The sequence below is a fragment of the Amborella trichopoda genome, chromosome 10, assembly GCF_054954075.1.
Source record: "Amborella trichopoda isolate Santa Cruz 75 chromosome 10, AtrichopodaSantaCruz75HAP2 v2.0, whole genome shotgun sequence".
Classification (NCBI taxonomy): Eukaryota; Viridiplantae; Streptophyta; class Magnoliopsida; order Amborellales; family Amborellaceae; genus Amborella; species Amborella trichopoda.
Window position 1 is genome coordinate 34,807,464 of NC_142345.1, and position 68,307 is coordinate 34,875,770.

Genomic DNA, 68,307 nt, shown 5'->3' on the forward strand with positions numbered 1-68,307 from the left:
TTTGCTTACCTTTAAATAAAAATTCAATAGTAATAAATTAAATGAAGAAATAATGTTATGGGGAAGGATAATATGGGTTTACATCAGTTCCATAAAAAAAATACGATTTTTAAAAGATCATTTGAAAAAAATATATTTCTAAACGAATTTAAAAAATCGTATTTTAAACGAGGACTTGCTAACTATGCACCAACCTAAGACCTGATTATTAGCAGGATTGTCATTGAACTTCTTGTAGCTCTAGTGGCTACATCTAATAAATGATCATGTTGAGGACAAGCTGCACCAGTCTTTTCAACAACCGATGACTCACTATAGCAATGAAATTCACAAGCATATGTTATACATTTACCTTAAGTTAAAAACTAATTATGGTTTACTTCATTGCCAATTGGTGCCATGGCACTATCATTCGTGATGCAAATATTTGACGAGGACATCTTATCATACACTTGCCTTTCATGGGTCAGAATTGGTTCAGTCATATGCGAGGAATGTTGTGATTTAATATCACTTATTGTGCGCGGAAGCTCTAAACTTGATGAGTTGATTTTGGTAAATAAAGTATGGGAAATAAAACATGAAATACACACCACAAGAACACAAAGATTTACGTGGTTCACTTAAGAGGGCTACATCCATAGGCATGGCAAACTGAAATCCACTATACCACTGAAATTTACATGAAATATTTTGCAACAAACCTCAACAAAAAGCCAAGTCGAGCAAACATTTTTAAACCATTATCCCTTCCTTCTCTTTATTTCTGGCAACCATTACCAACAATACTAGATAGATACGCGAGAGCAATGAGAAACTTACTTTCTCTCTAACTAAAAAACGAAACAATCCAAAATCTCTATGGGAATCGCTTCTCTATAAAAACCAAAGAAGCCTCTAAATCTTCGGGAGTCTAAAAGAGGTACCGTCACAATGTTTATGTCCAAATGAAACTTTATTCCCTCTAAGAGGATATTGCATCTTATGCATAGGAGGCTCTAGCTCACTCTCTCTCTAGATGAACCACCATTCCCATATGGTGACCCAACTAGGGCACACGAACTCTCTGTAATTTCATCCCATATAGATAAAATGGGAAATATTTCTATGATTCTCCTACAACATAGAAGTTTTATCCCCCCCTTACCATCCAGCCTTCCAATTTTGATCGAGAGAACCACTCACTGTTTGATCTTAGATCCGATGTCTCAAAATATTTTATTTTTAGTTTTTTTATACAAATTATATGAATATAAAATTTGGTTCGTGCCATCTTCTCATTGGGGCGAACCTATAAAAAATATTAAAAATATTTTTTTGATAAAATATAATGATCAAACTACCCCTTAAATTTTTTAGGGGTATTTTGGTCATTTTATTTTATTGAAACTTTTTTTTTATATATATTCTTCTAATGCGAGTTTAATAGATGAATGGACGTCCAAAATTTGGTGTCAAAAAAGTTTATAGAAAAAACATTAAAAATAAAAAACATTAGGAGTCCATATTACATAGAAAACTTCCTATAGATCTTACATATATCTCAAAACCAAGAGATATATCCAATAGTCATAATCTTTTTTGGATTTCTATTTCCTTTAGGAAACTCATCAATGTCAATCTCAATCCCACATAATATGAGAATATATCAATTCCCTATAATATGGATCAATCTCAATCAATCCCATAAAATATGAGATTTTCATATGTGGGTGATTTTGGATAGCACCAAATCCAACAATCTCTACCTTGACATCAATCACTTGGTCACCATGCCAACATCAATTCGATAGCTTAATAAATTATTGAACATTTGCCAAATAAAATTTTTTCATCATTCTTGCTGAAAAATAATGTTTCTTTCAAATTTCTCCACCTCGAACCTTGCATTTGAAACCTTTACTGTCTTACTGAACACCTCAAATCTTTATCTGATAACACTTGTTATGATCTGTTACTACTTGTGTGCGGAAGCTCTCAACCCGATGGGTTGATTTTTGGAACAATGTAGGCAAGGGAAGTCGGCAAAATGGATCCGTAACTTCGGAAAAAGGATTGGCTCTGAGGGTTGGGCCCGAGGGTCCCCGCCCCAAACCCGTCGGCTGTTGGCGGACTGCTCGAGCAGCAAGAGCGGGTCACCGCGTGCCGGCCGGGGGACAGACGGGGAACGACCCCCCTTGGCGCCGTCCCCGGGCGTCGAATAGCCGACTCAGAACTGGTACGGACAAGGGGAATCCGACTATTTAATTAAAACAAAGCATTGCGATGGTCCCTACGAATGTTGATGCAATGTGATTTTTGCCCAGTGCTGTGAATGTTAAAGTGAAGAAATTCATCCAAGCACGTGTAAACAACGGGAGTAACTATGACGCTCTTAAGGTAGTCAAATGCCTCGTCATTTAATTAATGACACGCATGAATGGATTAATGAGATTCCCACTGTCCCTGTCTACAAACTACAAGAACACAAAGATTTTCGTAGTTCACTCAAGATGGCTACATCCATGAGCATGGCAAACTGAAATCCACTATACCAATGAAAGTTACATAAAAGTTTTTGGAACAATCTCGACAAAACCCAAGTCGAGCAAACCATTTTAAACTACTCTCCCCTTCATTTTTTTACTTCTGGCAACCATTAGCAACAACACCAGATAGACTGAAGGGGAGAGTAGTTTAAAAGAGGAACCATCACAAGCTCAAACTCTCGACGATTGGGATGTTTGTTTGTTTCTTATAAATAAGCGATTCCCATAGAGATTTTAGGAATCTCAATCTTCGGGAGTCTAAATAGACTGGAAGGGATAATGTTTACAAGAAACAAACAAGCATCTCAATATTCGAGAGTCTAAAAGATGAACTATTACAATGTTTATGTCAAAATGAAGCTTTCTCTCTAAGAGGAAATTGCATCTTATGCGTAGGAGGCTCTAACTCCCTCTCTCTCCAGAGGAACCACCATTCCCATATGGTTACCCAAATAGGGCACACGAATTCTTTGTACTTTCATCCCATATATATAAGATTAATAGTCCATACTAAATAGGAAACTTCTTATAGATCTTACATATATCTCAAAACCAAGAGATATATCCAATAGTCATAATCCGTTTTAGATTTTTATTTCTTTTAGGAAACTTATCAATATCAATCTCAATCTCATATAATATGGGAATATCTCAATCCCAGATAATATGAATCAATATCAATTAATCCCACAAAATATGGGATTTCCATATGTGGGTGATTTTGGATAGCACCAAGTCCAACAAGGAATGCCTTATAGCTCAAGCCTCACGCCAATATGGCTTACATCTCATGGGTTCATGCATTACAGGCTGATAATCAATATTGTACATTTCAGAAGGTGATAGTCTCTCTAAGTTAAAGCATGTGTGAAACTATTAGAGCTTCTCAAATCATGGCCACAACTCAGGACTTTTGGAAGAAAGATGTGGTGGTATAATTGTCTAGTCATCTTTTTTTGGGGTAATTCAGTGGGGAAAAAGGGCCCCTTCCTGTTTTTTTCATATAGATTAGGGAGTTAGCTTTTTTGAAGATGTTAATGGGTAGTGTAGTAGGATTGAAAACTGTAATAAGGTAACTAGGTATGGGGGTGCTACCACTATGACCCAACTCTTTCCTAAATGTCTGATCATCTTAAGGATATGATATCACCAAAGCACCATGAATTCTTTTAGGTAAGGGCTGTTAAGCATGGTTAACAAGTATTGTTACTAATGAATGTGGAAATTGAGCATAAGCCTATCAACACAAGACACCCATCTCGCTTCTATCCCATAGTTATATAACTTGGAATCAACCAGACATGGGGATTGTATGCTTGCGCATCAAATTGAGAGTTCGCAGTGAACTCTCAACTCATCGAATTTGGGTCCCTTCCGAAATTTCCATAAATGTTTGAAAATGCTACTAAGAAATTTCTTTTCAAATTCCATAGCAATTGAAGCTGGTTTGAGGCGTGTACTTGAAGTTCGTCATGAGCTATAGCACCAATAGCTACCTAGCTGCTATTGGAACTCGTAAAAACTAAACTCAACATAATCTCATCATACAGAGTTGAATTTTTGAAGACTAATAGATGATGGGTTAAAGAATATAAAGGTCAAATCTCTTTCAAATTAGTGATCATTGTAGGGATCTCGAGAACCTCTTAGCTTGTGGAATCAGGAATCCCAAATAAAGGGATTCCACCTAAAATCATGTACTCAGTTGGCCAAATACAAAGTAGATGAATACAACTATATATCGAGTGCGAAAAATAAAGTAAGCATTACATTCTCATTAAAGAGAGTATCCTAACTTCTGATAGTCTTCTTTATAATAGGATCTCAAAATCCTATAACCTCTATCATCACCACCATACCCAAGAAAAACACATGTTCTTGACTAGGCATTTAGCTTGACTCTACTCTCACTGGGCACTTGAACATAAGCTTCACACCCAAATGTTCTCAAGTGTTCATATGACACACTTCTACCTTTCTATAGAATTTCTGGTATTTCTCCATTCAAGGGTGCATCAGGAGACTTATTGATCGAAAATACAAATGTACTAGTCCTAAATTGCTTACCAAGACCAGATTGTGATAACCTGCTTCTTACACTTTCAATGATGGTCTTATTCATCATCTCAATAACACTATTTTGTTATGGTGTCCAAGGAACAAACATTAATCTGTGAATGTCATTTTCTTTACAAAAAGTATCAAAATCATTCGAGCAATATTCACTATCATTATCAGTTTGTAAGCATTTTATAAATATCTCTGTTTCTTTTTCAACATCGGCTTTGAAAACCTTGAAAACTTCAAAAACTTAATCTACAGATACCAATAGATACAACTAACACTTTCTAGAATAAACATCTAAAAAAGTGATAAAATAAGAAGCACCACCAAGATATTTAATATTAACAGGGCCACAAAACATCATAATAAATAAATTTGAATGATTTACTTTTTTTATGAGATTTACTAACTCTACTTTGCTTACCAATGATACAATGAGCACAAAAATCAAGAAAGGTATGCATAGAAACTTGAATAAGATTTTGAGCTTGCAATACCTTCATACCATGCTCATTGAGATGACCCAAACGACTATGCGAAATTTGCATATCCTCGTTAGTAACTACGAACTTCTCTGTAGTATCATTTCTTTTAGCTGTGCCATGAATAGTGTAGACACTCTCATCTTTTTGTCCTTTCAACATTGTCATACAACCTCTTGAAATCTTCCATGACCCATTTTCAAAAGTCATTATGAAACTAGAGTCAACTAACTGCCCCGACTGAAATGAGATTTTTCTTCATCTCAAGAATGTGCCTCACATTTCTCAATATGTGCTTTTTTCCATCTGATTGCTTGATAGCAATATTTTCAATACCCAAGATTTTGCAAGAACGGTCATCACCAAGATAAACCAAGCCATCATCCACATTTGTGTAGGATGAAAAATATGACATTTCTGGGCAAACATGAAATGAAACACCAGAGTTTAAAACCCAAATATCTACAATAGACAATGTTGTGCATATAATAATAAAAGTGACCCCATCTTTACCATTTGAAACTGTATTTGCTTCGGTAAGGCTATCTTTCCATTGGCCTTTTGCTTATTCTTCAAAGTATAACAATCTTTTCCTGTGCGACCAGGTTTCTTGCTATGATAGAAAGTAACCTTCTTGCCCTGTGACTTGGACCTGACTCTACTATGAGATTTACCTCGATTAAATCCATAGAGTTGGTCTCTATATTGTGTTCTTCCTCTATCTTCTGCTGCTATTGTTTGATTTGATTCAACAAGCATTTGTGTGGATGTCTTTCTAGTATCTTCATTTAACAATGAAGCTACAACAACTTTTAAATTAAACTTGTTACACATTGGATTAATCATAGTCGTAATCAAGGTATCCCAACTAGTAGGCAAAAAACTCAACGAAAGCAAACATAAACTTCTTCATCCAAATTCCTTTCAAAGACCTCAATTGTGTAGAAATTGAATTCAATTCACTCACATGAGATCTAATTGTAGTACCTTCTTTCATTTCCAAAAGAAATAATTTTTTCATCGCATGCATTTTATTTTCTATAGAGAGTTGCTCTAAAGATTACCAAAGCTTTGCAGATGTTTTACATTGACAAACATCAAAGAAAATTAATAGTGAAATACATGGTCTAATAGTTGCCAAACATTTTCGATCAAGAACATCCAATTCCCAATTTTCCATTCCAATAGACATGATTTCCTTAACTCTAAGTGGTCGATCCAATTCATTTCCAACAACATAATCTTCTACAGTCATTTTCCATATTGACCAATTACATTGATTTAATTTTCAAATTCCATTGCGCTTTCCATTTTCAGGAAAAAAACAGCAAATAACCACAATAGCAAGAAACCCTTTCTTCACATACTCAATGAAGAACAACTACTAGTCTTTGATACTAGTTGTTGGGATCGATTATTGAAAAATCAGTAAGGGTTTACAACATTCACAGGTATTGTGCATTCATATCAATATAAATAAGCAATGAAAACTATACAATATCAAAGCAAGAACATATAATGAACTATCCAACAACATTCAATCCACAGAGAACAAAGATTTAAGGTGGTTCGATTGCAAATCGTGACCTACATCCATAGGAGAATGACGCGAGACTTTACTTACTGATTTGGAAAGAATACAAGGTGAAATCAAACTCAAAATATTGATTTCCAGCAGCAATTTCTCAATCTAAAAAATAGGTTATCTTTAACACTTTATCTCACTAAAATAGAGTACACAACAAACCCACAAAGGAGTTCAAGCCTTGTGCTCATTTTCTCTCTCTAAAACATGGCATATCAAGCTCTCAAGAGAAAACTCAATTGCGGCTCAATCTCTCTATCTTTTTCTCACTCTTTATCTATCTAAACAAAAGGGTTTTAATCCCTTTAAAAGAGTAAAGTTCATACAACATCACAACCATTGGATGAGATGTAATCTAATGACCCAAAATAAAAGATAGAAAAGTCAAATAAAACTCCCACATGTGTGATTTGTTTTTTATTATATTTGTCATTATTAAGAAAATACCTGAAACTTTCTGTTATTACACATATGTTTATTTTTTTAACTTCATAACATATTTTTAAAAAAGGTGAAACTGCCCATTTTCGATTTTTTAGAAAAACCGAAATTTTTTTAATTTTCAGTTTATATATATATATATAGAAAAGTCTTCCCAATGCCTATAGGAAAAAATGAACAGTGATTTCACCTACTCTCATCACCATCCAAAGTTCATCTCACGGTCACGATTGTACAGTAGAGTTTTATTTCTCATTTTTTTTACAAATCAGAATGACTTGCAATTTAGAGCGTATGTACATCTTAGTGAGACACACCCAATAAAAATATATAAAAATAATAATTCGCAAAAACATATTCACCAAAATACCCTAAAAATTTTCAGAGGTATTTTGATCAATGTTTTTCATGTAAAATATTTTTTTGATTTTTTTTTAGATTCAGATATTTTTGATGAACACACACTCCAAATTTCAGGTCAGTCTGATTTACAGAAAAAAAAATAAAAATAAAACACTACCAAACAATCGTGACCATGCGATGAACTTTGGATGGTGATGAAAGTAGGCTAAATCACTGTTCATATTCGCATATATATATATATATATATATATATATATATATATATATATATATATATATATATATATATATATATATATATATATATATATATATATATATATATATATACCTATAGGCGAAAATGAATAGTGATATCGTCTACCCCCATCATCGTCTAAAGTTCATCGCACGGTTACGATTGTCTAGTAGTGTTTCGTTTTTTCATTTTTTTCTATAAATCGGCATGACTTGACATTTGGAGTGCGTATTCATCAAAAATAAGGAAATCTTCAAAGAATATAAAAAAAATATTTTATATGAAAAATATTGACCAAAATACCTCTAAAACTTTTCGAGGGTATTTTGGTCAAATATGTTTTTGCGGATAATGTTTTTTATATTTTTATTAAATGCACCTCAGTAAGATGTACATACACTCCAAATTTCAGGTCATTTCGATTTGTTGAAAAAAAAATGAAAAATAAAACACTATCGGACAATTGTGACTGCACGATGAAATTTGGACGGTGATGAAAATAGGCGAAATCGCTATTCATTTTCTCCTATAGGCGTTCAGAAGACTTTTCTTTTATATATATATATATATATATATATATATATATATTAAAACTCTCTCTTTACCTTTTGCAAGCCATATTTCATAAACCTCAGCAAGCTTCGCATATAGACAAAACTCGCACATGAACAAGGATGGGTTGGAAAAGTTGAGCCATTTTAATGGTGAGAGTTAGGCTAAGCTGGTATGTCGCTCTTTCCAATTTTGTTCTTTTAATTTTTGGGAATAAAGCTACTCTTTCTCCTCCCTTCTAATTCACATTGAAAGATTGCGTTACTGGGCAATGTAATGGTAAAAACACCCTATGATGGCTGGTTTTATCCTCTATTGAGATCACTGTATGGAGTCTGGGCAATGTAATGGGTTTTGTCCTCTACTGAGATCAGTGTATGGAGTCTGGACCAATTTTTTCAGAAATGATAGCTTGTCTATTGTGATCACCCCAAGCTTTTTGAAAAATCGAACTTTTTTCAAAGCGCTTTTGTCGCTCAAAAAATAGATTGGGCTCAACGAGAAGAAAAAAAAAGAGGTAGAGGGTAAAGCATGGGGTGAGAAGTAGAGAGATTCAAAAATAAAAAAAAATATAAATTCGGTTTTCAAATTTGAAATTGAAAAATTTTGGTTTTTCAAAAACTAAAAATAGACAGTTTCATTTTTTTTTGTTTTTTTCTGTGTTATGAAGTTGAAAAAATGGACATTTGTGTAATAACAAAAACTTTTAGATATTTTTATAGTAACAAAAATTATAATGAATATTTATGTAATTTTTTCTAAATTTTATAATTAAAAATAAAAATATATTTTAAAGTTATTATAAACATTTTCAAGATTGAAAACATATTTTTCCACATGAAGGTGCGCTTGCTTTCATTGTTTAGAGCCTCGGCTCTATACAAACTTCGCCCAGATATATATACACAATACTCGCTTCTCTCGAAGCTCACTCATTAGGGTTTCTCGGTAAAACCCTCTCATCCTCGTAGCCTCTTGGCTAGTGTTCGAAAAATCGACTGATCTAACCGCTAACCGGTCGGTTAGATCAAACCCGGCCCTGGTTCTGGTTTTGGGCAATTTTGGTGAACAACTGGTATTTTAAACTTTAAATAGAATAGTGCTTCAAATTTATATTAGATATATTAGAATGATTTATTGGTTAGCATTGGCGATTACCAACTGGTATTTTAAACTTTAAATAGAATAGTACTTCAAATTTATATTAAATATATTAAAATGATTTATTGGTTAGCATTGGTGATTACGTTTTACAGGAATCTTATCTTTGATCAAATCCCATTGCTAGCTTGCCCACAGGTATCGAACTTGGAACCTCCTAAACTATATATTACTTAACACTATTTTAATATTCCTTACATTACTCACTTTTATATTTTTCCATCTTTTTCAGAAACTTTTAAAAGTACTTCTAGGCATAAATCGATTCGTTAAAATTCATTTTTTTTATTATTAATTTTTAACTTTATTTGAGTGTATTTTGTTTTAATCACATTCTTTATGTGCTTTTTATATTTTAGTATATAACTTAACATTATTTTAATATTCTTTACATTACTCACTTTTATATTTTTTCATCTTTTTTAGAAACTTTTAAAAGTACCCCCAGACATAAATCAATTCGTTAAAATCCATTTTTATTATTATTAATTTTCAACTTTATTTGACTGTATTTTCTTTTAATCACATTCTTTATGTACTTTTCATATTTTAATATTTTTTTAAAAAAATTTACCCGCTCACCGGAATCGAATTCATGTCTTGGTCCAAAATAATCACCTACCTACAGAAATAGAACTTGGAACCTCCAATGAGGAAGTCTTTTATTATTGACCCAACAACCAATACGCTTTAATTGATAAAAAAAAGGACCTACATTATATAACTTAATTTTTTTTTAAAACAAAATCGGTCAAGTTGATTTTTTAACGCTATTTAAATATTCTTTACATTACTCTCTTTTTATATTTTCCCATCTTTTTTTAAAACTTTTAAAAGTACCTATAGACACAAATCAATTTGTTAAAATCTATTTTTTTTTTTTATTAATTTTCAATGTTATTCGAGTGTATTTTGTTTTAATCATATTCTTTATATGCTTTTCGTATTTTAATATATTTTTTTTGTATCTTTTAATTTTTTTCAACATCTTTTTTATAGCTCCGAACTTGTCCGGTTAGAGTGTTTGAATCAACCGATTTACCAGTTAACCCAATTAAATCGCTTCCAAACCTATCTCCGATTAAGCGTTTCGGTTCGATTTTGCGAACACCGACTCTTGGCACGTCCAAGCGACCATGGCCTTGGCATCAAGAGTCCTTCTCTCTCATCCCATCCACCTCCACCCCATGAAAATTGTGTCCCCCATAACAACAGTGTGACGAAAAGTCGCCCAAATTTGCTGAGACCCCAAAAGAAGAGGAGGGATCCGCCTTTAAAGCACTCTGTTCAAGCTCCTCATGCGCACCCCAAAAGACCACTCTTGATTCACGGCTCTCTTTGCACACATGGTCGCATCTCTAAGTTTTTCCCTCAAATTTATATCGAATCTCAAGTTTTCCAGCAAAAGCCCCTCTGCCCCTCCTCCCTTTTTCTCTGTAGATCTGAACCCTCGCTCTCGCCCCTCCAATTCGACCGTCTCTCCATCCACAAGGGTGCAAAATTTGTGCTTCTGTCCCCTTTGTCAATCAGGCCCTCAATCTACACGATTTGCAAGTTCTGAGCATTGGGTAATTGGTTCTCTCTGAGATTTCTAGGGTTTCTTCGCTACTATTAATTGCGATAATTGGTTCTCTGTCAAATTGAGATTTGGTTTACGGGGCAGAGAAGTAATGGGTGATAAGCGTTTTCTGGTCTTTCAAATGAATCAATCAAACCACTGCCCTTGTAGAAGTCTCGTCTCAAGATTTGAACCCATGCTTGCCAAGAGAGACAATAGAGGTTTGGAAACTGGAGAGCTGAAGGGAATAAAGGATGCAATCTTAAAATCACATGCATCTCAAAAATCCATAGGAAAAAGGTTATTTTAATGTTGAAAAAATCTTTTAATTAATCATCTCATTGTATAATATGAAAGAAAAAAAAAATTGTCTCCACGAAACAATGCATCTTACAATACATTATCTAGACGGTCCATTTTTTAGATTTTCATATGTTTATAAATCTACTTGATTTTAACCCTTTTAGGAGTTTAACACTTTATAATTAGATATAAAAATAGATTTTGAGATAATCTTAAGACTGTTTGCCACTACACTTACATGTTATGATAAAATTTGGAGGTGCACTTTAATTGGATTGTTGAAGGTTGCAACCTTATAGAAACAAAGTCTTTTTGTGAATGAAAATACAATTAATTTGTAGAGAGAGAGATGACCTTTTTTGTTTTTTCTTCGCTTTATTCATATAGTATATGGCGGAGATCTCGGTTCCCCATGTTCGTTCTTTCTTCTTACAATTTGCTTCTAAATTTGTGTTTCTCTTTAAAAAATATAGCTTTATTTGTTAGTCGTTGGCTGCCAGTGAATTTTCAATTGCGTCAATAACTTTGTATCCATTTTGGAGAACCATCTCATAAAGTCACGAAAGGTGTAAGCAAAATAGGGAACTAAGCAAATTTCGTTCAACAATATCAACACAATTTAGGAATTTTAATCACTATGTACAATAGGATGATTTTGCAAAATCGGAAACTCATACTTATTTATCACAGTTTTGGACTCATATACATTAATAAATGAAGGGAAATTGAATAAAATACTCATGAGAGATGTATTATTGAGTATTTTACACTTTTTGGTACTATTCCAATTTATAATCATGTGCCTTTTTATGGGCATTTCGAAATGTTAAATAATTCATCTTACATGGGTATTTTGATGATTTTCCCATAAATGAATGAACAAGTAATAAAGGCTCAAATGTGTTGCTCCTCATGGCCTACACGTCAGGTGACGGACCACCCTATGATGCAAACTGCTGTTTTTCTTTTTAGATATTTTATTCTCTCCTGTATAATCTCAGTTCTACTGTTGTTGCACTTGCAGAGTGGTGGGTCCTGCAATCCCAATGTTGCATTTATTTCCAATTTTATCCACTTCATTCATCTCAACTACATTCATTTCCCCCTCAGTTTCTTCCATATTTTGAGAACATTTATCTCCAATTTGAGTCGGCAAGATCTTTTGCTTTTCATTGCCATCCTTGGCTCTACCCCAAAGCACAATGTAAAGCCCAGAAAATACCACAACCATGCCTACGACGCTGCAAAACCGAAACCCTTACTAGTTTAATAATCATGAACTCCGCAGAGATGGTGGATGTGCAGATGCAAGACTGTGCTTCTTGAGTCACACTAGTAAGAATTTTCTGTTGATCTTTCGGGAAGTAATGCTACTAACCAGGCGAGTGAGAAGTAAATGGTCACGGGGATGAAAGAACATGTACTGTACTTATTTTGATCTCTACCAAATACTTAGGAGTTCGAGTGATCCAGGAAAAGAACTTGAGGGAAGAACAAATTTCGTAATAACAATATACTCACCTTCCAATGTGAACATCCACGTGAAGAGCTATGGGTTCAAGAATAGCCACTAATACTGTGCTCGAAGGAGAGAATGCAGCCGTATAAAGAGGGCCTTTTTCTTTGAGGGACCAACTTTGTAAAAAGAATGATAAAGCTGAGCCAAAAACACCCTGCATTAGACCATGAACATTAACTTGTCAATACGTGCGGGTTAGTCCTAAGAGTGATGTAATAGTGAAGAACTTGGAAACAACCATGGTGGATTTGACTTGTTTATCTTTTCTCGAAATCTAAATTACGAAAGCATTTACAACAATAGGAATAATTATGTTTCTTTGAGGTTGAGTTAAGAGTTTAAGATGCTATATACGCTCTTTATGTGTTTGATTCGGTAATTGACAATTCTCATGTCAATTCCAACTAGTACTATTTAAGTTGCAATAGGGAAATCATGTACTGTGTTTGACTATAGATACATACACATTAGCGATGAACCACTTAAATCTTGGTGTTTCTCCATTTTATTTCGTTTTGTTCTATTTGCTTTATGTTGTTAGTGCTACTTGTAATTTCTCCTTTTCCCCATTATCATCATCCTCATCTACTAGGATATTTTGCAAAACATATATTGCCAATTCGAGTTAAGTGAAAAGTAGTTTTTGTGCATAAAATTATAAAAAAAATGAGGATAAAGTGAACGTTCTACATATTTAGAGATGTTATGCTGCTTGCATCTAGATGTGATAATAAATTCATTGAATCCGTTTCATGTAAGGATACAGGAAATCGACATGAGTTTGTTAAATAAGCTCATATGAAGTAATCTTACACTATAAGCATAAGTGAATAACTCGAAGTTCGAATTCGCTGTCCACGCAATGGACTTGTTGATGATAAGTGCCAGTATAGCAGACTGAAGGGCACCCATCCCTAACATCATCGCCGTGAGGGATGCTTGAGCCGGGTAATCCTTAAAAGCCCAAGACTGAATGTCACAAGGTAGAGCCAAGGTTATTAGAAGAAAAGCTTAAAACACGCATATATATATATATATATATATATATATATATATATATATATATATATATATATATATATATATATATATATATATATATATATATATATATATATATATATATATATATATTATAAATTTAATCATAGACACAAGAAGGAAATCAAAATTAAAAAATAAAAAAAATTGAAAAATATCCTTCATAAGGGGTCATAACCCCTTATATTCATTACTGGGGTCAAACATCCTATTTAGCATTAGAGGTTTTGTATTTTAATTTTTGTTTCACTGAAGGACTTCCTCAAAAATGTCCTCCCAAATACATAAATTGGCCCTACTCATGGAACCCTGAACAAGGGAATTTTAGAAATTTGACACGCCTAAGGGGTTCTACCCAAATGAGGAGAGTACCCCAAAAGTTTGGCGAGATCCCTAAAATGCCATTGCTTCTTCAGGGTTTCAAGTATGAATAAAGGCGATTTTGGCAATATTTGAAGATAACTTTTGCGGAGGTATCCCAGTAAAATAAAAATTTAAAAGTAATGCTCTCATATTAGTAGATTTCTTTTGAACCTCTTAGTGATTTTATAAAGGATTTCTACACCTTAAATGATATTTTCCCCAGAAAAACAAAAAGTTAATAACTATAAAGTTTGGATTACCTGATAAAGCAACCATGCACCATATGCAATGACAGCCACAATTATTAAAATTGGACCCAAGGTCCAATTGTCTTTTGGAGTATTGCCTGGAGTGGTATCCAAGAGACGGGAAAGAGGTGTGGGTTTCTTAAGAAAGTCAAGGAACCCCAGTGTAGGACCTTTAATCAATGTCATGATCGTGGCACCTCCAACAGAAGTTATGGTACCCACAATCTTTGCTTGTCCCCTCGCATTCCTTACATTCACTTTCTCCCTTCTAAAAAATGAATAGTTTGCAATGTTAGGTGAAATGATAACAAAAGTGCCGAGTTATTGGCATGTTGAAGGGAGAAAAACCAAAACATCAGTGACTAAATTATAGTGAGTGTCTCTACCTTAGGATAATGGCCAATACAAAAGTAATAGCCGGTAGGAGATTCAATATTGCGACTGCAAAAGTCGATGAAGTGTAAGAAACCCCATAAAAATATGATATTTGGAGAAGAGGAACCCTGCAATGGAAGTATAATGGTATATAAGTGCTCATGTTCATGACAAATGAATGCGAGGAACACAAATAGAGCTTTGCTGGTGCTCACGCCAGTAGTCCAATTACGAAGATGTGGGCCACTGTTTTCAGGCACAGGGGAGGTCTGGTCTTCCTACATAATTCCAAAGATAATATTGAGAGAGGAAGAGAACTGTGGAGTACGCTGAGATGACTCAAAGAATGGTGAGAAAACAAATGCAACTACTGAGTTCACAGAGAGTTTGAGAGGGAGAGAGAGAGAGTACCTTTCTAGGAAATAAGCAAAAGGTGCAATAGCGACGGTGGCGATTAACTGCCTATAGGTAACAAAGATTGTAGGGCTCATCCCTCGCCGAAATGCTACTTTGGTGAGGATAACCATCACAGCAAAACAGCTTTGAAATATGATCAGGGCAAGAGCTGGTCTACACTTCCTCATTTTCCTTTACTCCTAAAATTTCCAAGAAAGGGCAAATTAAACAAGAGTAGTTGGAAAAGGTGAAGAAGAAGAATTACAGAGAAATTTGTTATGAAGTGAAGCTCCCATGCTTCTTAATGTGCCTTGCAACCTCACTCACAGGCAATGACGTTTTCTCCTTGCTTAAGCACCCTCATGGGCGTTTCGGGGGAGGGGGACCACCTTACACATTGTCTCCTCCTCCTTTCTTCTTTCCTTCCTGTAGTTATTCACCTTTCTTTCTTTCTTTCTTTCTTTTTCTTTTTTTTTTCAGCCTGAGGCCTTAGTTCTTCCTCGGTAGGTGGGATTCAGGCTGCAAACAAAGATGTGCGCGATGGCCTCGATCCGCACACATGAAACTCACAAGCTCAACAATGGCTGGGCCCCGCGATGCCTCATTACACATGAATGGTAGTCTGGCCCCCAAAAAATAAATTTTTAGCCCGACCTGAGTCCGGTTCGCAATCTTGTCTACAAGGTTCGAAACAAAAAAATCTAGCCAGGCCAAACCCGGCCTTTTATTAATGCAGGAAAATATTATTTTAAAACTGTACGAAAAAATTTAGGTCTCGAAATTACACCGGGCTTACCAAAAGCCCGGCCATACCCTCAATCCCAAAAGCCTGCAGGCCAGGATCGCCAGTGAATACCCCTTAGCCCAACTCCATGAAGGCACACGACGCCAAGATGAGGCCTTACGGGCCCACAGCGCCCGTGCATCCAGTGAGGCACGATGTGGGGAAGCAACCAATAATGCCGAGATCCACTACGAATGCTCTCCAATGTAAATATCGCACGACCACTATGGACCATGGAGAATGAAAAACTATTGAATTGGGAAAAAACACTGAGGAAGCCACATTTATTCGACTGAAATGAGAGTAGAAAGCAAGGAACCTGATGTATGTATACCATGAACCCAAGCAAGCGGCCACCTTTTTTATTTTTTATTTTCTCTTTTGTTATAAAGTCATCCAAACAAAGAAAAAAATCCTAAAAAAGGAAAGTCAAATGAAAATGAGCACGTGTCAATAAAAAAAACCAGAAAAATCACCGGAAATTCACCCAAACTCCTAAGGTAAGGGTAAGTGCTCCATATTCCGACAAAGAAGCACACAATAGTGTGCATGGCATGTGGTACTCCACAAGGGAGCCCACCATCATTGCAATTTAGAGAGGCGATTAACCCAAAAGGCTATATAGAGAGGGGATTAATCCAAATTCCCATGAAAGGCTATGTATTGGGGTTCATTTAACCCCACTTGTCGGCATACTATCGTGATTAGTTTTAATTGGTGATCTAGAAAATATATAAAAATAAAAAAAAAAATACGGTAGGGGATGATTTTTGGTAGCCTAAATTTTTTTTAGATAAACTAATAGAAAAGGGAAAAATATAAAGGAGGGGGAAGACCAAGCCAACACTAAATCCCTCCTAGAATTAATTCGGTCCATGTTGATTCCCAATCCGATAGGCAATTTCCTGTTTAGAAAGTGTGATGTGAATTAAGTTTTCTTGTGAAAGTTACTTGCATGGTATAAATTACTTGATAAAGAGAAACATGGCTTTGCTGCTTTCATAGGTATGAAAGTGATGAGAGCGATTTATGTATCTTAGATTCCCACGGTGGGCGCCAAACTGTTTACGATGAACATCAAAGAGATCTTTAGAGCAAGATCCCTCATATTTGAACATCACAAATTGATTTTAAAAAGTGATAGAGAGTGAGAAAATCAAATTATGATCAGAGGCCAAATCTATTAAAATATGAATAGATCCGCTCTCATATCAGTGGCAGATCCAGTATCGAACCAAAGAGCATGAAATACTATGTAAAAAGTAATAAAACTAATTTCATTATAATAGAATAAACAAAAATAAAAAAAACAAAATAAAGAGTAAAAATGTACCAGACCGAGCCAGTTGGCCCAGGACTCTCGAGGCTTCGAGGCCTCGCCCATATCAGGACAGACTAGTTTATATCATGTGTCATCTTTGTCTCTTTTCAGGTTTTGACAAGGTCTTGGCTTAGTTGGATGGATTTCTTGATCTAAGGGCTCCAAGTGGCTTAAAGCTAGGGTTTTTCTAAGTCTACGTTTTCTCAGGTCTTTGATTTCCTGACCTATGGGTTAACAAAGTCTCACCCTAAATGGATCACATACTGTATTTATATAAAGACTCAAATCATACTAAGATGGATAATTTTAAGCAGATTTACCAGCCAAATTTCCATTTTGGGGATCAAAGGGAGCCCAAATCTGATCAAAATTAGCAGTTACATTTTTGTGATATTGCCTACCAAAAATCAGGTAAATAAGCTATTTTGTTATTTTTTCGTGATTTATTACTAAAACAATGGTATTGTTGGATTTTGGGTCACAGGATAGGGATCACATACTACGATGGTCTATGGTTTGGGAGTTTACTGGGATAATGTGGACCTAAGGGTTCAAGAGTATAATAAAATTTGTCAGTTTTAAAAATGGGGTGTCTATAGTTGCCGCTCTTTGCTACTCCCTGTTCTTCGAGGGACAGATGAGTGACAAAGAAGTGGACACTCTTTGGCGCTCTCTGTCCTTCAAGGCGTAGATGAGTGGCAAATATAATGCAGATATTTTAAATTTCACCCTGATGTTTCGTAGTCAGAGGGCATACCAACTATCGCTCCAAGACATTGCACTCCCTGCTCACCCACCTAGGGCAATTTCATTCTAAGGTTTTCGGTGTGAGATCTCGATGAATTACGCAAGCTTGAAACACGAGTTGGATTTTCTAGCCATGCCACTTAACTTCAGGGGTTTTCACAATTTCAAAATTTGAAACTGCCATTTTTTTTTTTCCCCTTAGGGTTTCCTAAGGCCTTCTGTAGGTTTTTCTTGTTTAGGAAAATGTTTGCCCGGTCAATTTTGAAGAGAGAGATGAGGTGGCAATGCGGTAATCATAATATATGGGTGTCCAAGCTCCTTAGTTTTTAAAAGTATTTTTAGAAATTTTGAAAACAAGGGGGGAATTTTGAAATAGAACTCAAAACTTTGATAGGTTACGATTTTAAGAAAGAAATTAAGGTTTTTGAAAACACAAGACATATAATGAAAATTTGGAAATGAGAAAGATATTTTTGAAAATAAATTTTGAAAATTTTGAAATGAGAAAGATATTTTGTAAGACCCTCTAAGAAGTTTAACGCCATGCAGCATTGGACAGGGTAATTGGCAGTTATCCTAATAACACCATGGACTATTTTTTAAAATAAAAGTTTTGAAATGAAAATTTTAAGATTATTCTTATTATAATTATCTAAATGTGGGTCTTACAGTTTAACCACTTGTGACCCGCATTGGTGGACCCTATATAAGCGTATCGGGTCCTTACTTGAATCTTCAGGATGAGGAATCATCAACTATTTCTTTATCTTCCAACGTCAGCTCTTGAATTTCAATTCAAAGGAGAGTTATTCGGAGTTTTCGAGCAAAACAGAGTCTTGAAGAACATACGATACTGCCCCTTGGTACTCAGAATCTCTTTGGATTTCTGATTTCATTCCTCCACAATTTACCTTTCGAAGTCCAAATGATCAAGGTCCTTAATAATGTTTTATCAGGCTAATGCTCATTGATTTTTCTTTTGACGTCATTCTGACACGGGAAGAAGGAAGAGAAGATGTTTAGAGAGAAAAGACTTTAGAAAATAGAAGAAAATGAGAAATTTTTCATCACCCCGAGGTCCCTTTCGGTGTTCAGCCCGGTAGCCTTTTTTCCAATGCTTGGGGTTCTTTTCAGATTTTAAACCCAACAAATTTTATTTTTTTATTTATTTTTCATCACCCCAGGGTCCCTTTCTAGTGTTCATCTTTGTTGCCTTTTTTTTTTTTAATGCTTGGGGTTCCTTTTGGATCTTCAGCTCAGTGAAACTTTTTCTTTATTTTTGAAAAAGATGACGAAGGAGAAGGAGAAAAGCCGATGGTGCTTTTTTCTGGCATTTCGCTTTAAGACTATGTAAGAATTTGATCATCTTTCCCTTATCCAGGTGGCAGGGAGATTCTAATATCAGTTATCATCTAATTTCTCTTGCCCTATGTTGGCATCCAATATCTCTTTGACAATGGTTGTCGAGTTCCCTTGGATTTATCTATTGAATTGCTCCACTTGAACCTTGATTTTGGGACTAAGAATCACTCTTAGTTTCCTAATCCCTCAATCTTTTGTGTGGACAGACAAGCTCATTAGGTTTTCCCTATTAATGAGATAATTTATGTTACTCATTAGGAGTTAATGCTTTTTGAAGTTCGAGGTGTGAATGCCCCATTTGGTTTTTTGCAAGGGGTGAGTGATCACCCAACTCATTTTCGATTGTCTCTTTCATTCCAAATTTTGTGTTTCTTTTCAGGAGTTAATTTGGTAATAGTCTCATTCTCAGTGCTTAAGCTCGGGTGAGACTCTCGCACAAGAATAGTGACTGAGTTAATATTGGATGGACTTATGGCATATTGGGAGTTAACAAACAAGGGTTCAATCTCAATAACTGCCCTTGTTGTGCCCTCTTCATGTGAGGAGATTGCCTTTATTAAGTAATTTGATGGGATTGCAGAGATGAACTTTCTTGTATGGGGATGCCCCAGTTATCCGAGTTGTGCTCTTGCCCTAGTTATCATCTAAAAATCCCTCCTCTTTAGGAGATGACTCATTTTTGTCTTCAATATTTCGTTCTTCATCTCAGATGGGCGAATCATTCACAAAGTCTTGTGAAGGTGGCCCGGGTGACCCCCTTATAATTTCCAAAGGTTCGAGCTCTTTCGACTCTACTGTCAAATCTTTTGGAATAGTCAAATCTGGGCTATTTGCTTCTCCATCATCTATAACTGGGTTCATCTCAAAGGGTGACTCGATTAAATCTTCTAAACTTAGTTCCTCATCCCATATAGGTGGGTTGGAGAGAACGTCTGGTGAAGGTGGCTCAGGTGGGCCTCTTAAGAGTTCTAAAAAATCATCTTCCTTTGGTTTTTTTAGGAGATAAGTTTTCTTGAAGAATTTGCTCCTCTATTTTCTTAAGAGTAATAATTCCAAAACAAAGGGATTTTTTACCATCGTGAACTTGGAGACCATAAACTTCGGAGCCTTGGTTGAGCTAATGCTCGATTCCAATTTGCTTTTGCGAGTTTGATTCGTTGTCACACATATGTGAATCATTTATTATGTTAATTTGGAAGTATGGATTGAAGGGATCATCTACCCTAGTTTGATTCATGACGATGGGGATTTCTTGTGCCACTTTCGGGACTGCGTCTTGGAGTGGAATTTCACATGTGATGACCCTTTCTCTTGCCCTTTTTTGGGTTAACTCTTATGTGAGCTTGTGCTCATTTTGTTCTTCATCTACTGAACTTTTCTATAGATTTCTTCTTATGCTCCAAGGCCATTGTTGATGTTTTTCGGGCTTGGGTGCAGTTTGTGATTATTTTGAGTTAATTAGGTTGACATCAGAACTATTTATCGAGACATCTAGAGTTTCTGTTTTTTCTCTGCCATCAGCCTCTTTCTTTCTGACACTAATTAGAAAGGGACCGCCCCATTGTTGAAGAAGGTAACATATTCTGAAGCCCTGTTCCCTAATGTCATGCCTACCCTCACAGATTCAGGGAGTGGAGTTTCGATGACTCACATAGCAGTCTCTCTAAATCTAGTTATAAAGTCAGAAGGAGACTAGCCCGACTTTTGTTTAGTAGAAGTTAACTCACCAAGGGTGACGAGTCTTAGCCCTGTCTCACAATAGTGGGAGGAAAATTACCTGAACATTTTGTCAGAAGTTGCTTGAGGGTTATCCATCATGAATTTTCGATGCCACATCAGGGGCTCTTTTGATAAGCTATGCGAGAACATGACCTTAACTTGGTTAGGTACGTTTCGTAGTGTATGGACAATTAATAACTAGGCATTGATATGTGCCTCAGGGTCATCTTTCCCAGAAAATTTGATTATGAATTATGGCATTACAAACCCTACTGGTAGATCTTCTCGGTGTCCTAAAGTTTATTGTACATAAGCTTTAGGAGCTGAGAAATCTCGTATTCCGATTTTCTCTAAAGAGTCTTGAAGGCGTTTCATGTGGTTGAATTGAGTCGTTGTTATAATAGCGAGCTGACTTGGTTGCATGGCCTATTGAACCTAGATTTGTGGTACGTGGCTTGTATAGATTGGTTGTTGGGCCCATATAGGGGGTTGCCCCAAAGATTGAGCATGGGGAGTGTGGTGAATTCGGTGTGGCGATTGTCGATCTATAGACTCAATTGGGTTTAACTGGGTCTGAATTGATCTATTACTCGAAGTTTGCACTACATGGCTATGTTAAAAAGCCTGCAGGATAGGATCACCACTTGATTGGGATGGACGATTCGAGCTGCTATGATGACTAGACCTCTGATCTTAGGTGGCTAGGCCTACCTGCCCCTGACCTTGACTGGATGATCTATCCCTAGGGTTAGGTTATTCTCTTGTCTCAGTATTGGATCGAAAGAGTGAAGGAAGGCCATAACTACTGCCAGATGGAGTCTGCGCTCTAAGTAGTCCTAGGCTCGAGTGACGACTTGAATTAGACCCCTAGCCCGTAGTGGGTTGGATTGGTAGGCTAACACCCCTAGGGTTATATTGGTTTGAGCCAACTTGTTTGAGGTGACCTATAGCTTGAGCTTCTGACCTGACCTACCTAAATTGACTACACTGAATGGTGTACCCTTTGTTCAACAAGTCTTGAAAGAATGCATGCACCTTATGATTAATTAGGTCAAAGACCTTTATTGGTGCTGGGTTGCTTGGGTAGACTTTATCTAATGTGTATGAACCCCACTTGCCCACTAACTGGCTGATTGTTAATATTAGAATGCTGGGCTCCTAATTGAACATCAAGGTTAACGTGGTTGAGATTGGCCAACTCAGAGATCTGGGCCAGGGCATTACTTTGGTGAGCTGACTGTATTGAAGCTAACCCCCATGTTATGGAGGATTGCCCCTAGCTTAACCGCTTGACTGTTCAAGGTATTACGGACGCTATTAACATGTTGGTTCATGGCTTCCAAATGATGGCCCTGAGGTTGGCTTGGACGGCTAGGTATGGTTCCATATGGGTTGAGACTCGACTCACAGACATGAGTGCTATGGAATTGTGAGGGAGCACTGTGAAAGTGCCTCTCAGACTGACTAGGTTCTCTGGATATAGACTGGGCTGAAGCTATAGGGTTGGACCTTGCTTTGCTTTGATCTTGGGCCATGACTCCAAGATTTGTGTAAACTAGAAGGTTAGATTTGGCTTGGACATGGACCTAGACTAGGCTTTGCTTGAGCCTCAATGGACCTAGTTGGACTAAGGCAGGTTAAACTGAGGCTTAGACCAAGGGAAGGCCATAACTACTGCCAGATGGAGTCTGCGCTCTAAGTAGTCCTAGGCTCGAGTGACGACTTGAATTAGACCCCTAGCCCGTAGTGGGTTGGATTGGTAGGCTAACACCCCTAGGGTTATATTGGTTTGAGCCAACTTGTTTGAGGTGACCTATAGCTTGAGCTTCTGACCTGACCTACCTAAATTGACTACACTGAATGGTGTACCCTTTGTTCAACAAGTCTTGAAAGAATGCATGCACCTTATGATTAATTAGGTCAAAGACCTTTATTGGTGCTGGGTTGCTTGGGTAGACTTTATCTAATGTGTATGAACCCCACTTGCCCACTAACTGGCTGATTGTTAATATTAAAATGCTGGGCTCCTAATTGAACATCAAGGTTAACGTGGTTGAGATTGGCCAACTCAGAGATCTGGGCCAGGGCATTACTTTGGTGAGCTGACTGTATTGAAGCTAACCCCCATGTTATGGAGGATTGCCCCTAGCTTAACCGCTTGACTGTTCAAGGTATTACGGACGCTATTAACATGTTGGTTCATGGCTTCCAAATGATGGCCCTGAGGTTGGCTTGGACGGCTAGGTATGGTTCCATATGGGTTGAGACTCGACTCACAGACATGAGTGCTATGGAATTGTGAGGGAGCACTGTGATGGTGCCTCTCAGACTGACTAGGTTCTCTGGATATAGACTGGGCTGAAGCTATAGGGTTGGACCTTGCTTTGCTTTGATCTTGGGCCATGACTCCAAGATTTGTGTAAACTAGAAGGTTAGATTTGGCTTGGACATGGACCTAGACTAGGCTTTGCTTGAGCATCAATGGACCTAGTTGGACTAAGGCAGGTTAAACTGAGGCTTAGACCAAGGGTGAGCCTTGTTTGGACTTAGGTTTGAACCCTAAACTAAGGTGAAGCTAGTCTAGGTCTATGGACAACTCTGAATCTAGATGTAAGCTATGACTAGACTGAATGGATCTTGCTAGACTCGATGGGTTTTGGTTAGGACCCTAAACTAGGATGAGTCTAGTCAAGTTTTAGAGGCAGCTCTATACTTAGACCTAGGCTAGGACCTAGACTGGAGTCTAGACTAGATGGGTATGAGTCATGGCTCAGATCAAGAGGGGGTCTAGGTTCAGACCTGGATGTGAACCTGGTTCGGACCTGGACTGAGCTGGGTACAAGCTTGGGCTTGGACGTAGAAGGATTGGTTATCAGATTGGATGTGGACCCATCAAGATGAGATTAGGCATGAGCCTTGGCTCAAACCATAAAGGGGCCAGGTTCGGACCTGAGTGTGACCTTTGTTCGGACCTGGGCTACATCGGGTAGAATCCTGGACTTGGACCCAAAAGGTTTAAGCTCAGACCAGAAGTGGATCTGGACTAAGATCTAAGACTAATAAATTAAGATAAGCAAACAATACACTCGAAATTTTTTTCCTAAACTATGGGTAAGCTCGGTTTGAGTGGGTCCCTAACTATTGAAATATAGCAGTAGATCCCCACGTAGGTCCTGGTCACCTGTTAAAGGAATCAACCAGGTCCTACTATGTGTGGAGTTGCTTTGAGGCAAAGGATCACGGAGGGGCACTCACAGTTAAAGTTATGTGAATCCCATCCGCCTCGGCTCTCAAGGCTAGGTTCCCCTCACAACAGTTATTATCAGAGTTTGGGGGTTTTTAAAATATTTATTGGTTTCCCGAGCTTCCCCGGTCTATTATGTGCAATGGTGTGTAAAGGAGCACGCAAGTAAAAAAAAAAGTGGCAAGCAAGCAAACACACAAGAAACAAAGAAATATGAGTACTTGGAACAAATCGTGCCGAGTGAGGTGCGCTTTGAGTGGGAGTCTTGACCGACCAAAAGAATTGTTCAAGGGTGGGGGTAAGCAACCCCTAAGAAGGTATACAGTGAATAAAAGTGGAACCGGGCACAACCCGTGCTTAGTTAAGTGCGCCCTGAGTCGAGGGTGAATAGGTCAAGGCACATTAGAGAGAGTGCAGGTGACCCTCGAAAGTTTCTCCTCTTTTTTTTTTTGATGAACAAAGAGAAGTGAAAAATGTTGAATTGCACGCAAAGAAATAGAAAGTGGTTTTTTTTTTTTACAAAGTATTTTGTTTTTTTCTTTTTTTTTTCTGAAAAAGAAGATTCCTTAAAGGTGAATTTTTTTTTTTAAGTGAAGATTCCCTTTTTTCTTACAAAAATGAAATGGCTTACAAAAAGAAACTTTTGTAGCAAAAGTGATTTTTTAAAAAAAAACCAAATAAGCTTTAAAAGTTGTTGTTGTTTTCTTTTTTTTGTTTTTGGTAAAGCAAATTTACTTTTTTTCAGAAATGAGAAAGGCCTTAAAAATATATTTTTTTAAAGCAAGATATCCTTTAAAAGATTTTTTTTTTATATAAAAACAAAGATTCCTAAAAAATTTGGTGATTTTTTTTTCTCAGAAAAAGTGCTTTTTTATTTTAAAATTAAAATGGCTAAAGTTTTCTTTTTTTTTTTAGTGGATAAGAAAGATGGCCTCAAAGACTCACTTTCCTTTTCTTTTCTTTTTTTTTTCAATGTGTGTGTGTCTGTGTTTTGAGAAAGAATGGCGTTAGAAAAATAAAAACAACTTTTCACAACAGCAAACCTTTTTTTTTTTTTTAGCAAAAGTTATTCGTACTTTCTTTTTTTTTTTCCTGTTTGAAGCAATGAGAGTTTTTCGTTCTTTTTTTTGGAGATGGCAAAGGCCTAAAAAAAAGTGATTTTCCTGAGTTTTTTGTTATTTTAACAAAGAAAAGAAAGAAACTAGAACAAATAAAGGGCAATTTTATTTTTTTTGGAAAGCAAAAATGCCGCAAAAGTGGTTTTTTTTGTTTTTAACTCAAGTGCTAAATTAAAAGAGAAGAAATTAATCACTTTTTTTAATTCAAAAATACCTTAGAATGAAATCTTTATTTTGAAGGAAAATAAATTTTTTTTTTTTTTGAAAGAAAGAGACTTCTTAAAAAAAAATTATCTAGAAAATTTTATTTTTTATTTTTTATTTTTTGAAAATGAAAAGGGCTCAATTCTTTTTGAAGGAGAAGAGGTCTTATTTATTTTATTTTATTTTTTTAAAAGACAAGCGTTTTTTTTTTAAACAAATGGAAGGGCCTGTTTTTACGAAAGAAGAGAAAGAAATGACCAGAATCTTATCCCTTCAACCCTTTAGCAAGATAATAACAAGTTAACAAATTTTTTATGAAAAGAAAAAGGTGATGGCTATGAGCTGAAGATCAACCAGCTTATTTTAGGAAGAGAAAGAAGATTGACAGAATCTTATCCCATCCGTTTAGCCCGATACACTTTAGCAAGATAATAACAAGGAAATAAGTTTTTATAAAAAAAAAGGGGTGATGGTGAGAAAGAATCTTATCTCTGAGAAAAAAATAACCAAAATCTTATTAGAAAGAAAATAAGAAAATGACTAGAATCTTCTGCCTAAGAAAGAAAATGATCATAATCTTATCTTTTTAACAAGATAATAACAAGTTAACAAAATTTTTATGGAAAGAAATAAAATCTCATCCTTTAGCAAGATAATAACGAGTTAACAAAATTTTTATGGAAAGAAATAGAAAGACGTGATGGTGATGACGAAGGAATAAACACAATAAAGAAGATGATATAATGGCTCAAAAAAGAAGGGATCAACACAACAAAGAAGATGATGATGCTAAAAAATGAAGTAAAAAAAGCTTGCAAATATAATAGCAAAGAAAAAGGGGTCAACTCAACAAAGAAGATGATCATAATGGCTCAAAAAAGAAGAAAAAAAAGAGCCTGTAAACATAATAGCAAAGGAAGTACAGCGACAGATGAATTGGATGGAAGGTGTTGTTTTAATGAATTTTATTTATTTATTTAGACTTAAAAAAATTCCCCTAAAAGATATTTGGGCTTTTTTTTTTTTGACAAATTTTTTTTTTTAATCCAAAAACGTTTCTCTAGCAAAATATATATTTTTTTAAATTAAAAAGAAGGCCTGAAAAGAAATCCTTTTTTTTTTTTTTTCTTTTTAAGGAAGAGACCTTTTTTTAAAAAAATGATTTTATTTTTAATAAACTTTTCTTCTTGAAAAAGAGAAAGGCTTTAAAAGTTATTTTAAAAAACCAAACAAGTGGTTTTTTTTTTTTTTAAAAAAAAAAGACTTTTTTTTTCGAATAAATTTTGTTTTGTTTGTTCCTCTCTTCCACGCCCAAAGACTCTCCCTTTCACCATCTTTTTTGTCTATTTTCTCTCAATCACCCATTTCAGTATTTCTTCTCCTTATTTTATCTCAATCTCCACTTTCCTATTTCTTCGCCGTATTTTTCTCAATCTCCTTTCTTATTTTTTCTCCCCATTTTCCTTCAATTTCACTTCCTTATTTTCTCCTTTTTATGTCTCCAAAATAATGCCTTTCTAAAAAAGCTCACGCTATTGCTAATTCACCATTCTATTGTAATAACTTAAAAATAAACAAGATAAACCTATGACTCTATATCCTATAATGACCTATGTAATAGGTAAAATACTAAATAAGCGATATCCCCATATCCCAACACTTACTTTCCTTATCTTTTTGAAGCAGATAATCCTAAAAAAAGGTGCTCTTTTGTGAAAATGCAATAGGATCCAACCTTTGTTAATGAGGATATGAAAGCCCAATTTTTTAATGTTAAAACGAAACCAAAGATGTAAAATCGAAGGAGGTGGAGAAGAAAAGAAAATCGATAAGCACCAAATTATGGAATAAAAAGAAACTAGCGCAAGGTACAATTAAATAAACTGAAAAAAAAATGGCCCTCAAAAGAAGATCTCGGTTTTTTTTTTTTGGTGTACAATCTAGCTTGAAATGCCCCACGGTAGGCGCCAAATTGTTTACAATGCAAATCGAAGATATCTTCATAACAAGATCCCTCAGATCTGAACACCACAAATTGATCGAGATCTTCAAAGCAAAATCCCTCAGATCTGAACACCAAATTGATTGAGATCTTCAGAGAAAGATCCCTCAGATCTAAACACCACAAATTGATTTTAAAAAAGTGATAGAGAGTGGAAAAATCAAATTCTGATAAGAGGCTATATCTATTAAAAAAACAAATAGATCCGCTCTCATATCAGTGAGAGAGCCAACATCGATCCAAATAGCACGCAATACTATGTAAAAAATAATAAAACTAATTTAATTCTAATAAAAGAAATACAAGAAATAGTAAAAATATACCTGACCGGGCCAATTGGTCCGGGACTCCCAAGGGCTCGCCCGTATTAGGATTGAGTTTACGTTGTACGTCCTCTAGGTTGTCTCTGATTTCGTGGCCTATGGGTTAACAAAGTCTCACCCTAAATAGGTTAGAAAATGTGTCTATATAAAGGGTGAAATCATACTAAAATAGACATATACCAATTTTAAGCAGATTTGCCAACCAAATTTCCATTTTATGGGTGAAAGGGAGCCCAAATATGATCAAAATTAGCAAGTTGAGTGTTTGTGATATTGCCACTCAGTAAAAATATTGCCTACTAGTAAAAATAAGCTATTTTTCTATTTTTACTTGATTTATTACTAAAATAATGATTTTGTAAGATTTGGATTACAGGGATTACGGACTATAATGGTCTATGGTTCGGGAGTTTACTGGGATAGTATGGTCCTAAGAGTTCAAGAGTATCATAGAATTTACTATTTTTAAAAATGGGGTGTCTACACACTTAAATGGGTATTCCACACATCCTAATGCCAAGATTTCTGAGTTGGTTGAATTTAGGGAAGATGGAGTGGTATGGAAAATTAATTTAGCTTCAAAATGACAAATGAAACAACTATTTCTAGCTACTTTGCCCTCATGGAATTTCTCAATAAGGTTGTTATTCATAGCGAAGTTGAGGATGAGGTAGTCTGGTATATTGAGTTTAATAGTGTATTCTATGTTAAGGGGCCGTTTGGGTACCTGGAAATCTATTACCAGAAAATAGATTATAAGGAAATATGACATTTACACTGTTTGAGTACACTCAATGGTAAGGAAATGAAAAGAGATTACGCAAGATTTTCAATGAAAAGAGATTACGAAAGATTTTCCTAAAAATCAAGAAATCCATTACGCGTGGTGATAGGGGAATTACGAAAGTGACAGATAGTTTTGGGAAATCCCTTTTTAAGCTCGTCCGCTTATCTAAAGACATCAGTTGTCCTATAAAAACAAAAAGAAGAAAAATAAAAATTAGTAATCAATGATAAATTATACCACACAATCATAATAAAAAATTTCGCATAACATAATGTGATCCCTCCTTTTTTAAGCTTGTCCCTCATCTGATGGCATTAGTGTCCTATAAAACAACAATTAATAAAAATAAAAATCAGTAATCAATGATAAATTACACAACACAATCATAATAAGAACTTTTACGCAACATAATCTTCATAAGAGATTACTAAAATCTCAATTAAAAAAACATACCTCTTTAGTCTCCTCCAATACCTCAAAAATTTATACTGCAATTACCAAACCTTCTAGTTTACTAATCAAACTTCTTCTCATTTTTTACTCATACTCTACGGATTTTGAATTTAGTATCATAAATTTATTGTTTATTTGAAATTATATAGAGAGATATTTGAAAAATTTCTATAAAAAATAAATAAAAATAAGGGTTATGATAATAAAATCATGTTATTTCAATCAAATTGTTCCAATGACTTATCATGTTGAAACCAATGTCATGTTAGAAAACATGTGATTACATATAAGTGCCAAAGGCATTTAAAATAAGTAGGAAATAGTGTCATCACTGTAAAATGGTACAAGTTATTATTAGAAAATCATTTTGGAATGGTGATAATGTTATTATTAGAAATCTTTTTGGAATGGTGTGATGATGATTTTAATTCAGCATTTTAGTGGAATTTTTTGACAAAAAAGAAAGAAATGATAGTTCTGCATTTTGGTGGAATTTTGTGACAAAAAAGAAAAAAATGATAGTTTATAGGCATGTGCTGGTAAATGTTGGTAATGCATTTCTTATATTTCTTCCAGACATAGCCAAAACAATGACAATGTATTCCCAAGTTGCATCCAAATACTACCCAATCCGATAATGCATTTCTTATATTTCTTCCAGACATAGCCAAAACAATGACATTGTATTTCTCAGGTTGCATCCAAATACTACCCAATCTATTTACAGGTAATGTATTACGCAGTAATGTATTACGCCAGTAATATATTTCACAGACAATATATTTCCAAGTATCCAAACGGCTCTTAAATCTCTCTACCTACTTCATGGAGAAGTAGAGGATGAGGTAGTCTGGATATTGAGTGTGATCGTCTATTATCCATTAAATCTCTCTACCAACTTCTCTTTCATGATTGGGTTAGGTGGTCTTTACCCCAGGTGGCCACTTTTGGAAGTGGCCTTTCTCTCATAAAGTCCAGATCTTTCTTCGGTTGGCTACTCAAAATAAGGTTTTAACCGTGGATAATCATATCAAGTGAAGTAAAATCCTCCCTGTGTAAGGAAGATGGTCAATCAGGGGCCCATCTCTTTATGCATTGTTCTATGACAACAAGGGTTCATGGCTCGAGTGGGGGTTTCCTCGACAATTCCTCAAAGTGTGCATAGTGTAGCTACCAACTTTAATTTTTCCTATCTCCCAAAGGTTGGTAAGAAGGTGTGGCATATTACTTTAGATGCAATCTTATGGGAGGTTTAGAAAGAGATGAACATAAAAACCTTTGAGGGGGTTCGGTCTACCATTTCATAGACTTCTCAACATACATACTATTTCTGTTGTACCTGAGGGCCTGGCCATTTCTAAAGTTGATGCATCTCTAAACTTAGATAATCTTTATCATATGAATTTTAAAGAGGTGTAGACCGTAGTCATATTGGACTTTACCGCCCTTGGGTGGCTTAAGCTCAACTAATTTTACGAGGTGTCGACCGTAATCATATTGGACTCCACGGCCAACTCTACCAATTTTACGAGGTGTCGACCGTAATCATATTGGACTCCACGGCCAACTCCACCGTCCCTAGGTGGCTTAAAACTCTACTATGACTGTAGCTCTGGGTAATCCTTGGCTGGCTGGGTTTGGTGAGGTAGTGCGGGATATCTTCTCCTTTGCTTGGCCACCTGCGATACAATAGCTAACCACGCTGAACTTCAATCCTTTTATGAGGGATTAAAGATTTTCAAAGGCTAGAAACTTGGGTTCGTCTTGAGTGGTTGAAGGTCACTCACATAACGTGATTAGCTTGAGCAAGAGAGATGAAAATTCTTTGTAAACTGAGATCGTTATGCCTGCAAATCTGAAATATATCGGATTTCTTTTGCCTATGTTCATCTAACGATATGGCTGATTCCTTGACTAAGTTTGGTGGTTTCTGTTATTCAGTTATGGTTGCGGATGATGTAATCTTTTTGTTGGTTTAAGTTTGGTGCTTCCTCTTATTCGGTTATAGTTACGGATGATGTAATCCTTTTGTTGTAATCTCCTTTTTTTTCAATAAAATTTGATTAACATTGACCTAAAATTTGATTAACATTAGCCGAAAAAAATAATAAGAAAAGGAACTTGTTTTTCTTAAGAAAACCTAGCCCCTGTGACGCTTTCCTTTTAAAGCACGCTTTCTATGCTTTTTCTACAACTTAAAATTTATATACTTCCCCTTATCCAACCTTATTTTGAATGGAGGGTTAAGATTGTCCAATCACAATCTCACATCTTTATACTATTATATTTTTAATTTTTTTTCTATAAATTATTTTGACACCAAATTTTCACATCTGATCCTCTATTAAACTCCCACTAGCAAAAAAAAATAGAAACATATTTTCAATAAAATAAAATGGCAAAAATACCCCTGAATGATTTAAAGGGTATTTTGGTCATTATATTTTATCGAAAAATTATTTTTAATATTTTTTATAGGTGCACCCCAACGAGAAGATGACACGTATAAAATTTCATGTTCATTCAATTTGTATAAAAAAAACTAAATCTAAAATACTTTGAGATGTTGAATCTAAAATCAAACGCTAAATAGCTCTTTTGATCAAAATTGGATGGCTGAAAGGTAGGAGAAGTATGAAAACATTTCCCTTGTTTTTTATGTGGGATGAAATTTTGTTTTCCACCATCTCTAACTTCTCACGCAGTCCTTATCCATTACAACAACCCAATGGATTGTAAACTTGTAATCCAAACACCCTCTTGTCACTAGCGAAATATCAATAGTGTCCCTCTCTCACGAGAGGGGACACGCAACACATAAATTCCATTTTTTAGGGAAGTATTTTTTCTTCTTTTGACGAATAAATCCCTTTATTTGGCAGGAGGTTTTTTATTTTATTTTATTGTATTTTTTAAGAGATTTTTTTTTTTGGGACGTTTATTTTTTTAGAGTGTTATATGCTAGGAAGGTGACAACTTTCAGATAAATAAGTCCTTTTAAAGATGGAGAGCACATTTTTTTTTAGGAAAAAGTTTATATAAGGTTTTTGACAAGAAAAAAGTTTATATAAAGTTGCAACCTAAAAATGTAGAACTATAGATGCACCTCAAAATCTATCGGAAAATATTATTTCAATGTTGAAAAATCCTCTAATTGATCATCTCGACCACGAGATGTATGAATATAAAAAAAAAAAAAAAAAAAGGATTTTGAGTCCCAAAAATAGTGCATCTTGCAACACATTAACTAGACCGTCCATTTTCAAGATTTTCATACGTTTATAGATCTACTTGATTGTAATTATTTTTGAAGTTTAAAATTTTATATTTAGATATAAAAATAGATTTTGAGATAATCCTAAGAATTTTTTACATCAAAATTACATGTTGTGATAAAATTTGGAGGTGTGCCTTAATCAGATTGTTTAAGGTTGTAACCTTATAGAAACCACACCCTTTTTAGTAGAAAGTCATATAGGAAAAAGAGAAGCTGTAAAAGAAAAAGTATGATTGTAATGGGGCTTATGTTTTTGTGAATGAAAATAGAGTTAACATGTGAAGAAAGATGGCTTTATTAGTGGATTTATTCATTCTCTTTATTCTCGTGGTGCGTGGGAGGTCTTGGATATGCACGTTAGCTCCTTAATCGTAAGATTTTATTCTTAGTTCTTGTTTTTCTATTTAAAATAGAGTTGTAAATGGTTGTTGGCTGGCAAAGAATTCTTAGCCGGATAAGAAGGCCACATCTTTTCGAAAGATAAGTATTTCTAAAAATAAAAAGTAAGTTTTGTTTTTTAGTTGGAGGGGAAGAGGATGCTGTCTTAGGAAGAGAGATCTTTTAGGAAACAAAGGGATGGGAGAGAGGACTTTTTTGTGGATTTTTTCCTTCTCTTTATTCTTATGATACATGATGGAGGTCTCGAATCCTCACCTTTGTTTTTTCTTCTTACCATTTTCTTTTTAGTTTTTGTTTGTCTTTAAAATGCAGCTTTAATTGTCAGGTCGTTGGATGCTGGTGAATTTTCACCTGCAATAACTCTAAATCCATTTTGGAAAACCATCTTATAATTCACGAACATTGTAAGCGAAATAGAGAACTGAACAATTTCATTTAACAATATCAACAAGATATAGGAAGTTGAATCATTGTATACAATAGGATAAAATACCTATGAGAGATATATGATTAAGTATTTTACACGTTTGGCACTATTCCAATTCATGATCAAAAGCCTTTTTATGAGCATTTCAAAATGTTAAAGAATGCATCTTATATGGGTATTTTGATAGGGATTGTATATAATGAGACTATTTACCTTTGATACAAGATGGTCACAATTACTTACAACCATCCAATATGAAATTTGATAGCTTGGATATGTCACAAAGTTCGAGAAAATTTCTTTTGAAGTTTGAGTTTGGTTAATGAAATAATTGCAGCCACCCAATTTCCCATCTAATGGTTAAGATTAATGTCTCACCTTGTACCAAAGATAAATGGTTTCATTCTGTACTTTCCCATTTTGATAATTTTCCCATAAATGAAAGAACAAGTAATAAATCCTCAAAAGCATTGCTCCTCGTGGCCTAGTGTTCTTTAGGTGTAGGACCAACGTATGTTGCAAACTGTTGTTTTAGAGATTTGTTATTCTCCTGTTTAATCTCAGTTCTTGTTTTGTTGCAATTGCAGAGTGGTGGGTCCTGTATTTCCAATGTCAAATTTGTTTCCAATCTTTTTACTACCTTCATCTCAAGTACATTCCTTTTCCCCTCAGATTCTGTCATAATTTGAGAACATTTATCTCAAATTTGAGGGAGCATACAACGAAGAATGAAGTGAGAAGAAGAGAGAACACAATATTTATGTGGTTTAGCCTGAAGCGTTACATCCATATATCCAAAGCCCAACCGGTTACATCTTTACTATTTTGTATGAATGTTTACATCAATAAGTTCTTCTATATATAGAGGACAATCACACAATTAGAAGAGATTATTATGGTATGATAACTTGATGACCAAATAACTTGGTTTCTATCTTCTAGATACCTAACATTATCAAGAGATATATACATGTACATCCATAATTATGTATATCAATATGAACCCGATATTACAACACTACCCCTCAAATTCAAAATGCTTTGACACAAAACAGCTTGAGTTTAAACAATACTAAGCTGCCAAAAATAAAAAAAAAATTTAAATGTTACCATGGTTTTCCAAGAAACAATCTTTCTTAAGCTTTCTACTTCTCTGAAGATTTTCTCTTTCTTGGGCTCCTTACTTTCTTCTTTGAAGATCTTCTTTCTTCAGAGGCTTCTCTGAGGACCTCTCTCTTCAAAGGCTTCTCTGAAGATCTCTCTCTTTTATGGCTTCTTTTCTTTCTAAAGGCTTTCTCACTTTAAAAGAAAAAGATTTTTCTTTCTCTCTTCAGAACATCCGAGATCGAGTAACAAAAAACTTGACGATCATCACATATGATGGAGCAACGTAAAACTCCATCATCAAACAAGATCAAGGAACGGAAAACTTGATCATCAACCTGGATCGAGAAATTTGATTTTCACAACGGATGGATCAACAGAAAACTTCATCATAAAACAGGATCAAGTAATGAAAAACTTGATCACCAACTTGGATCGACAAATTCAATCATCTTCATCACCTCATCTGGAGACAGAACTCTTGATCATCAACTACGTTCGAGAAATTCGATCATCTTCATCTCCTCTTCTGAAGACGGAGCTCTTTATCATCAACCATAACTTTGGAACTCTTTATCATCAACCATCTAGAATTTAGATTTTCTTGTCCACATAGAGGTTAAATTAGAGATGTTGACTTCATCTCTACTCATCTCAATCTTCTATTCTCCATATCTCCTATACTCCTATTCTTCATATCTCCTATACTCTCCCCCTCAAGTTGGGTGTGGATGCGAAGAAATACCCAACTTGCAAAACACAATTTTTTTTTTAGTACAATCATATCAAAAAAAAAAAATGCCAATGAAATTGGGCTTCTATACAATAGCCCACATTTTTAAAAAATACCACCTGCATCCGTATAGTGGCCATGAATCACATAGGGCCAAACTGGCTAGCCCCCACCAATATGTTCGCCCAAAACTTTGGACATGTTAAGTATGTGGGCAAGGACTCCATCAACGAATTCTTGAACATAAGGCCATAAAGACTCTTTCCTTAGATACTTGTCCTCTTAAGCCACATGGTATGCCTACAATATAAGCCCCACTACTCTCTCCCTTTCTCTTTCTAGATCAAGGTCATGAGTTGGCGTAGGATATGCATAAGAAACCGTGCGCCTTTGAGATGGGTAATCAAGATAGGCCTCTTTCTTATATGGATAGAAAACTAATTGCGGAAACTTGTTGGACAAAAAACTAATTGCAAACTTCTTTGGTTTTGGGGAACATCAACTCGCTCTCTCTCTATAAGAAACCAATTGCTCGGGGTAGGCAAGCTATCAAAAGTAGTGGAGCTATTTCTATGCAACAAGGAGCGGGCTTTTTATCAACTACTGAGCTTGGGTATTTTTAGAGAGGAAAAAGCAAATCAGATCATGCAAGGATAGAATGGTAGAGAACGAAAACAACACGATGGAACTTCAAGCACTTCCGTCGTGAACCTGAGTTGGGGTAGAGGGTATTGAAATTTTCAGATAATGCAGATAGGTAGAGAGGCTACGACGACTTCAGATATGAAGTTGAAAAACCTTGCTCTGATCTTGGGTATTTTTAGAGAGGGAAAAGAAAATCTGATCTTTTGCTATCCATGATCATCCTTGGCTCTACCCCAAAGCACAATGTATGGCCCATAAAATACCACAACCATCCCGACCATGCTGAAAAACCAAAACCCATACTACTTTTAAAATCATGAACTCCACAGAGATGGTAAATGTGCAGATGCAACAGTTTGCTTCTTGTGTCACACTAGCAAGAATTATCTGTTGATCTTTCAAGAAGTAATGCTAACCAAACAATTGAGAAGTAAATGGCCATGGATTGTAGTTAATTTGATCTCTACCAAACATTTAGTTAGAGGGATCCAGGAAAAGAACTTACAAGGAAATAACGATGAACATAAAAACAATATACTCACCTTCCAAAGTGAAGATCCACATGAAGAGTTATGGGTTCAAGAATAGCCACTAATACTGTGCTAAAAGGAGCGAATGCAGCTGTATAAACAGGGCCTTTTTCTTTGAGGGACCAACTTAGTAAAAAGAATGATAAGCCTGCCCCAAATACCCTGCATTGGACCAAGAACATTAACTCGTCAAAACATGTGGATTAGTCCTAAGAGTGATGGAATAGTGAAGATTGTCCTAAGAGTGATGTAATAGTGAACAACTTGGAAACAACTATGGTGGATTTGACTTGTTTATCTTTTCTTGAAATCTAAATTACTAAAACATTTACAACAATCAGAATAATTGTGTTTCTCATTTCCAACACAAGAAGTAAAACAAAATAAAGTAAATATCATTTTATGGCAGATTTGCAACAAAATTTGTGTAAATAATGGAATTCCTACCATCTATATTGTTGTGTGCTGCTCTATAAGTAACCTTTCAGCTCTTTTGCCCTGGTTATCAGTGTCAGAAGGCCATTAGGAGACTATTTTTAGCATATAGAAATGTTTCGTTGGGGTTGAGTTAAGAGTTTAAGATGCTATATAAGCTCTTTATGTGTTTGATTCTGTAATTGACAATTCTCATATAAATTCCAACTAGTAATTTCGAAGTTGCACTAGTGAAATCATGTATTGTGTTTCCTATAGATACAGTCACATTGACGATGAACCACTTTAATCTTGGTGTTTCTCTATTTTATTCTGTAATTGACAATTCTCATATAAATTCCAACTAGTAATTTTGAAGTTGCAATAGTGAAATCATGCATTTGTTCGCCTATAGATACAGTAACATTAACGATGAACCATTTAAATCTTGGTGTTTCTCTATTTTATTTCGTTTTGTTCTATGAGCTTTATGTCGTTAGTGCTACTTGTAATTTCTCCTTTTCCCCATTATCATTATCCTCATCTACTAGGATATTTTGCAAAATATATATTGCCAATTCGAATTAGTGAAAAGTAGTTTTTGTGCTTAAATTATAAAAACAACGAGGATGAAGTGAACCTTCTACATATTTAGAGATGTTATTCTGCTTGCATCAAGATGTGACAATAAATTCATTGAATCCGTTTCTTGTAAGAATACAGCAAATCGACATGAATTTGTTTAATAAGGACATATAAAGTAATCTTACACTATAAGCATAAGTGAATAACTCGAAGTTCGAATTCACTGTCCACGCATCGGACTTGTTGATGAAAAGTGCCAGTATGGCAGACTGAAGGGTACTCATCCCTAACATCCTCGCAATGAGCGTTGCTTGGGCGGGGTAGTCCTTAAAAGCCCAAGACTGATATGTCACAAGGGGGAGAGACAAGGTTAATAAATTTAATCATGGACACAAGAAAGCAATCCACATTAAAAAAATAAAAAAAAATGATAAATATCCTTCATAAGTTATATTTTAATTTTCGTTTTACTGAAAGGCTTCCTCAAAAATGTCATCCCAAATACATAAATTGGCCTTACTCTTGGCTATAACCCTGAACAACGGCATTTTAGAAATTTGACACACCTAAGGGCTTCTACCCAAATGAGGAGAGTACCCCAAAAGCATGGTTAGATCCCTAAAATGCCATTGCTTCTTCAAGGTTTTCAACCCAAATGCGGAGAGTACCCCAAAAGCATGGTTAGATACCTAAAATGCCATTGGTTCTTCAAGGTTTTCAAGTATGAATAAAGGCAATTTGGGCAATATTTGAAGATAACTTTTGCGGAGGTTTCCCACTAAAATAAAAACTTAAAAGTAATGCTCTCATATTAGTCGATTTCTTTTGAACCTCTTAGTGATTTTATAAAGGATTTCTACACCTTAAATGTTATTTTCCCCGGAAAAACAAAAAGACAATAATTAGAAAGTTTGGATTACCTGATAAAGCAACCATGCACCATATGAAATGACAGCCAAAATTATTAAAATTTGACCCAAAGTCCAATTGTCTTTTGGAGTAATGCCTGAAGTGGTATCCAAGAGACGGGAAAGAGGTGTGGGTTTCTTGAGAAAATCAAGGAACCCCAGTGTAGGACCTTTTATTAATGCTGGGACCTTTAATTAATGCCATGATCGTGGCACCTCCAACACAAGTTATGGTAACCACAATCTTTGCTTGTCCCCTTGCATTCCTTACATTCACTTTCTCCATTCCAAGAGATTGATAGTTTGCAATGTTAGGTGAAATGATAACGAAGTGCGAGTTATTGGCATGTTAAAGGGAAAAAAAGCAAAACATTAGTGACTAAATTATGGTGAGTGTCTCTCTACCTTGTGGTAATGGCCAATACAAAAGTAATAGCCAGTAGGATATTCAATATCGCGACTGCGAAAGTCGATGAAGTGTAAGAAACCCCATAAAAATAGGATATTTGGAGAAGAGGAACCCTGCAATGGAAGTATAATGATATATGTCAGAAATGAATGTGAGGAACACAAATAGAGCTTTGAAGGCGCTCACCCCAGTAGTCCAATTACGAAGATGTGAGCCACTGTTTTCAGGCACAGGGGAGGTCTGGTTTTCCTGCATAATTCCAAGGATAATATTGAGAGAGAGAGAGAGAACTATGTAGTAAGCTGAGATGATTCTAAGAATGAGATAGTGAGAAAACAAATGTAACTGCTACATTCACAAGGATAATATTGAGAGAGAGAGAGAGAACTATGGAGTAAACTGAGATGATTCTAAGAATGAGATAGTGAGAAAACAAATGTTAACTGCTACATTCACAGAGAGTTTGAGAGATAGAGAGAGTACCTTTCTAGGAAGTAAGCTAAAGGCGCAATAGAGAGGGTGGCGATTAACGGCTTATAGGTAACAAGATGGTAGGGCGGCCGAAGCTTTACGTCCACGGATCTCAAGCTCCAAACGGCTATTTTGATAACCAAGTAACTTGGTCTCTATCTTCTAGATACCTAACTTTATCCAGAGACATATACATCTTTAATGATGTATATTAATATGAACCCAAGATATCTATATCCCAACACTCCCCCTCAAACTCAAGATGCTTTGATACAAAGCAGCTCGAGTTTGAACCATACTAAGGTACCCAAAAAAAACACATGTTACTATGGTCTTCCAATAAACAACCTTTCTTGGGCTCTCTACTTTTTTCTCTGAAGATCTATCTCTTCAGAGGCTTCTTAAAAAAAAATCACATGTTACCATGGTCTTCCAAGAAACAACCTTTATTGGGCTCTCTACTTTCTTCTATAAAGATCTGTCTCTTCAGAGACTTCTTTTCTTTCTAGAGGCTATTTCTCTAAAAGAAATGGATTTTTCTTTCTCTCTCTTCTGAACATCCGAGATCGAGTAACGAAAAACTTGACGACCATCATACAAGATGGAGCAATAGAAAATTCCATCATCAAACAAAATCAAGGAACATAAAACTTGATCATCAACCAGGATCGAGAAATTCGATCATCTTCATCTCCTCATCTGGAGACGGAAGTCTTGATCAACAACCAGGACTATGAAATTCGATCATCTTCATCTCCTTATCTAGAGACGAAACTCTTGACCACCAACCATAACTTCCCTTTGTATAGTAATTGGACTGATCCAGAACCTGGAACTTGTTAGAGAAGTTAACTTCATCTCTACTCATCTCATCTCCATATCTCCTATACTTCATCTGTACTCATCTCATCTCCATATCTCCTATACTTCATCTTTACTCATCTCATCTCATCTCCATATCTCCTATACTTCATCACTACTCATCTCATCTCCATATCTCCGATACTCTCCCCCTCAAGTTGGGTGTGGATGCGAAGAAACACCCAACTTGCAAAATACAATTTTTTTTTTTCTTTTGAGTAAAACCATATCAAAAAAAAAAAATGCCAATGAAATTGGTTCTAGATTATAACCCAATCTTAAAAAAGTACCACCCAAATGTTTTTTTGTTTTTTTTTTTGGAGTACCTTAGGAAGACGTGACAATAAACACAAAAAACGCCAAGGTGAATATGAACAATGTGACGAAGCCACGTCTTTAGTTAAAAAAAAAAGGCAAATCAAAGAGCTTAACCTCCTCCCTAATGGCTATACTGTCGTTGGTGCCGGTGATGAACAGCGAGGCAAACACAACAGCGGCGAGAAAAAGACAGTGATGGTGAGGCTAATCGAGAGGGGTTATCTTTCAACACTATGACTGATGGAATAAATCGACAGTGGGCTATCTCCATTGGCGCGAGTTCTTATGATCCTCTTTGATTGGGTTATTGCATATGATGAAGAGGAATATGGCATTGGTGGGTATGGGTCTGCTTTAATTTTTGGTAAATCTCCACGAGCTTCAAATTGCTTCCAATCAAAGACCTTCCCTTCCAAGATAATTCGGAACGTCCAACATTGGTGGGTAAGAGAGATAATTCAGAGTTAGAAACTGTATTTATGTATATTTGAGCCTTAGATTCAGAGTTGAGAACAGTAAGATCCAAAATAGATCGGAGAGTCGAAACACAACTCAGCAGAGAGATAGCTCAAAGAGTCAAAACACGACTCGACAGAAAGATAGAACAGAGAGTCGAAACATGACTCGGCAGAAAGACAGAACAGAGAGTTGATTCCAAAACATAGTTGTTCAGATGTTTCAGATGGGTGAATTCAAAGTGGAGATGGGTGAATAGTATGGTCCTTCTCTTTGTAAAGAGAACAATGTGGTCGATCGGTTATGTCAAACAAAACCTTTTTTTCTTTCACAAAAGTCATCCCACTTTTGGTTTGACGCGATGCAAAAACAGGAAAAGGAGGAACAACTTTTGCTTAGACTAGACGGTGTAAAAACAAAGAAGGAAACTGGTTAAAGCATACACAGAGAGAGAAAAGAGCTGGGTAGGTGTATTGGTGGAGAACCCGAGGATGGTGAAGATGGCTTTCTCCCCCTTCTTCATGGTTTTGTTCCCTAGTCCCATCCTTTGATTACTTGCCTTTGGGCATGCTTGAACTTAAATGGCGTTCCTCTGTCACGGCTTGTATCGAATTGGGTTCCATCCAAGAGTGTGCCAGTATAATGCACTTCTAACTGCATCCCCATTCTAAGGAGTCTCCCATCCTGAACCTTCATTGACAAGCTTCTTCTTCTTACGCAAACTCCTTGTCCTCACCCATTTTCAACCCCATGGATCGCTCACAATAACAAGGAATCGCAGGAAACAAGCAATTCAAATTTGGAACTTTCGCAAAAGAATACCTCATCGGAAAGAAAACAAGCACTTTTCTAGCGACCAGAAGCCTTCACATAAGAAGGATCGGTGGTTGCAACACATCAACAAGGATTGGTGGTTGCAGATGGTCTTGAAATTTCCCAATATCAAATACGAGCCGAGGAGTCACATCAACAAGGATCGGTGGTTGCAGATGTTTGTAAAATTTCCTTATATCGAGGAGTCTATGGCTCTGATACCATGTCCCGATATCGAGGAGTCTATGGCTCTGATACCATGTCTCGATATCATGGAGTCTATGGCTCTGATACCATATTAGAATTTGGATCGGTGGTTGCAGATGTTCTTAAAATTTCCCGACATCGACATCGACATCGAGGAGTTTATGGCTCTGATACCATGTCCCGATATCGAGAAGTCTATGGCTCTGATACTATGTCCCGATATCGAGGAGTCTATGGCTCTGATACTATGTTAGAATTTGTGAGTGCATAGAATGGAAAAAGTCTATGGCTCTGATACCATGTCCCGATATCGAGGAGTCTGTGAGTGCATAGAATGGAAAGAGTCTATGGCTCTGATACCATGTCCCGATATCGAAGAGTCTATGGCTCTGATACCATGTTAGAATTTGTGAGAGCATAAAATGGAGAGAGAACAATATTAAGAGCATAAAATGGAGAGAGAACAATATTACACAATATTTACGTGGGTCAGGTGGTTCAGGCCGAAGCCTTATGTCCACGAATCCAAAGCCCCAACCGGCTACATCTTTATTATATTTAATCAAAGCTTACATTAATAAGTACCTCTATAAATAGAAGACAATCACACAATTAGAGAAGATAATTATGGTATGATAACTTGATGATCAAGTAATTTGGTCTCTATCTTCTAAATACCTAACCTTATCAAAACACATACATCCATAATGATATATATCAATATGAACTCAAGATATCTATATCCCAACAGCTCATCCCTCGTCGAAATGCTATTTCGTGAGGACAATCATCACAGCAAAAAAGCTTTGAAACAGGATTAGGGCAAGAGCTGGTATGTACTTCCTCATTTTCCTTTACTTCTAAAATTTCAAAGAAAGAGCAAATTAAACAAGAGCAGTAGAAAAAGGTGAAGAAGAAGAATTACATAGAAATTTGTTATGAAAAAAGTGATGCTCCCATGCTTCTTTACAAGCCATGCAACCTCCCTCATAGGCAATGACGTTTTCTCCTTTCTTATGCACCCTCATGGGCGTGTCCAGGGAGGGGGACCACCTTATCCATTTTATCTTCTTTCCTCTGCGGTAGGCGGAACCAGCTTGCCAGCAAAGGTGCGCGCGATGGCCTCTTTCCGCACACATGAAACTCACCAGCTCAACCACGACTGGGCCCCGCCATGCCTCAATACACATGAAAGGTAGGCCCATACCAAAAAATAAATTTCAAGCCTTGCCTGTGTCGGATCAGCAATCTTGTCTACAAGGTCCGTGACAAAAAATCGGGTCAAACCGAACTTGGTCATTTATGAATGGAGGTAATTTTATTTTAAAAAATGTACGAAAGAATTTAGGTCTTGAAATTACACCGGCCACAATCCCAAAAGCCTGCAGGCCAGGCTTGACGGTGAATACCCTTTAACCCAACTCCATAAAGGCACACGACGCCGTCCTTATGGGCCCACAGCGCTGGTGTGTACAATAGAGAATAAAAACTATTGAATTGGGAAAAAGCACCGAGGAACCTTCTTTTATTTGACTGAAATGAGACTAGAAAGCAAGGAACCTGATCTATACCATGAACCCTACCAAGCCGTCACCTTTTTTATTTTTATTTTTGTTCTCTTTTGATATAAAGTCATCGAAATAAAGAAAAAAATCATAAACAACGAAAGTCAAAGGACAGGAGCCCACCTTCTCTGTTGCACGTGCCAATTAAAAAACCAAGAAAAATAATACTAAATTCACCCAAACTCCTAAGGTAAGGGTGAGTGCTCCAAACTCCCATAAAGAAGCATTTAAAGGGACACAATAATGTGCATGGTATGTGGTACTCCAGGAGGGAGCCCACCACCATTACGATTTAGAGGCGGGACTAACCCAAACTCCCATGAAGGGCTAACTATATAGAGAGGGGATTAACCCAAATTCCGATGAAAGGCTATGTAGTGTGGTACATTTAACCCCACGTGCCGGCATACTATCGTGATTAGTTTTGATCAAAAAAATATAAAGATAAAATAAAAATAGGGTAGGGGGTGATTTTTGGTGGCCTAATTTTTTTTTAGATAAACTAAAAGTAAATGGAAAAATATGGAAGGGAGGGGGTGACTTGCATTCTTATCCTTTAAGTAATTAACACTGTGAATCAAGATAACACTGTAAACCAATATAAGATTTCAGCATGTATACTTATTCTTTAATTAATTAACATTGTGAATCAAGATAACACTGTGAATCAAGATAAGATATTAACATATGATATTTTGAAGTACAATTACTACACAAAATATTGGGCATAGATCGTAACAAATAAATCACATAAACTTTATCTTTAAAAATTTTAGAGTAAAACAAGGGAAGATGGAACCTAGATGCTTCGATAACATTGGTAGCAATTGATGAAGCATGTATAAGATCAAACCCAAGATCAGAGAAAGGGTGCCGTGAGGCTGGTGATCACAGAGCCTGGATTTTTATCCCTTCACCTTTTAGAGAGATGTGCACATTTTCTTTATAGTGCACATCCTCTCTCTGACTTCCTATTTTATAGGGAGAAGAAGAGGTAACTATTGTATTTCTCCAACAGGTCTCTGAGAAACAAAAGGGTTCCCTGATCTCCAACAAGTTTTTGAAGGGATACGTTCATATGGATATGACTATTAGACGAAGGATTACGTTAATATGGATATGACTGTTGGATATATGGAATTTTCACAAATGTAGGCTAAGACACGTAAGGCCTCATAGCCATACGTGTCAACATCTCCCACTTGGCTATATCGGCCGAGTATAATAAGACACACACATACTCCCACTTTTGAGTATGATCTTTAAGAAAATATGCCTCTCATAACAAATGTCTAGCATGAGGATTTTCAAGTTAATACGGATTTCTTAGTCATGAAAAAAATGTCAGACTTAAATATTTTTAAGTCCTATTAAGCTAGTCTATCATGAGGATTTTCACACTAGTGCGGATTTCTCACTCATGAAAAACTGTCTGACTGAAACATTTTTAAGTGTTGAACTAATGTCTAAGTCCGATTAAGCTAGTGTGCTTAGACATTAGTTTAACACTTAGAACTTTTGTTAATGGATCAGCGATTATATCTGATGAGGACAAGTAATTAACATTTACTTTGCCTTTCTCAACTATATCCTGAATGTAGTGATATTGGATATCTATATGTCTTCATTTGGAGTTATTTGCTCCACTTTAAATTAATTTAATTGCGGCTTGGGCTTCATGATCACAAAATATTTGGATCAGTCCGTCGATTATTTGCAGCTTCAAGTTATCTATGAAGCGTTTTTTCCAGACAGCAAAAGTACAAGCAGTACTACATGCAATGTATTCAGCTTCATGTGTGCTACACACCCTTATTTCTTGATAGACCAAGAAACAACTGCGAGGAAAATGTGTCATGAGGTAGACTTACTATCGTCCTTATCCCCAGCAAAATCTGCATCTAAATATTCTATAACTTCAAGTTTATCTGCTTGAAAGCATAATTTTAGATGCTTTGTTCCTTTAAGGTACCTTAAAATTCTTTTTACTGCTTTTCAATGAGCTATGCCTGGATTACTTTACTACTTTCTAATGAGCTATGTCTGGATTACTTTACTACTTTCCAATGAGCTATGCTTGGATTACTTTGATATCTACTAACAAGTCCTACGACATAACTCAAATCTGGCCTTGTACATCTTATTTTGTATACCAAGCTACCAATAACTTGTGCATAGGGAACGTTAGGCTTTTCTTGTCCTTCTAGTGAACAATCCTTCCTAGACAACTTTACTCCCTTTTCAACAAGAGTAGACAATGACTTAGAGTCAAGATATATCTCTAGTTATTTTTATGCCTAGGACAAAAGATGCTTCTCCTATATCTTTCATCTCAAATAGAGAAGAAAGACATGACTTAGTCTTATCAATCATTTCTACGTCATTTCTAACTATTAGGATATCATCTACATATAATGAGAGTATTGTGAATTTACTCCCACTTTTCAAAACATACACACATTGGTCCAATCTTTTTCATATCCCATCTGTAGGATGACATCATGAAAAGTTAGGTACCATTTTCTTGAAGATTGTTTTAAACAATATAAAAAATACCGTTGCTTGCCACTTAGAGCGGCATACGACTATTTTTGGCAAGGCCATCTCGTAAGGGATTGGTCCCTCAAACAACGATGCATAATTTTTTAAAATAACAAAACGTTTTCAGTCCTCCGCCATGCCAATTGAGCTAAGGTCGGTTGTTATCCTTAACTTGCTGGTTCGAATTCAATGCTTTTGAAGTTTGACACCAAGAGTCAAAGTCAAAAGGTTCCATGAACAAAGCATTTTGCATAGAGTGTGATGCTATCAGCCTACATCAAGCATTGAAAGAAGTGGCAAAATATTCAATCTGTTGAGCCATTCCCTTTGAATTTTCCATTTTGCATAGAGTGTGATGCTATCAGCCTACATCAAGCATTGAAAGAAGTGGCAAAATATTCAATCTGTTGAGCCATTCCCTTTGAATTTTCCCAACATTCAGATAAATTTTATTTTGAGAATACTTATTTTCTCAGGGTCATTGCCATCCAATGAAACAATGGATATTAATGGAGAGGGTGTGGGCGGTCATTGGCATCCAATGAAACAATGGATATTGATGGAGAGGGTGTGGGTTCCACCATAATAGGACATGACCCAATTGTGGGACATACTCTCCATCACCTTGCAATTTTCATCATTTTGTTATAGGTGATGACCAACCAAAATCAACAGTTTTGAAAAATTCAAATATACTTGTGTTATGGGATTTAAAGAAAAAACATGTTTACAAGAACAACGATGATGTAATTAATAATTCACATGCTGATAGACGTTGAATACCAATGTTCTAATTCTTGCCAAGCTAACTTGTAACTTGAAATCACTAGGACAAAAATGTTTGTGCTTTAGTATAATTATGTCCAAAGGCAAGCACGAGCACAAATGCCCCTTGAAGGTTCTTTTGGCATTCAAAGCCAACCATACTGAACTCTAAATTGCAGCTTGTGCACCATTTCCTCATAATCTTTTTCTTACACCACTTCCTCATATTCTTTTTCTTACGAGAAGCTTCAATCATATTCTTTTTCTTATCAGAATCTTCAATCCGACCGTTAATGGAGTCACCAACAAAATCAAGCATATGAAGACCTGATGGTCGAAATGCCTTGCTGCATACTGAGACCCACCCAACGTCTTTTCTCTCTCTTCCCACCTTATATATCTCTTCCCACCTGATAATTCGCTTTGTTGGGGTGTAATTAATCAAAACCCCAATTCTTTAAGGGGCCGTTTGGGTATTTGAAAATCTATTAAGTGACAATAGATTAAAAAGAAATATGATACTCGTATTGTTTGGATACACTTTAATAATAAGAAAATGGAAAGAGATTAGGTGACATTAACCGAGATTTCCCCAAAAATCACGTAATCCATTGATTACGTGTGGTGAGAGGTGAACAGTCTATTACACGCTTGAGGTGTAATCGAGCTTGACGTGTAATGTTTGAAAATCTTTGGCATGCGTCTCTGTGCCCTATACCGCTTAAGAAAAATATATCTGTAGTCCATGTTTTATTGTATGATTAGTAAGGTAAGTAGAAAGTGAAAGTAGGGGATATGAAAATTGATTTGAACAGATGTACGAACTTAATGAGGAACAATTTTCTATTGCAATCATAATAAAAAAATTTCTACATCCTTCTATTCCCAATTTGGATGGTAGCCCTCATCTTCTCTTATATAAAAACAAAAAAATTTCTACATCCCTCTATCCCCAATATGGATTGTAGTCCTCATCTTACTCTCATATAAAAACAAAAACTTTTTAATAATTGGTAAATGAAAGTAAGGAAAATCTAAATTGATTTTAATAGGTGTAGAACTTGATGAGGGACAATTCTTTACTGTAATCATAATAAAAAATTTCTACATCCCTCTATCCCCAATTTGGGTTGTAGCCCTCATTTAAAGTCATCAACTCATATAAAAATAAAAATAATAATTGGTAATCGATGAGAAATTATACAACACAATCATAATAAAAAATTTCACACAACATAATCCTCATAAGAGATTAGTAAAAGTTCAATTGAAATAAGATACCTATTTAGTCTCTTCCAATGCTTCAAAATTTTCTACTGTAATTACTAAACCTTCTAGTTTACTAATCAAACTTCTTCCCATTTTTTAACTTATATATAAAGATTTTGATTTTGGTATCATAAATTTATTGGTTATTTGATATTATATATAGAGAGACATTTGAAAGACTTCTATAAAAAATAAATAACAATAAGGTTTATCAAAATAAAATCATGTTATTCCAGTCATATTATTCCAATGACTTATCATGTTGAAAGCAAAGTCTAATCATGTTAGTTAAACATAGCCATATTTTTCATATTTGGTTGGTAATACATTTCTCATATTTCTTTGAGACATAGCCAAACACTAGACATGTATTTCTCAAGTTACATCAAAATACTACCCAAACAGTGACAATCCATTTGTAGGTAATGTATTACGCCAGTAATATATTTTGCAAACAATATATTTCCAAGTACCCAAACGACTCCTAAGTCACATGCATATGATGTTGTTTGTTGAAGATTAATTTCTTTAAAAAAAATCAAGATCATCGACCCCTACACTACCATTTTCCCTTTTCTCTCTCCTGAACTTTTGAGCAAGTTCTATCATGGGTTATGCAAATAGCATCTACGGCCCTTGTTCCACTTTATGCTTCCTCTATCGCCCCATCATGGTAACCAATTTGACCGATCACTATGGCAATCTTATGTTTCATTTGATGGTGTTGCCCAATCTATTCTGGCGAATATTCAATCGGTTGAAGATGGGTTTCTTCCTTCATAGCCCATTTCTTTCATCCGAGATTTATCGAACACTTCCTGTGAGAGATGAGATCCTTAGGTACCTTTGGAACACTGACATCTCGCCAAAATTGCGGCTATGCAATTTTATTTTTTTAACATCAATTCATTTTGATGTATCCCCATAGCATCATCCCCTTAAAGTGCTAAAAGGTGATTCCCATTTGTCGATGATAACTATAGATCACCATCTGATCAATATGTTGGTCTCGGGATAAATTTTTAAATAAATCAATAACTATATATATATATATATATATAATAAGCTGAAATGATTCTTCTCTCTCAAGCCAGGGGCACGTCTCAAGCCAATCCAAGGGAATCCAAGGGGCACGTCTCAGGCCAATCCAAGGGACACGTCTCATGCCTTGATAGGTACCACTTGGGGAACACAACTTTCCCTCTCGTGTAATTCCCTTCAATGGCAGGGAATGAGAGTAGTTTGTTCGGAAAATAATAAATAAATTAGGTAGTCCATCCCATATCACACAGTATGATATATCCATATCATAACTTATCAGATAAAGCAAATAACCCAACCAAACTCAAAAAAAAAATGGGATAGAGGTGATTTGAAATTGATCAATACAAAGGGAATGCATGCATGATTATCCTTTAATTAATTAACATTGTGAATCAAGATAACACTATGAACCCAGATAAGATATCAACATGTAACACTGTGAATCAAGATAATACTATGAACCAAGATAAGATATCAACATGTAACACTGTGAATCAAGATAACATTGTGCCCCAAGATAATATATTAACATGTGACATTTTGAAGCACGATTATTGCACAAAATTTTGGGCATAGATAGTAAACAACAAATCACATAAACTCTATTTTAAAAAATTTAGAGTAAAAATAGGGAAGATGGAACCTGGGTACTCCGATACCATTGTTAGCAAAATTTGATGAAGTGTGTATAAGATCAAACTCGATATCACAGAAAGAGTGCCTTGAGGTTGGTGATCACAGAGCCCAGATTATTAGCCCTTCACCTTTTAGAGAGATGTACACATTTTTCTTGTAGTATGCACCATCTCTCAGGCTTCCCATTTTATAAGGAGAAGGAGAGGTAACTGTTGCATTTCTCCGACAGGTCTCTAAAAAACGAAAAATTTTATAATCTCCAACGGGTTTTTGAAAAGTTACCTTCATATGGATATAACATTTGGACGAAAGATTACATTCATATGAACATAACCGTTGACCACACGAAACTCTCACAAATATAAGTTAAGACACGCATAGCCATACGTATTTAACAATATGAAAGCGTTCCTTGACGTGTAGCCAACAAATATAAGTTAAGACACGCATAGCCATAGGTGTTTAACATTATGAAAGCGTTCCTTCACATGTAGCTTTGAGGTGCGTCTTTCTCTCTCTAGAAATGAGTGTCCTGTGTGTACGCTGATGGTTTTTCAGTTCGGTAGTACGGGACAACGTGACCATACAAATTGCCTCTTTCTGTAAAGTCTGAGCACTACCTTGACTTGTTTTTATTTGAAATGATTGTTTTGATTATGCGTATTTTTATTGCCTGATATCTTGATGGTTTCGAACTTTCAATAGTAAACTTTGGTACTATGCAGACAGTGCGTCATGGATCCGTACCTCACCTTAAAAAAGAAGGAAAAAAAAAAGGGAACAGAAAAAAATTCTATTAAGCAGTGCCTTCATAATGGGATCCTTCAATATAGAATGTTTAGAAACTTCATGTTGTAACAATCCTTCAAACAAAGAGGTCGTGTATAACCAAATGTACAACTTAGTCCCCATTAACCTCATATATGACCGAACAAAATAGAAAACTTAAACGAACTCATGCGTGATAGTCCGTAGTGTGCCGAAGCTCAGTGGCCGAACATCACTGCGTTGTGTCACGAAATCGCCTCCAATACATTGCTCTTACTGACTGCAAATGTTGGTGTAGCATCGTCTTTTGACCCTTGCAAATTCATTGTTTAGAAATGGGGGTGGAAATGGGTCCGATTGGGCCGGGAACCTCCTCCGCACCTATACCTACACAAATATTATGAGTCCCAGATCTAAACTTGGACTCGAACCTAAAATTATAATATGGGACCCCAACCAGACCCAAAAATCAAAATATGTAGTTAATTATATTTTATAAATTTGTTTAATATATACATGCAATATTTAAATATTATAACTAAGAAGATATAGTTATATTGATTTAAATATTATTTAAATATCAATACTATTTGGGTTGGGTTCGAGTCATGTCTGCATGAACCAGGACCCAGAAGTGACTAGTGTTCTGATCCAACATTTGAACCCAGAACCGCTCCGCTAAGACCAAGTTTTGGAACCATACCTGGACCCGGATTTGGTTTGTCCATCAGGTGGGTCCCAGTCCATCGCCATCCCTAAGAGAAAACGTGATTTTCACTAATAAAACTATTACTCGAATTTGCTTGTAAACAAATATTGCCAAATAACAGGCGTGATTACACCATTGTGACTATGGCACTCAAATAAGCCTCACAAAATCTGATGAAGTAATCCATATCGAAGACAGCAGCAGTGAAAGCTAAGAAACATCTGCAGATGGTGAAATTTCGGCCTCTTTCTATTCGGGTTCGTCTACCTGTGGTTAACGCTGCTTGGCCGGCCTCTTCTTCAAAATTCCCATGAAGATTCTGTTGAAACGTGAGGGGACTTGGAGAGCAGCGGAGAAAGAATGAGGTTCGTCTTTTAATCTCTAAGTTTAATTTTGATGACGTTATGTTACAAGAAACCAAACATTTTAGTCTGTGTCTTTGCGATGTGAGGGGTTCACGGGGGTTAAATTCTGTCCATGGGAGCGTTTGGGGTTTTTGGACACTGTGGGATTCTAGTACTTTGAATTTGTATTGAAATTAACAGGAATGATAGGTTTATGGGGGTTGTCTTTGACGGGGCCTTTTGCAATTTTAGGTGGCCGTTTCTTAATTTGTATGGACCTAATGTGGGTATTCTAAAAAAAGAGTTATTAAACAATTTGTCTGCTGTTATTGTTAATTTCGATTTGCCGGTATGCTTGGGGGTGATTTTAATCTTATCAGGGAGACTTCTTCTAATATCTTGTGTAATTCTTATATGAGATTGTTCAATAATTTTATTTATCAAAAAGCTCTTTTGTATATGCCTATGATTGGGAGCCATTTTACGTGGTCCAATAATAGTTTAACTGTCTGGTTATAAGCAAATTCGATCGCTTCCTTGTATCTGTTGATTGAGAGGACAAGTTTCCATTGGCAAGTGTCAAATCATTGCAACAATTTTCATCTGATCATCACCCCATATAGTTGAATACTTCTAATGTGGTTCCCGAGGCTAGATATGGCTCAAAATGATTGATGTTATATATATATATATATATATATATATATATACACACTGGAAAAATTTACATGAAGTTGCAACCTTAAAATATAGAATCATAGATGCACCTCAAAAATCTATTCGAAATGTTATTTTAATTTTGAAAACCCTCTAATTGATCATCTTTACATCGAGATGTATGAATATGAAAAAAAAAACTTTTTGAATCCCAAAAAAAGTGCATCTTGTAACATATTATCTCGACTGTCCATTTTCAAGATTGTCATATATTTATTGATCTACTTGATTTTAACCATTTTTGGAATTTAAAATTTTCTAATTAGATATGAAAATATATTTCAAGATAATCCTAAGAATGTTTTACAACAAAATTACATGTTATGATAAAATTTGGAGGTACGCCGATATTGGATTGTTTAAGGTTGCAACCATATATATATATATAGGAAAATTCTTCACAATGTCTATAGGAAAAAATGAGCAGTAATTTCGCCTACCCTCATCACCGTCACAAGTTTATCGTATGGTCACGATTGTTTGATAGTATTTTATTTTTTATTTTTTTTTATAAATCAGAATGACCTGAAATTTGGAGCGAGTGTACATCTTAGTGAGATACATATAATAAAAATATAAAACAAATAATTCGTAAAACATAAATTGACCAACATACCTCCGAAACTTTTCGGGGGTATTTTGATCAATGTTTTTCAAGTAAAATATTTTCTTGATTTTTTTTCATAGATTCACCTATTTTTTATGAATACATACACTAAATTTTAGGTCATTCCAATTTTTAGAAAAAAATGAAAAATAAAACACTACCGGACAATTGTCGCCGTGCGATGAATTTTAGACGATGATGAGGGTAGGCAAAATCACTATTCATTTTCGCCTATAGGCGCTATGTAGTATCTTCTATATATATATATATATATATATATATATATATATATATATATATATTAAAAAACCTACTGAACAATCGTAGTCGTACGATGAACTTTGGACGATGATGAGGGTATGCGAAATCACTGTTTATTTTCGCCTATTGACGTGTTGTAATATCTTCCATATATATATAACACTATCTGATGGTGATGAGGGTAGTATCTTCCTTATATATAATATAAAAGAAAATATTACACCCTACGTACACCCTATTTTTAACTTCCCTATCTCTTCGAACCCAAGGATGAAAAATATTACTTGGAAGCAAAGGATCTCTATTTTTTCTATCTTGCAACCTCCGGAATCCTTTTTACCCCAATAAAAGTTAAAATGACATCCTCTTGCTCTCAAATGGCGGTCTCTTATAGCGACGTCTCTCTCTCTCAAAAAGGACCGTCTCTCTCTCTCTCCCAATCAAGTAGAGATCCCTATGATTATCATTTTGTTGGCGGAGAACAGGGGACACCTTAATCGAAGCAGTCAAATCTTTCTTCATGGCTTTGGCAAGTTGGGTCTTTTCTGGGTCAAAGAAGTTAGGATTTTGCTTGTAGGATCTCTTTTTTCGGAGCAAAAACTGTTCACGAGTTCTGTGTCAAACTAGTGAGGTGCTCTCCATGGCTTTGCAAGATGGGTTTTTTGTGGGTCACAATGGTCACAATTTTGCTTCTTGGGTCTCTCTTGTCAGTATTTGACTTGTTTGACTATGTATCAAAGAGGCAGCACCATGACTGCAAAAACCAGATTTCTATATTTTGGAAAGTTTGGTTTTTTGCATGATAGAAAATATTAGTACTTTGCGTGTTTGGTCATTATCCTTCAGGGCTTAATAAAAGAATTTTGAGGCTGAAACAACAGGCGCCATTGTTGAATCAACCAAAGCTTTCTTTTGGTTCTCAAATTTCAGGGTCTGGTGGATAGACTTGGTTAAATGTAACTCAGCATTTTGGTTAGCGAAAGAGAGAAAGCGGTGGCAGAGGTTAAGAGAGGGGCAATATAGTCGTGGGCCAACTGCCGGTGGCGGAAATGAGGGCTTGGTTGCAGGTAAGATGGAAGAAAGGGGGTTGACCTTTCACATGATGAAGGAAGAGAGATGCACAAGGATGGGAAAAAGGGAGCAGCATTAGGGGGGCCGAAACAGGGGATGGATTGGTTGCAGGTGGTGATCACAGCTTGGTCGAGAAGAAGGGTAAAACGCGGATGGTGGCTGTAGAGGCGGAACAAGTAGGTGGAAATGGGATATGGGCTTGTTTGCTTTAGTTTTGTAGTGAAATAATATTTTTAGAGAGACTCTAAAAGAGGCAGGCGCTCTTGACATTGGCTTGGTAGTCATGGTTAGAGCTCACTCCTTTTCATTTTGGCTTATCCATTTGCTAATCAAATTACTTTTGCTCCTTTTTGGCTTCAATAACTTGCTAGATTTATTGTTGGGCACTTCATTGTTTGATGACTAACACCAAGGCATTCTGTGTAGCACCCAGGGTTCTGAGACTTTGCTGAGGCCACTCGGACTCGGCTGGCTAACTCGGCCTCACCCTATAGGTGAGATTAGTTTTGGGTGAGTAGGTTATAAATGCATCAATGATATATGCTGAAACTTCTAAACATCATTACTGTTGTCGAATGTAAGTCACATGACTAACAACTTTACCATGCCAAATATGTTGCATAATGTACTCTACATCATCGTCACCCGTGGATGAAATGTGATGTCTCAGCACCTTCAACGAGTCTAAAGCGTCATCTAACAGGAACTATCATGGCGAGATGTCTTCAATTGGAAGAAATGTCCTCCAATGATATTTGTGTGGCCCGACCAGCGGACCATTTCTTCACAAATAAATTTAACATGATGAGAACTTGCATATTAATCTAAGTCCGTTGGCATCTTTTCTAGGGCAGCATGATGGGTTCTATAGGCCAACACTAACCCATAGTTAGCAAGTCGGGAAATAATAAAAATCGGCAAGCCAGAACATCGGTAGTGAATCGATTTTGTTTTAAAAAGTTGGTAGAAAAACTAGGATAAAAAATACATATCACCAAAAATTGAGGTAAGTTATAAAGTCGTGATATAATTCGACTTTGTCTAAAAAAACAGAGTGAAGAAATCGGATATTTATTTGGAGCATAAAATGAAATATATATAATACTTAACACAAGAATTATATTAGTAGATAACAAGAACTTTAAACTAATATGTATGATGATTGTTTGAAGAAGAAAAAAAACACAGTATAGGATTGCAATTAACTAAAATAAAATACAGACCCAAATATGTAAAATAGTAGTCCATCCAAAATGCTATGTTATATACACCAATGAAATAAAAAAAAAAAAAATACAATCAATCAAAATTCTCTATATAAAGAGAAAGCGACAAAATGTTTAAGAAATTTAGAATCCCACGCTGAATTCCTCGCTGCTTAAATATTTAATATACATAATCTTCACGTAAATTCTAATATCACACAAAATGCTCTTTATGAGGATGCACTGGGTTTAAAGAAAAAAAAGAAAATTTTTTCATTGGGTTAGTCCTCTAACGCTGCCTATTATTTTGAGGTATACGATTGTTCTGGTATCTTGTTTTTTAGGGAATATATTGTTTGTAAGTTTTTGTAAACTTTTTTTTAAGGGAAATTATTGGTGAAACCCTTTATGAAATTTTACTTTAAATCAAAATTCTTCATTTATTCCTACTATTAATTTGCTTATCTTTAAATAAAAATTCAATAATAATAAGTTAATGAAGAAATAATGTTATAGGGAAGAAGGTTTTTTTGAAAAGTTCTTTTGAAAAAAGATAAAATACACATTTACATCGGTTCCATTAAAAAAACTCATTTTTTTTAATATATTTTTTAAAAGTTGGAGTTCTAAACGGATTTTAAAAAATCGTATTTTAAACGAGATTTGCTGACTATGCACCAACCTAGGACCTGATTATTAGCAGGATTTTCATTGAACTTCTTATAACCCTAATGGCTACATCTAATAAATGATCTTGAGGACAAGCTCCACGAGTCTTTTCAACAGCCGATGACCCACTTAGCTATGAAATTGACAAACATATGCTATACATTTACCTTAAGTTAAAACTAATTCTTGTTTACTTCATTGCAAATGGGTGCCATGGGATTATCATTCGTGATGCAAATATTTGACAAGGACATCATATAATAGACTTGCCTTTCATGGCTCAGCCATGCCTGAATTTGTGCAAGTCATATGCGAGGAATGCCGTGGAGCTCAAGGCTCATGCCAATATGGCTTATATCTCATGGGTTCATGCATTATAGGCTGATAATCGATATTTTACATTTCACAAGGTGATAGTCTCTCTAAGTCAAAGCATGTGCGAAAGTGCTAGAGCTTCTCAAATCATGGCCACAACTCAGGACTTTTGGAATAAAGATGCGGTGGCATAATTGTCTAGTCATCTTTTTTTGGGTACTTCAATGAGGATGAGAGGGAGTTAGCTGTTTTGAAGATGTCAATGGGTAGTGTGGCACGATTAAAAACGGCAATACAGTAACTAAGTATGGAGGTGCTACCACTACGACCCGGCCTCATTTCTAAATGTTTGGTCATCTTAAGGATATGATATCACCAAAGCACCATGAATTCTTTTAGGTAAAGGATGTTAAGCATGATTAACAAGTATTGTTTCTAATGAATCTGGAAATTGAGCATAAGCCTATCCACACAAGACACCTATCTCGCTTCTATCCTATATAATTTGGAATCAACCGGACATGGGATTGCACGCTTGTACATCAAATTGAGAGTTTGCAGTGAACATTCAACTCATCGAATTTGGGTTTTTTCTGAAATTTCCATAAATGTTTGAAAATGGTACTAAGAGATTTTTTTTCAAAATTCATAGCATTTGAAGCTGGTTTGAGGGGTGTACTAGATGTTCATCATGAGCTTTAGAACCAGCAAGCTACCTAGCTGTAGTTGGAACTCGTTCAAACTAAACTCAACATGATCTCATCATAAAAAGTTGAAATTTTGAAGACTCATTGAGAATGGGTTAAAGAATATAAAAGTCAAATCTCTTCCAAATTGGTGATCATTATAGGGATCTCGAGAACCCCTTAGCTTGCGGAGTCAGAAATCCCAAATACAGGGATCCCACCCAAGATCGTGTACTTAATTGGTCAAATTCGAAGTAGATGAATACAACTATAAGTCGAGTGCGAGAAATAAAACAAACATTACATTCTCATTAAAGAGAAAACCCGACTTCTGATAGTCTTCTTTTCAGTAGGATTCCAAATCATTCCAAATCCTATAACCTCTATCTACACCACCATACTCAAGAAAAGCACATCTTCTTAACTTGGCATCCAGCTTGACTCTACTATCACTGGGCACTTGAACATAAGTTTCATACCCAAATGTTTCAAGTGTTCATATGACACATTTTTACCTCTCCATAGAATTTCAAGTATTTCACCATTCAAGGGTGCACTGGGAAGCTTATTAATCAAATATACAATTGTACTAGCCGCTTCAACCCAAAATTGCTTACCAATACCAGATTGTGATAGCATGCCTTTTACTCTTTCAATGATGATACTATTCATCTTCTCAATAATACCATTTTGTTGTGGTGTCCCAGGAACAGTCTTTACTCTGTGAATTTTCTTTACTAAAAGTATCAAAAGCATTCGAACAATATTCACCACCATTATCAGTTTACAAGCATTTTATAAATCTCTTTGTTTCTTTTTCAACCTTGGCTTTGAAAACTTAAAAAACTTGATCTTTAGATGCCAATGGATACAATCAACACTTTCTAGAATAATCATTTAAAAACGTGACAAAGTAATAAGCTCTACCAAGATATTTAACATTAACAGGGCCACAAACATCAGAATAAATCAATTCTAATGCTTTACGTTTTCTATGCGATTCATTTCTTTTAAAACTAAGTCTACACTGCTTACCAATAGCACAATGAGAACAAAAATCAAGAAATGAATGCTTAAAAATATGAATAAGATTATAAGTTTGCAATACCTTCATACCATGCTTCACTGAGATTACCCAAATGGCTATGCCAAATCTGTATATCCTCATGCTTACTATTGCAGCAACGATTTTCTCTGTAACATCATTCATTTGAGTTATGCCATAAAGAGTGTAGTGACTCTCATCTTTTTGCCCTTTCAACATTGTTATACAACCTCTTGAAATCTTCCATAACCCAATTCCAAAATTTACTATGAAACTAAAGTCATCTAACTGCCCGGTTGAAATGAGGTTTTTCTTCAACTCAGGAATATACCTCATATTTCTCAATGTGTGATTCTTTCTATCTGACTGCTTGATAACAATATTTCCAATGCCCAGGATTTTGCAAGCTTGATCATCACCAAGATAAACCAAGTCACCATCCACATATGTGTAGGATGAAAAATATGACCTTTATGAACAAACATGAAATGAAGCACCAGAGTCTAAAACCCAAGTACCTGTAATAGGTAATGTTATGCATGCAATACTAAAAGTGACCATATCTTCACCATTTGAAATGGTACTTGCTTCCGCATGGCTATCATTGCCCTTGGTCTTTTGCTTATTCTTCAAAGCATAATAATCTTTCCTTGTGTGATCTGGTTTCTTGCAATACTAGCAAGCAATCTTCTTTCCTATGACTTGGACCTGTATCTGCTATAAGATTTACCCGTATTAAATCTATATGGTTAGTCTCTATATTATGTTCTTCTTCTGTCTTCTGTTACCAATTCTTTATTTAATTCAGCACACATTTGTATGGATGTATTTCTAGTCTCTTCATTTAACAATGAAGCTACACCATATTTTAAACTAAACTTGTTAGCTATTGTATTAGTCATAATGGTAACCAATGTATCCCAACTAGCAGGCAAAGAACTCAACAAAAGTAAACCTAAAACTTCTTCATCCAAATTCACTTTTAAAGACATCAATTGTGTAGAAATTGAATTAAATTCACTCACATGAGATCTAATTATAGTACCTTCTTTTATTTTCAAAAGAAATAATTTTTTCATCGCATGCATTTTATTTGCTCTTGAGGGTTGCTCAAAAGATTGCTCTAAAGATTGTCAAAGTTTTGCATATGTTTTTCATTGACAAACATCAAATAAAATTGATGATGAAATACATGGTCTAATAGTTGTCAAACATTTTCTATCAAGAACATCGAATTGCCAATCTTCCATTCCAACAGACATTACCTCTTTACCACGAAGTGGTTGATCCAATTCTTTTACAACAAGGTAATCTTCTATCATCATTTTCCATATTGGCCAATTATTTTGATTTAATTTTTCAATTCCATTTTCAAAAAAAATACAACAAATTACCACAATAGCAAAATTCTTCAAAGATACAATGAAGAACAAACCCTAGTCTCTGATACCAGTTGTTGGGATCGATTGTTGAAAAATCAGCAAGGGTTTATAATATTCAAAGCTATTGTGCATTCATATCAATATAAACAAACAATGAAAAATACACGATATCAAAGCAAGAACATAGAATGAAAAATCCAGCAATATTCAGTCTATAGAGCACAAAGATATAACATGGTTCGGTCACAAATCGTGACCTATATTCACTGGAGAATGGCACAAGACTTTACCTACTGATTTGGGAAGATTACAAGGAGAAATCGAGTTCAAAATATCGATTTCCAGCAACCATTTTATCACTCTAAACAGAGCCCAAAAACAAGGCACTAAGAAAACCAAAAAATGGGTTATCTTTAACATTTTTTTTTCACTAAAACAGGGTACAAAACAAACCCACAATGAAGTTCAAGTTTTTTCCTCACTTTCTCTCTCTAAAACAAAGCATACTAAGCCTTCAAGAGAAAACCCAATTGCAACCCAATCTCTTTATCTTTTTCTCACTCTTTATCTCCCAAACAAAAGGGTTTTAATCCATTTAAAATAGTAAAGTTCCTACAACATCACAACTATTGGATTAGATGAAATCCAATGACCCAAAATAAAAGAGAGAAAAATGAAATAAAAATCCCTCATATATGATTTGTTTTTCATGATATTTCTCGGTATTACGAAAATACCTGAAAACAATGGTTTAAAAAACGGATCGGTGACCCGGATAGGGCACCCAAAAAACCGATTCGGATCGGCGAATCTGCGATCCGGATCGGGAATCGGGTGAATCGGTTAGAATAAAGCTTAAAAAAATCCGAAAAAATTATTAAAATTCGTTATAAATATTTTTTTTTATGAATTCAATAAGAAATGAGGGTATTCCATTAAGAATTTTCATGTTTTTGAATGAATATGTGAATATTGATATGTTCTTTCCCTGCATGAACCGCCATTCAGCATTTAATTTATATCACACAAAAGGATAAACATAGAATTATAATGGAATAAGTATATCAACATACATGGACTACAATAAAGCGTAAAATTAGTAACATATGATCTAAAAATAAAATGATAGACGACGTTATTGTTCTTCTTGGTCACGCTGGTGCCATTGATTGAATTCGTTTAACAATTCATTGATTCGATCTAAAAACGAATCATCGATATTAGCAGGCGTCTGACTATTCCCAAATCCTTCTCAAATCCCATAGTGGTAGTGTTTTGTTGTGTTCCCAATCCAAAATCCCCGAAGCTTGTCCATCCTTCATGCTCACCTACACTGTCGTGCTCATCCCTACACTGTTGCTGTTGGGACTCGATATGTGAATAATATGGCTGGGATAGGGCGGCCTCATAATCATCATCTCTCTCATTTTCTCTTTGAATAATATGGATTAAAAAAAAAATTTAACAAATTTTCAAAAAAATCGATCATAGATTAGAAAAAAAAAATCAGAAATTTTCAAAAAATTCTATCATGGATTACAAAAAAAAATTCGATCATGGATTAAAAAAAAAAAATCACAAATTTTCAAAAAATTCTATCATGGATTACAAAAAAAAATTCGATCATGGATTAAAAAAAAAAAATCACAAATTTTCAAAAAATTCAATCATGGATTACAAAAATTCGATCATGGATTAACAAAAATTCGATCATGAATTACAAAAAATTCGATCATGGATTACATAAAATTCGATCATGGATTCCAAAAAAAAAAGAAACATAAAAAAACAAAAAATTCCATCGTGGATTACAAAAAAAGAAAAAAACAATTCGATCATGGATTACAAAAAATTCAATCATGGATTACAAAAAATTCTATCATGAGTTACAAAAAAAAACAAAAAAAAAAAAATTCGATCATGGATTACAAGAAAAAAAACCAAACATTTCGATCATGGATTACAAAAAATTCGATCATGGATTACAAAAAATTCTATCATGGGTTACCAAAAAAAAAAAACAACAAAAAATTTGATCATGGATTACAAAAAAAAAGAAAAACGATTCAATCATGGATTACAAAAAAATCGATCAAGTATTACAAAAAAATCTATCATGGATTACAAAAACTAAAAAAAAAAAAAAAAAATTAAGTTTTTCCGTACGGGACTCGCCGATTCACTGTACGGGGACTCGCCAATTCCGTACAGTGAATCGGCGAGTCACTATGCCGAATCGTCCGGTTCTTTCTGGAACCGGACGAATCCCGTTTTTTCACCGATTCAATCCGTCCATGGCGATTCCCGGGTCGAACAGGGCGAGTCCGGTTCGACTCGGCGTTTTTTTAGATACTACCTGAAAGTTTATGTTGTTACACATATGTCTGTTTTTTAACTTGATAACTTTTTTTTTAACAAAAAGACAAAACTGGCTATTTTCCATTTTTGAAAAACTGAAATCTTGTTAATTTTTTATTTTTATTATATGTAGATATATATAACTCTCTCTCTCCGTTTTGCAAACCGTATTTCATAAAACTCAGCAAGCTTTGGCCTCTCGCTCTATTGGAGAGCAATGCTCTAACGGCAGCAGCGGTTGAGTTAGCAGCATGTTGACTCGGCCAATGCTACAATGATTGGAGAGGTCGATTTAGGGCAGGCACTAAATGCAGTTGTGGAATTAGCATCATATTGACTCGGCTAAAATGAGGGCATGGCTACAATGATGGTTGAGAGCATGGATCGCAGCATATTGACTGGGCTACAATGAGGGCATGGCTACAATGATTGTTGAGCCCAGCGTTTTAAAAAACGCCGAGTCGAACCGGACTCGCCCGGTTCGACTCGGAAATAGTGAAAAAGGAACCGGATCGCCCAAAAATCGGAAATCGTCCGGTTCTAGAGAGAACCGGACGATTCTGTACAGTGAATCGCCGATTCACTGTACGGAATCGGCGAGTCCGAACAGTGAATCGGCGATTCAGTACGGAATTTTTTTTTTTTTTTTTTTTTTTTTTTTTGGTAATCCATGATAGATTTTTTTGTAATCCATGATCGAATTTTTTGGTTTTTTGTAACCCATAATAGAATTTTTTGTAATCCATGATCGAAATGTTTGTTTTCTTTTCTTGTAATCCATGATCGATTTTTTTGTTTTTTTTTTTTTTTTGTAACCCATGATAGAATTTTTTGTAATCCATGATCGAATGTTTTGTAATATATGATCGAAATTTTTGTTTTTTTTTTGTAATCCATGATCAAAATGTTTGTTTGTTTTTTTTTAATCCATGATTGAATTTTTTGTTTTTTGCTTTTTTTGTAACCCATGATAGAGTTTTTTGTAATCCATGATTGAATTTTTTGTAATCCATGATCGAACTATTTTTTTCTTTTTTTGTAATCCACGATTGAATTTTTTGTTTTTTTTGTTTGTTTTTTTTTGTAATCCATGATCGAATTTTATGTAATCCATGATTGAATTTTATGTAATCCATGATTCAATTTTTTGAAAATTTGTCATTTTTTTTGTTTAATCCATGATTGAATTTTTTTTTGTAATCCATGATAGAATTTTTTGAAAATTTGTGATTTTTTTTTAATCCATGATCGATTTTTTTGAAAATTTGTTTTTTTTTTTTTTTAATCCATATTATTCAAAGAGAAAACGAGAGAGATGATGATTCTGAGGCCACCCTATCCCAGCCATATTATTCACATATCGAGTCCCAACAGCAACAGTGTAGGGATGAGCACGAAATACTGTAAATTAAATGCTGAATGGCGGTTCATGCAGGGAAAAAACATATCAATATTCGCATATTCATTCAAAAACATGAAAATTCTTAATGGAGTACCCTCATTTTTTATTGAATTCCTAAAAACCAATATTTATAATAAATTTTAATAATTTTTTCGGATTTTTTTGAAGCTTTATTCTGACCGATTCACCCGATTCCGATCCGGATCGCCGATTCGCCGATCCGGATCGCCGATTAGTCGATCCGGATCGATTTTTCAAAAGCCCGATCCGAGTCACCGATCCGATTTTTAAACCATTGGTTGAGACTATTTACCCTCCATCTTCTGGTGAACATTGTACCATCTCAACTAAACTGGTATGTCGTATCAATTCAACATCGTACCGTTTCAATTAAATTGGTATGTCGCATCAATTTGTTCATTCCAATTTTTTGTTCTTTTAATTTTTGGGAATAAAGCTACTCTCTCTCCTCTCTTCTCTTCTAATTCACATTGGATGACTGCGTTACTGGATAATGTAATGGTAAAAACATCCTATAATGGCTGCTTTTGTTCTCTATTCAGATTATGGAGTCTGGACCAATTTTCTGCTTGCTTGTCTATTATGATCACCCAAGCTTTTTGAAAAATCGAACCTTATTCAAAACCTAATAGCTTTTGTCGCTCAAAAATTAGATTTGGCTCAACAAGAAGAATAAGAAAAATGAGAGAGTAAAGCATGGGCGAGAAGTAGAGTGATTTAAAAATAAAAAACATATAAATTCGGTTTTTAAAAATTGAAATTGAAATTGAAATTTTTTGGTTTTTCAAAAACCGAAAATGGGTAGTGTAGTTTTTTTTAAAAAGTGTTATGAAGTTGAAAAAACAGACACTTATGTAATAATAGAAAAATTCGGTATTTTTATAATAACATAAAATATAACAAATATTTATGTCATTTTTTTTTTTATAATTAAAAATACAAATATATTTTAAAGCTATCACGAACCTTTTCAATATTGAAAGCATATTTCTCCACACAAAGATACAAACTTCGCCCATATATATATATGAGCAACGATCCAATGCAACGGTTGTATCATAATATAATACAACGACACTTCTAACAACCCATGTTTGTGGTATTTGTGTGACTTCAAATTTTGCACACACACTCTCTTTATCTCAATAATCAATCCCCTGAAAAAAAGCTCATTTTGAACCCTAGATATGATCAAAATGAGTTCCCTCCAAATATGAATCTAAACCATTTATTTAGTGAATTTCAAGATCTTAGCCTTTATAAACTCAAAATCATTTTTTTCCATTGTAACATTGTTCATCTAATGATAATAAAGACATCCAAAAAATTTGAAAATGAAAAAATCCTTCTAAGGCATAGATCTAAGCATCTCATCAAAATGAACGGCTAATGTTAATTGGGCTAAAAAATTACTTTCTAGCTTGTATTTTTCATTTTTTATTTTTTTGTGATTGTTCATTAGAATGTAAAGAGTATATATTTCAAAATTTGGATCAATCAAAGGGCCATAAAATGGTTTTTTAAGGTTATTGCATCTCATTACTATACAACAATTGCATGAAATCATTGCCATATATATATATATATATATATATATATATATATATATATATATATATAAGAGCAGTGATCCAATGCAACGGTTTATCATAGTACAATGCAACGACACTTCTAAAAAACCATGTTTGTGGTATTTGTATAACCTCAAAATTTCCACACACACTCTGTTCATCTCAATAATCAATCCTCCCAAAAAAAAAAAAAAATTCAATTTGAACCCTAGAAGATATGGTCAAAATGAGTCCCCTCCAAAAACGAATCTAGACCATTCATTTTGTGAATTCCAAGATCTTAGCCTTTATAAACTCAAAATTATTTTTTTATTTTTTAATATTGATCATCTAGTAGTAATAAAGCTATCCAAAAAAATTAGAAAAAAAAAAAATCTTTTTAAAGCCTAGATCTAAGCATCTCACCAAAATGAACGACTTATGTTAATTGGGCAAAAATAATAATTTTTAGGTCGTATTTTCAATTTTTTTTTTTTAAATTATTTATTAAAATGAAAAGAGTGTATGTTTTAAAGTTTGAATCAAATAAATAGCCATAAAATAGTTTTTTAAGGAGGTTGCATATAACTATTAAACGGTTACATGAAATCATTGCTCCATACACGATACTTCTCTCCCTAAGCTCACGCATTAGGATTTCACTGTAGAACGCTGTCATCCTCTTAGCTTCTTGGCTCTTCAAAGCGACCATGGCCTTGGCATCAAGAGCCCTTCTCTCTCATACCATCCACCTCAACCCCGTGAAAATCCTGTCCCCCATAACAACAGTATGACGAAAAGGCGCCAAAATTTGCTGAGATACCAAACGTAGAGGAGGGATCCACCATTAAAGCACTCTGTTCGAGCTCCTCATGCGCACCTCAAAAGACCACTTTTGATTCACTGCTCTCTTTGCACACATGGTTGAATCTCTAAGTTTTTGCAGCAAATTTACAACGAATCTCAAGTTTTCCAGCAAAAGCCCCTTTGCCCTTCCCCCCTTTCTCTCTCTAGATCTGAACCCTCGCTCTCACCCTCTCCAATTCGACCCTACCTCCATCCACAAGGGAGCAAAATTTGGGCTTCTGTCCCCTTTATCAATCAGGCCCTCAATCTACACGATGCCCAAGCTCTGAGCATTGGGTAATTGGTTCTCTCCGAGATTTCTGGGGTTTCTTCGCTACTATTAATTGGGACAATTGGTTCTCTGTAAAATTGAGCTTTGGAGATTTTGGTTTACATGGGCGCAGAGAAGTAATGAGTGATAAGCGTTTTCTGGTCTTTCAAATGGATGAAACAAACCTCTTTCCTTGTAGAAGTCTCGTCTCAAGATTTGAACCCATGCCTGCCAAGAGAGAGAGAATAGAGGTTTGGAAACTGCAGAGCTGAAGGAGATAAAAGGTTCAACCAATGGTTTAAAAAACGGATTGATGACTTCGATTGGGCACTTCAAAAATCAATCCGGATCGACGAATCGGCGAATCGGATCGAAAATAGGTTGAATCGGTTGGATTAAAACTTCAAAAAAATCTGAAAAAATTATTAAAATTCATTATAAATGTTGGTTTTTAAGAATCCAATAAAAAATGAGGGTATTACATTATTAACTTTCATTTTTTTTATTAATTTGTGAATATTGAGATGTTCTTTCCCTGTATAAATTTATTTTAACTATTAAATTTGCATCACATAAAAGAAAAATTATAGAATTATCATGGATAAAATATATAATTATATATGGACTGTTATAAAGAGTAGACTAATCAATGAAAGAATGGCCATTAAAATCTCGTTTTGGTGAAAAACCCTAACCCGCTAGAAAAACCCAAACTATTACCGCCTAACTAACTATAATCTAAAATTATTACAACATCACTAATTATAATATTATATACTGAAATTATAATTATTAATTTATATTTTATAATTATTTTATTAGACAAATAATAACAAATTAAAAATAATTTATAATATTATCTAATTTAAAATGTATTATTGACAATAGTAAGAAAAATACTACATTACATGATTTAGAATGTAAAATTCATAAATAAAATAAAAGATTTGGTTATCAATGTAAAAATTAATAAAATGCGTACAAATTTTGGAAATAACACTTCAATTTTTCAAAAATTTATTTTTTTAGGTTTCTATAATAAATTTAGTAAAAGAGATTGTTAGTAGAAAGATGGAGATTTCAAATAGAATAAACTTTTTATTTTTATTTTTTTATACCTTTCATATTATTTACAAAAATAATTATACCACTATATACAACAAAAATTAACTGTTATATTAAAAAATTATTTTTTTTATTTTTACATTTTTTTATGTCTTTTATATTATTTATAAAAATATTTATATTTATACCAATCACTATATATACAACAAAAAAGCAACACATGCCCAAAGGGATTCAAAAAGAAAAAAAAAATTTATACCAACCACTATATACACAACAAAAATGCCAGACATGATTCAAATGCAACACATGCCCAAGGGGGTGCCCAAAGGGTATCAACCTTGGAACCTCAAGTAAAACATTCAAAGTCATAACCATCAAGCCATCTAACTACATGTGAATATAAACTGCTGATTAATAGACTATATTTACATTTCGTTTTCATTTAATGGTGTTTGGGAATTATCCCACATCGAAAGATGAGTATTCAAATTTGGTATATAAATACCTATGCAATATGAATTATAAAATGTGTATAAAAATATTAGGGCAACCTCGCATGTGCGTTTGGACACACGTGTGCGCCTCTGACACACGTGTACGCGTGCACGTGCGCTCGGACACACATGTGCACGTGTGAGTGTGCGTGGGGCACGCTCGCACGTATGCTCGGACCACGTGTATGCGTGTGAGTGTGTGTGGGGCACGCTCGCACGTGCGCTCGGACACACGTGTGCGCGTGTGAGTGTGCGTGGGGCACGCTCTCACGTGCGTGTCATGTGTTATGTGTTTAAACCGGATGGGAACCGGCGGTTCCACTCTTAAACCGGGCTGAACCGGATGGGAACCGGGGGTTCCACTCTAGAACCGGGTTGAACCAGATGGGAACCGGCGGTTCCACTCTAGATTCGGGCGGTTCCCGGTTTTCGGTTGGAACCGTGCATGGGCACGCGTCTTTCCAAGTCGAACAGGGTGAGTCCGGGTCGACTCGCCGTTTTTTAAAACACTGATTGCAACCGTCAAATGTAGAATTACACATGCACCTTAAATATCCATCTAAAAAGAAAAACCACTAAGTGATCGTCCTTAAAGTGTAGAATTATATATGTACCTCAAAAATCGAACGGCAAGTCCGGTTCGACTCGCCGTTTTTTAAAACACTGGTTGCAACCGTCAAATGTAGAATTACACATGCACCTTAAATATCCATCTAAAAAGAAAAACCACTAAGTGATCGTCCTTAAAGTGTAGAATTATATATGTACCTCAAAAATCCATCTGAAAGGATTGTTTTAATGTTGAAAAAAAAACAAAAAAAATTGAGTCGTGCATCTTGCTATACGTTATCTAGACCATC

At 35.2% G+C, this 68,307-nt stretch overlaps 2 protein-coding genes and 1 long non-coding RNA gene across 8 annotated transcripts; 1 reads left to right on the forward strand and 2 right to left on the reverse strand.

Moving 5' to 3' along the window:
- Window positions 1-11,965: 11,965 nt before the first annotated feature.
- LOC18446624 (WAT1-related protein At4g08300) lies at window positions 11,966-28,165 on the reverse strand. 4 transcript variants are annotated; one of them, XM_088850378.1, is made up of 9 exons: window positions 28,042-28,165; window positions 15,545-15,839; window positions 15,233-15,417; window positions 15,037-15,099; window positions 14,833-14,949; window positions 14,459-14,714; window positions 13,608-13,763; window positions 12,797-12,948; window positions 11,966-12,516 (listed from the first exon to the last, which is right to left on the reverse strand). In XM_088850378.1, the coding sequence occupies exons 3-9, from the start codon at window positions 15,403-15,405 to the stop codon at window positions 12,279-12,281; spliced, it is 1,155 nt and encodes a 384-aa protein (XP_088706504.1). In that variant the 5' UTR covers window positions 15,406-15,417; window positions 15,545-15,839; window positions 28,042-28,165; the 3' UTR covers window positions 11,966-12,278. The 4 variants fall into 4 exon arrangements, with proteins under 4 accessions (XP_088706504.1, XP_088706505.1, XP_088706506.1 ...); XM_088850379.1 differs by having other exon boundaries at window positions 14,459-14,711; window positions 28,042-28,161; XM_088850380.1 differs by lacking the exon at window positions 15,037-15,099 and having other exon boundaries at window positions 28,042-28,161.
- Window positions 28,166-36,362: 8,197 nt separating this feature from the next.
- LOC105421628 (uncharacterized) lies at window positions 36,363-49,812 on the reverse strand. Of its 3 annotated transcripts, XR_016043232.1 has the most exons (5): window positions 49,666-49,812; window positions 38,899-38,961; window positions 38,709-38,825; window positions 37,581-37,736; window positions 36,405-36,558 (listed from the first exon to the last, which is right to left on the reverse strand). XR_016043232.1 is itself a non-coding variant. In XM_088850188.1 (4 exons), the coding sequence occupies exons 1-4, from the start codon at window positions 38,965-38,967 to the stop codon at window positions 36,469-36,471; spliced, it is 432 nt and encodes a 143-aa protein (XP_088706314.1). In that variant the 5' UTR covers window positions 38,968-39,024; the 3' UTR covers window positions 36,363-36,468. The 3 variants fall into 3 exon arrangements, 2 of the variants coding, with proteins under 2 accessions (XP_088706314.1, XP_088706313.1); XM_088850188.1 differs by lacking the exon at window positions 49,666-49,812 and having other exon boundaries at window positions 36,363-36,558; window positions 38,899-39,024; XM_088850187.1 differs by lacking the exons at window positions 36,405-36,558; window positions 49,666-49,812 and having other exon boundaries at window positions 37,456-37,736; window positions 38,899-39,024.
- Window positions 49,813-51,128: 1,316 nt separating this feature from the next.
- Window positions 51,129-54,481, forward strand: LOC148780172 (uncharacterized). Its single transcript, XR_016043231.1, has 3 exons — window positions 51,129-51,157; window positions 51,257-51,500; window positions 53,995-54,481. It is a non-coding gene; the product is annotated as an uncharacterized LOC148780172 (long non-coding RNA).
- Window positions 54,482-68,307: the final 13,826 nt, after the last annotated feature.

What these genes read in the sequence shown, in the direction of transcription:
- LOC105421628 (XM_088850187.1), bottom strand. Translation starts at nt 38,967, where the DNA reads ATGCAGGAAAACCAGACCTCCCCTGTGCCTGAAAACAGTGGCTCACAT. An exon ending in TTCGTAATTGGACTACTGGG is followed by an intron (nt 38,826 to 38,898) that starts GTGAGCGCCTTC and finishes CTTCCATTGCAG; the next exon opens with GGTTCCTCTTCTCCAAATAT. An exon ending in GTATTGGCCATTACCACAAG is followed by an intron (nt 37,737 to 38,708) that starts GTAGAGAGACAC and finishes GTGACATATCAG; the next exon opens with TCTTGGGCTTTTAAGGACTA.
- LOC18446624 (XM_088850378.1), bottom strand. Translation starts at nt 15,405, where the DNA reads ATGAGGAAGTGTAGACCAGCTCTTGCCCTGATCATATTTCAAAGCTGT. An exon ending in TTCGTAATTGGACTACTGGC is followed by an intron (nt 14,950 to 15,036) that starts GTGAGCACCAGC and finishes CTTCCATTGCAG; the next exon opens with GGTTCCTCTTCTCCAAATAT. An exon ending in TATTCACTTATGCTTATAGT is followed by an intron (nt 12,949 to 13,607) that starts GTAAGATTACTT and finishes GGTCTAATGCAG; the next exon opens with GGTGTTTTTGGCTCAGCTTT.